This window comes from Apodemus sylvaticus, chromosome 10, assembly GCF_947179515.1.
Source record: "Apodemus sylvaticus chromosome 10, mApoSyl1.1, whole genome shotgun sequence".
Lineage (NCBI taxonomy): Eukaryota > Metazoa > Chordata > Mammalia > Rodentia > Muridae > Apodemus > Apodemus sylvaticus.
The window spans coordinates 37,688,996-37,760,307 of NC_067481.1; the positions used below are offsets into that span (position 1 = coordinate 37,688,996).

General features: G+C 48.7%; 1 protein-coding gene across 1 annotated transcript; it reads right to left on the minus strand.

Moving 5' to 3' along the window:
• Positions 1-17,418: 17,418 nt before the first annotated feature.
• Tbx4 (T-box transcription factor 4) lies at positions 17,419-36,622 on the minus strand. The gene is made up of 7 exons (XM_052195458.1): positions 36,524-36,622; positions 34,572-34,691; positions 33,342-33,489; positions 21,979-22,131; positions 21,256-21,344; positions 20,940-21,175; positions 17,419-19,247 (listed from the first exon to the last, which is right to left on the minus strand). Exons 2-7 carry the CDS (start codon positions 34,685-34,687, stop codon positions 18,631-18,633), a joined length of 1,359 nt encoding a protein of 452 aa, XP_052051418.1. The 5' UTR covers positions 34,688-34,691; positions 36,524-36,622; the 3' UTR covers positions 17,419-18,630.
• Positions 36,623-71,312: the final 34,690 nt, after the last annotated feature.

The following is a 71,312-nucleotide window of genomic DNA, read 5'->3' on the forward strand; positions in this document are numbered from 1 at the left end:
AAGGCACTAAAAGGATTTCAATGAAAAGTCAGGACAAAGGACCTGAGAGCTTTACTCAGACTGGAGGGCTTTACTCAGTGGTTAAGAACACTTGCTGGTCTTCCAGAGGACCCAGGTTCAATTCCTACCCACACGACAGCTCACTGACTATCTGTAATTGCAGTCCCCAGAGTTGTAATTCTCTCTTTTGGTCTCCACGGATAGCAGGCACACATGTGGTATACATGCATGCAGTAAAAGTTTAATGGATGACGTCAGAATGTACAGTTTATTATTATACTTGGTTATCCTTGTTGTCAAAGTCATTTTTTTCCTAACAACAAAAATTAGGGAAAAGATGAAGGGAGATGAGAGAAGAAGAGAAAGGAGAGGGTTGGGATGTTACCAGTCTTATTGTTTAATTGGAAAGGTCAAGAAAACCAAATAAGCCAGGTATGGTGACCTAGGTCTTTCAACCTAAGACAAGAAAGGTTGAGGCAGGTGGGTCTGTGAGTTCAAGGCCAGGCAGGGCTACACAGTGGATTCCATCTCAAGAAGAAAGAAGGAACAGGAGAAAGAAAGTAGGAAATGGCAACCATCAAATAAAAACTGATGCACCTAAAGATGAATGGATAGCCATGTTGAACTGGAAAGTGTGGTCCTACTCTGTCTCAGAAACACCCAGTTAAAAAACCGTAAAGGGGGCATATTCAAATAAAAGTTTCACACAACGTAAGCACAAATATGAAAGCATTACGTTTTCAGGCCCGTGGCAAGGAGCTCACGGAAACTTCTCCCTTGTGGCCCACACCGTGGGAGATAATCATCCTCAAGGTTTTTGCTTCGGCGGCACATGTAACAAAGCTCTTAGGCTGCAGATCCGTGCCCACCCTGCTTCTTAGAGCACAGAGGAAGAAGCTGAAGCGCTGGGTTTATCCAGGGTTTGTGCATTTGTCTCTCAATGTCACCAAAGCTTAGAGACCAAACAGTAGGGAAGCAGTCATTCTGTGGAATAATGAGAAGATAATATCTAAAGTGCTAACGGAGTTCTCCGCCCCAGCCTGAGACCTAACTGTTGCACAAGATGAGATGTGGGTCTGCTTTCCTGTTAAACTTCTTTCCTTCAACTAAGTGCATGTTGTTTTTAAAAAGAAAGAAAAATCTCCTCAGAAGGGAATGCGGAGTTGAAGAGTTTGCAGGGTCCTTGAGGCCTGAGTTCTGCTTCCGGTGCCTGCATGTAGAAACCCCTCCCCTTCCTGTCTGTGTTCCACTGCGGCCTCCACTGAGGTTTTGATGTGGACTGCAGAGCAAATTGGTCAAATCAAATTTCAATTGTTTGCCCGTGTTGTTATCAAAATGCTGAAATATTTGGTGTCCTGTGAGTACAAGGTGGTTAGTTCTGTCAACTTGATGGGACCTAGCTTCACCACAGGAGCAAGCCTCTGAGGATGTGTGCCAGGGCATTTCTAAATCAGGGTTAAGTGAGGTGTGAAAAGCCACTCTAAGTGTGAGCCGACATCCTAAGGACTGGAAACCTTGGACTCTCTATCAATGGGAAACCAAGACTTCCTTACCACCACTCAGCGTCTCTCAGCTCCCCGAGGCTCCTCCTCCTGTGTCTCTCCTCCTCCTGTGTCTCTCCTCCTCCTGTGTCTCTCCTCCTCCTGGGTCTCTCCTCCTCCTGTGACTGTCCTCCTCCTGTGTCTCTTCGCCACAGTGAACCCAAATAAACTCTCCCTTCCTTAAGCTGCAAAATTCTAGTATTTTGCCATAGCAATGCAAAAGGTAACCAATCCAGAATTCTACCCACACCTGGGAAACTTTATCCTTTTCAACCATGTTCTTTCCATGTTAATATTTAGAAATGTCTACCAAAGTAGGACCTTCTCAAGCCAGAGTAGGGAAGATGGAGGAAATATTTATCATGAGAAAGTCTGAAGATGAAAATATCTAAGAACAACAAAACCATCACTAACATCCAGGACATTAGTGAATGAGGGAATTTCCAAGTCAGTATAGTTAATGTCCACATTCTTAAAGGATCCCAGTGGTACCGGAACCTTCTTACCTTCCTTATCCTTAGAGATGCCTGTGGGATGTTGGACTGGTCATGGTCTAATGAGTAGACATCATGGTTGGTTGAGTTTGTTGAGCAGACTACTGTAGGCCAATGTAACAAGTGCTCAGTGCTTTATCAAGACAGTATGGACTCCTCATTTGAATGGGTATGTGTGGTATCTGGCCACCTAGTTACAGGGAGAGGTGTGGCAAGGACGCCGAAGAGACAAGTAACAGGAGAAAGACCCACCCACTGGGGCACTGCAGAATGTAGAGAACTGAAGGAAGCAGGTAAACAGGAGTGTTCCCAAGAGGCAACCAGGTGACATTTGTCCAGATTTCCCTAAGGATGCAGTTACAGATTAAAAAAGTTTGTGTGTATTATTTTTCTTAATGAAAGATATAAAAAAAAATTGGAAATACATTCTTGTTCAGTCCCAGAATTGAGAGATGTCTGTTCAAAACACATTTAAAAGTTTAAAGATACATAGGCAGAGTCCTAAAGCTACTTTGAGAAAGCAGATGTAGACTGCAAGCTACAGCCGCGAGTACTATGCTGAACATCGGTGCTTTGACATTTAATATGTAGTTTGAATTGGCAGGGAGCAGCCCACAGTTCCCTGGAGGCTCTGGAAATGGATCAACCAAAGCACTGTAAACAAAATTCAAGGATGGCAAGGAGTAAATGAATCAGATTTGGGGTGTAGAGATGGCTCAGGGGTTGAGAGCGCTGGTTGCTCTTCCAGAGGCCCCAGGTTGAACTCCCAGCACCCACATAGCAGCTCATAACTGTAACTCCAGTTACAAGAAATCCATGGTATGTGAGGCGCACATATGTGTACATGCAGGCAAAATACCCACACATAAATCTTTTTTTTAAAAAAGTTTAAGTGAATCTGACCAAGAGGACTGGGGAGAGAAGGTTCAGTGGGTAAAACATCTACTGTGTGAGCCTGAGGGCCTGAGTTTGAATCCCAAACGCTGGCTTCCAGGCTCAGAGAAGAACAGACCTGTCTCAAAACAAATATGGTGGATGGAGGTCAGAGAGATGGTTTGGCTGGGAAAAGCGCTAGCTATGTAAGTCCTGATTCCTGGAACCAATGTTAAACCGAGCCCGACGGCACGTGTTTGTAATCCTGGAAGTCCTACTGCAATATGCAAAGTGGGAGGGAGAGAATTCTCCTGATGCTCAAGGGCTAGCCTGCAATACACAGTGGCAAACAATAAGGTAGACTCTGCCTCAAACATAGCAGAGGGAAGGACAGACATTCAAATTTTCCTCCAGCCTCCACAAACACACCATGGTATGCCTGTATCCTCACATACAGGTACACACATGTAAATAGGTAATAAAAAAGGGAATCAATTGAAGACATCCCAAGATCTAACCTCCATTACCAATGGCCTGTATGAGTCTTTTACCATTCTTCTGTATTCATTCTAGACTTGACTGTAAAGATGTGTGTATATGAACGAATGTATATATGTATGTGTATATGAATAAACGTGTGTTCGAATAAACATATATATGTGTATATATGACTAAACATACATGTGTGTTTTATGAATAAACATATGTGTACATGTGTGCACATATAACATCTTAATTGTCTTTTGTTCTGCTCTGAGCTCCTTGTTGTGTTAATGGCATATTTCAAAACACATAGGATTTTAGTTGACTCTGTGTCGGCCTTTTATGGTGGTTAGCAGATTTTGTGTGTCTAAGCTCAGGTCATGGAGATGTCTTCCAAGTCTTTAAACGTGCTGTTGTTTCATATTTGGACCACATCAATCTGAGATGAATGTACACGGTGTGAGGTGTGAGTCAGGCCTCACACTTGATTTTGTTTCTTACGAGTATCCACGGGCAGAGCACCGTCCTTTCCCACAGTGACACTGTCCCACTATGGTCCAGGCATCACGCGTGTGGGTCTGTGAATGGCATCTGCTCTGCGCGGCTCATGGCACCAGTACTATACCATCTGTCGCTGCAGACACATGACAGGGTCTCTTCCCTTGTGTGTAAGTTGCCACTTCTGTCTTCCTGGTGGCTGGGAGCTTGAACTTCTAACTGAAGGCAGGTGTAGCCGACGCCAAGGCTCACCAGAAATGTCTAAACCAAAACCAAAACCAAAAACTCCTGCCCACAAAAAGGAAAATAATTTTTTACAAGTTTATCAGATTCGTAGGCTTGTGTATATGTCAGGGGCCCGGTGACTGCCGAGGACAACATGCAGAGCTCAGTTCTCGCCTACCACCGTGTGGCTCTGGGGACTGAGCTCAGATCCTCAGGCTTGGACACTAATGCCTTTACCCTCTTAGCCACAATTGCCATCTCAGAACAAAGAAATTGCATCCTTCATCATGTTTATGCTTTATACCACCTGAATAGTCTAGTAAACTCCAATAATCAATAATAATCAATAAAAATATTGTTGTTTTTTGTTTTATATCATCATCGAGATTGTGGACAGCAGAAAAAGTGATATTTTTTAAAAGGCTGAGCTGACTTTAAAAGAAATCAAACTGAGTTTCTGGGGTTGAAACAATATTTCTTGAAGTGAAAGTAACCATTGATTCCATGAAAATGGAAAGTCTTAGTTAGATAAATGGCTGGCTCTAACCATAGACGCATGAGCATAGCCTTCCTTATGATCCTTTCCTACTGCAGCTTCCATCTTTGGTTGTGACCTGCCCAGTGCTAGCAGATATGGAAGAAGCAGGGAGTGTTCTCATAAGCTACACATCTTTACCAATCTTTCCCCAGGATATGGTCCTAAATGTTAAAAGTGGTATTTTTAATGAAGTGCCACGGAGACAGGTAATGCTCAAAAATGATCCAGTAAAGTCAAAACTGAAAGAGAACTTTCTGGTGGCTAAGTGGGCTAGCCCAAGGAGAGTTGTGATGCCTCCCAGACAGCTTGGGTGGGGTTGAGAGCATCTGAATCTGCACGGCAGAGGCTGGGCTCATCTCAGCATGTGTGTCCCTGACAGGAGAGCAGAGCCTGCCTAGGTTTAGAACCCCATGACTGTTCTGAAGCTTACAGCTGCACAAGGCTCTCATCCTGACCCAGTGCAGGGGCCTCCCATGCCCCAAGCCCCAGACCCTCTCTAGAAGCAGCATCAGGTGATAGCTGTCCTCCTCCCATTAGAGTCCTGAAGGAAGGAGGTCCTTGTGATGTATCAACACTAGTGCCAGTCACTGAGTCCTCCCGCTCCCGCTCATGTTTGTTTGTTTGTTTGTTTGTTTTGTTTTTCAGTCAAGAGATCAAACCCAGGGCCCTGCCCATGCTGGGCAAGTCCTCCAGCGCTAGGCTTCTAGACCATGTGTTTATATACATCAAACAAGTCCCTAAGATTTCAATAACAACAGTGCAATATATTCACATGTAATTTTTTTCTTCGTATTTTATCTTATTTAATTTTTTAATATTTTTTGTTAACTATACAAAACAAAGGATTTCATCCCAACATCTTCATCTAAATATAATCACTTTACTCATCTTTGCCCCACCGAAATCTTCTCCATTAATATTTGTTTATTGAGACAAGGTTTCACATACCCCAGGCTAGCCCTGAATTCACTATGTAGTAGAGAATATCTTAAGCTTCTGACATCCCCGAATGGCACCTGAGTCTGGCATTATTGGAATGTGCTATCACACCTAAACTTATGTGATGCTGCAGATCAAACCCAAAGCTTTGTGCGCTGGAGGCCAGCACTGGACCAGCTGAGCTACACTCCCAACCCTGAAATTCTTTGAATGAAGAAACTGGGATTAGGTTGTGCTGCCTTCATCTGTCTTGAGGTTTGTGTGTATGTGCATGTGCACACGTGTGTGCATGCATGCTCACATGTGCATACCTGTATACTTGCACATGTTTTCTTTTACCAAGTAACTTAACCTGTGACTTCCTGTATAATCTAAATTAAGCTTCCATGTACAAAACAACAATATATTTTCATCAACTCTTAAACACTGTCACATGAACATAGAGTTCAACTGATTTCCTTCTTGCGGTTTCCATGGTCTTCAGACATCCATCTTCCTTTAGCAGGTCCAGTTGCTGTCTCCCCACAGCTCTTATGTAAACCCCACCACCAATGTGTACTTTATGGATGCCAAGGTGACCATCTGAGAGGCTAGAAGTAAAAGACGGGGTTCTGGGGAGCCATCCCAGGGAGGCTGTGTTTTTATGTACCAGCACGTTTGTGGGGCAAACTCGTCAGCCTGGAGAAGGGCAGTTAATGAATACAGAGTTCAGTTCAGTTCTTAGTGTAAACAAGAGAGAGGGCCCGTGTCTGTAATTCCGACAGCATCAGGGTCATTTCAGAGCTGGTGGAGCCCTATTTGTCTTAGGAAATCTCGAAAACTTTTATAGGGAATTCGGAAAATATTTTTGGCCAGCAGGAAAGATAAAATCCCTGCACACAAAGTACAGGCATGGGCCCAGAGACTGCACAGACAGACTGCTGTAAAACCCCTGTTTAATAAGGCATTAAAATGCCATCGACCTGGACACATTAAAAAAAAGAGAGAGAGGGAGAGAGAGAGAGAGAGCTATGAAAACAAATACCATTCAAATAATTAGGATCTTATGCCTGAGGCCAGCCTCGATGCCAAGCAGGGACTCCCCTGCAGGAATCGGCCCAGCCTGATCCCAAAAGTCGGAATGGGCCAAGACAAAGGCAGCTCAGGCAGGGCCCTTTCCGGGAGGAAGTCGCGAGAGCACAGAACCCGAGGGCGGCCACTGCTCTTTTCCACTCGGCAAGGACAAGGAGGCATTTGAAAGGCTGCTCTAGTTGGGCGAATAGGTGCCAAATTGGGTCGAGAGTTGAAAAGTGCCCGTTTGTTTTGTTTATGAACATAGCTGCAAGGCGAGGGGGAAAGGTGTCTTTTCACAAGCTCCTACAGGTACGGAAGCTGCTGTGGAGAGATTTCCTGCTGGGCTGCTGAGCCTTTGGAGGCCAGGTGCACGGCAGCCCAGTTTCGTCCCCTCCCCCATCCCGCCCCCCAGGTTAGTTTCCAAGGACTCAACTCTCTGAAAAACTAAGAATTTGTTCTCATTATTTCTGTTTAGGATCATCAGTGTTGTGTAGGTTTGGACGGTCCGACAGACCTGATTGAAAAGTACATTCATAAATTGGAATTTTATATCAGACCGAGTCTCAGGTGCCACTCGAGAGAGCTTTGCAGTTCTGTTGTGGTTTTTGCTTTCTCGGTCGCTCTTAAAATTTGTAACAGGGCTCAGTAACATTCCTGAAGGGGTCCCACAGAGAAATTTGTGCCGATCAGAACACGCGACATCAGCTTCATCTGGTTGGTCTCCTTTTCTTCTAAGAGAGATTGTAACCCAGAGAAATTTGAAAACGAGAATGTGAAAAGGGGGAGAAAGAGAAGAAGAATAAAAACGAAACATAATTAAAAATCTATGGATTTTTTTTTCCTGGGGTTAATTTGAATTGGGCCAGTTGGTTTCGTTTTGTAATACAAAAGAAAAATTCAGGCCTTAGGGCCCAAGATTTTCATTAAATTCAGCTTTAGTGAGCTCTAATAATACGGCGGTTTATTAAAAGCGTGAAAAATGTCATCGCAGGGGCCTTCCCTCAGCAGCAGCCGCGCCTCCGCCTCTGACTCACGCTTCCTCCGTGGCGGGCTGGGCTGTAAATTTGTGGTCAGGATATTTAAGGTCCACTGAACAGGCTCCTTGAAATCTTTCTTGCCATTTGGCTGAGCTCACGTCCCAATTAGCCATCTTGCCGTATGGAGCAGTAGCTGGACAGCAAACCTTAGAGAGCAGAGCGGCTGGGCGCTCCGGGCTGTGGTGAATGATTGGTCTAAGAGTAGCAGAGAACTCAGAACCCAGTGCCCCGGCAGGAGCCCGCTGGAGGAAATGAAAGGATCAACAGCAGGCAGGGAGCGCACTGTGGCCGATTGTTCCCTGCCACAGCCATGGGCTTTCCTGTGTGTGCCGGAAATTGACCTCCTCAGAAGCCAAGGATGCAGGCGACTCAAGGATAACGATAAGGCAGGTGATGATGCTAAATCATCTGCCCCTTAGAGCCAGGGAGAATGGCCGGCACTTCAGTAATTGTTTCCCTGCCTTAAGCTTATAAAACACACACACACACCCCACACACACATTTTGGGTTTGGGTTTGGGTTTTCTTCCATGGAAATGCAGAAATGAGTTGGTGCTAACGGGCCAGGAAGAGCCATGGTTACCGCTCTTTTGCTTATTGTTGTTGTTTTATTTAGAAGCATCCCATTTGGTCCTTAAAGGAAGTCTAGAAGGTTGACTGTTTAAAACAAAAGAAACTGAGTACAAAAAAGACTTGCCTAAGGTTTCTGATCACACCTTGGCAAAGCCAGGAGGCGCTTTAGCAAGGGGGGAGTGCTGGGGGGGAGATGGGGGAGTTATATTTTGATACAATATCCCATATAGCCCATGCTGATCTCCAGCTTAGTATACAGTCAAGACTAGCCTTGTACTTCCTGATTCTCTTCCCTTTAACCCCCCACTCCGCCCTCCCCGAGTGCTAGGGTTACAGTTGTGTGCCTCCACACCCAGCCTTCTTTTTGATTTGATTTGATTTGATTTGATTTGATTTGATTTGATTTCAAGACAGGATTTCTCTGTATAGCCCTGGCTGTCCTGGAACTCATTCTGTAGACCAGGCTGGCCTCGAACTCCTAAATCCACCTGCCTCTGCCTCCCAAGTGCTGGGATTAAAGGCGTGTGCCACCACCACCCGGCACAACCAGCCTTCTTTAACAACCGATTTATGCCCACTGTCACCCAGTTTGCAGTGGGCTTTGAATGAGAAGCAAACTTTCAAGCTGTCTCTTCCTCTCAGAAGTGTTGAAGATGATTGGTCAGAAGCAGACCCTCCCTCCAACATCCTGTGCCACAAAGGCCCAGGTAGGGAGAGGTACTCAGGGTACTGAAAAGACCGGGTGTGGATCTTCTCTTCCCAGGCACCCCCTGCCTGCTGCCTGCAGTTGGCATTGTACACCTAACCACCTATGGTTCCAGGTCTTGGCATCTGGTAGAGGAGGCTTAACTGTGGCAGGAGAAGCAATAAAGCCCCCCAAAAAGCAATAAATAGAATTTCCCTGAAGAAAAAAAAAATAGTCCCACATCTTTTAAGCATCCAAAATGAAACCTCTGAAGACTGGCATCCCTGGCTGGGGGAAGGGCAGCAACTTGGATTGTGCATGTGTTTTATCTGCATTATTTCAGTGTAAGCCTAAGAGATGGGCTGTATTTATTACCCCTAATTAACATGCCTAGCAACTGGCTCACAGAGATTAGGCGCGTGCCTAATAAGCGGTAGATTTCAGCCCATCCTCTGTGCCCTGCCTGGCCAGGCCTCTCTGCCCAAAGCTCTGGTAAACCGTCCCTGGGAGGATGGCACAGAGCCCAGAGCATCACAGGAGTGGCAAAGAGCCCAGGCTTTGCACAGAGCCCTGACTTTGCTCGCCTGTCCCTCTGGAGTCTCCACTTTGGATCTCGGCTCCCCCGAGGGCGAAAAGGCACCTCCCGTCAATACAGTATTTATAAATTTACATTTACAATCCAGATGTGGCGGTGAACACCTGTAAGTGCCAGCACTCCAGAGGCAAAAGGGACAATAGTGTCAGGGCAGCCTGGGCAACATATGGAGACAGTCAAATAAACAACATAAAATAAGCAAGCTTATAAGCTATGCAACCATCCTAGCAAGCATTAGCTATTTGAAAAGAATGAAGTAAAATTCAGAAAGCAAGTTCGGTGTTCCATTCACTTTACTTTGGAAAGTCCTGCTGTAGGTACAGAAAGAGCCTGGTCTTGGTGAAGAAATGCATCCCTGCAGATAGGAGTCTTCATAGGACTGAACTCCCGAACTGCTACAAGGAATGGAAGAAGGAATATAGCTGGGGAAAGGCCAATCCCACAGCCAGCACATGACAGCCCTGGGCCCACGGAGACTCACACCCAGTCCCAAACTCTTTTTACTGCCTTATCCTGGTGATATAAAAAGGATGTGAAACGTTCATTTTCTTGAGCCAGAAAAATTACATTCAAGTCTCCAGTATCCCAGGCTGGAGCTTCCTGCCTGAGATGGCCAAGCTGAAGGTGGAGTAGATCAGGCTCCACCAGCTGCCCTGAGCAAGCACCAAACCTCTTAGTCCAGGCAGCCGAGCGCGCAGAGCCTACAGAGAGGGAAGACTGTGCCAAGCTGCATTTAATGCTATTAAAAACGACTCACATAGTTTCCACTATCCCTAATGGAGCCATGTCTTTTTACAGACCCAGCCCTTGCTCCAGGCATCCGGCTAGGAATTATGGGTATTTAAGAGAAGCAATTGCCAAACAAGTCTCTTTCAGGTCATTCCAAGGAAGCATGCTCTGTCCAGGCATGGGAAAGGCAAAAGAAGGCCACCCTAGCTCTGCTACCTAAGCCACGTGGCTTTGAAGCCTTCCCCAAAAAACACCCAGTTGTTTTGGAGGCATCTCAATAATTTGTCAAGTCTGCCAGTGACATCTCTGTGGAGAGAGTAACACAGCATCAGATACCTGTATGTGACAGCTGGGAGCTGCGGGAACAGGCAACCCCACAGCCTGGGTGGTAGCTGGGGTTTGTGGAGGTGGCTATAGGTTATCAGCCCCTAAAAGAGTGAGTTTCTGCCACTTTGGACAGTTTGTGACATAGAACTAGATAAGTGTGTTTATTTCCCTGTTAGTTAATGTAAAAGCCATGGGCCTGTGCACCTTTTGGACTCAGCACTCAAAGACAGCAGAGTTGGATAGTGACAGTCCTACAGCTAAAAGTGGCAGGAGTGACAGAAGTCTCAAGCTTCCCAAGGCTGGGACCCTTTAACACCATTCCTCACGCTATGGCGACCCCCACCCAGAAGTTATTTTTGTTGTTACTCATTGTTTCTGTGATTTTGCTATGGTTGTGAATCAATGATATTTGTTATGTGACCTCAGTGGGATTGCAACCCGCCCGTTGGAACACCAAAGCCCAAAGCCCAAGGGCTGATGATTAACAAACTAAGTAGAGATTTCAGTTTTCTTTTCTCATGATATAGAAGAGAATGATAAATCACTCTTCATTATCCAACCCCACAAAGCAAAAGATTGTCCCTCCCTTAAAGGAAGCAGCAGAGTGGGACACTAGTGTTGACATCTTCCCTCCACGAACGTCAGGGGTCAGGGTCTGTGAAAGGTGCTTTTACACAGTCAGGCCTGAGGTGGTGGAATACCTGTGATTGCAGTTTTGGAAGACCAGCGGGGTGATTGTAAGTTCAAGGCTAATCTGAGCTACATGGTGGAACACTTTCACAAAGAAGAAGGAAGGAAGAGGGAAAGGGAGAGGAAGGGAAGAAACCCTCCCCAATCCACAAGAAGCAGGTGTACTGAGACATTGTCTCCAAGTCCCTAACATAAACAAAGAAATGACCTTGTTGCTTAAAAACATAAGCTAGAAGGTGACAGGGCCAGTCTTAAACCTGAGATATTTGACTCACGGGTGACTCTGTTTGGAAGGATGTACTATCTTTAGAAGTGAACACAGTGAGCAGAGTCCTCTAGGGAAAAAAGGCTCAAAGACCACCTGGCTCAGTGGTCCACAAACTGAAGGACCTTCTATAGACTGACCAGCTGTGCCAACAAAGACCCTCTAGAGCTTTGGTGGCTCAGGCCTGTAATCATCACACTTGGGAGGCTGAAGCAAAAGGATTGCTGTGAATTTGAGACCAGCCTTGACTACCTACTAAGTCCCAGACCAACGCTCCACACCCCCACCAGACCCTGTCACATCAAAGAAAACAAAACAAAACAAAAGTCTTAGGCCGTTGGCCTCTGAATTCCTGTTCATCCCCGTTCTGAGGTGCTCCACCTAGATGCAGTCCTACTTGGAGTAACCTGCTGGGATCCCCAGACCCAGGAGACCTCTGGCAGCCCCAGGACTAAGCCTCCCTGCCCTCACCTCCTTCTGCAGCAAGTATTTTGTCCAATCAAAGCTCAGAACCACACTTTGCACTTTCCAAATGGTGGCGACGCTTGAGGTCTCCAAGCGTTCATGAGATTTTGTTGGAAAAGTCTTCCAATTCCTTCAACCCAAAAAGTCTAGAGAAGAGCCTCCTGGGATGGGGGTCCATCTAGCCGCCAGCCTGTCTGAGTGAGGATGCTGAGTGTGATGCTTGGGCTGTCACCTCCTCTTCCCACACAGGAACAAGAAAGAGATCAGGCTGTGAAGGGATGAAGGAGGGAAAAGTGATGTCATTTTCTGAGCATGCTCCATCAGGACCGTGTGGTAGGTTCCCTTACATGAGGAGCCATGTTTGGATGTCTTGTCTTTGGTTAGCATGAATTGAGTGTGGTTCCTATGGAATTGCCTCCTCTAGGAGAACAGACTATTTGTCATGTCTGAGGGATGGTAAGTGTCCAGGCAGAGAGGATAGAGACAGGAAACATCCCTGATTGATTCTTCCTGGGCCTACTTGCCTCTAGGAAACAAGAACTGACTGTTCATTATGCTGTCATTATGAGCACCATACTCTAGTTAGAGGCCTGTTGGGCAGGAAGGTGCTCAAATATCCCATAATAATCCTATGGGTAGCCTGTGACCAGGAAGCTGGGCTCCCCTGCTTCCTATGGGGTGCTAGCCATGGCTGAAGGCAGGGACATCCACGAAAGTAGCACTCCCAACTCTGCCAGCACGGTTCCCTGGCTCCACAGGTCTCAGTGGCCATTACACATGGGTGACACAGACGGGCCACTCACAATAATCCCAAAACTCTAACTGATGGGAGACAACAGCCCAGATGGAGGGATTTGCCAGCATAATGGAGACACTGTCAGACCTGATGGGTGGAGAGAAAGGCTCACACAGAAGAGAGCTTTGGAAGGCAGATTCTAAATCACTTAGCATGGACTTGAAGTGAGCTGGTAGGGAGCACATGGAGTACCATGACCAAAACACTGAGGAAGGTGTATCATGCTGGCTTGGGTCAGAACAGGGCAGGGTAAAATGCCCTTTGAGTGTTTAGTAGAAATAACCCAGGAGGTGGCATCAGGAGAGGAGAATGAGGTGGGACTATTAAGGTTTGTGAGCATGTTTAGTGGGAGGAGCTATGCCCATAGATAGTGTTGGACCAAGTACTCAATGAGCTAGAAGATTGTAGCCCTAGGCATCACCCAACAGCAGCACTGAAGGCCTGGGAGAGTTAGAAGAAAGAACAAGATGGGGCAGCCTCCAAGGCAGTCTGTCTCTAGCAGGGGCGTGAGCCTTTTCCTGCAACTTCTGCTACCAGCATTTGGGCAGAATTTGTTTTAGTTCTGCAAGGAGTTCTATAATTACATCTTATTTTTCTTTTGTTTTTTTATTATATCTTTTCATTGCAGAAGTGCCCGTGTGCTTTTTGTAACAGAGATGTGGGTGAGGACTCTGAATGGGTCCTTCTTCATTATCCGCCTCTGACGTGTGCACGGTCACGTGGATGCCATGCACACAAAAGTCCATGTGCACACACGTAGGTTTGATTTGGGTTCTGTATTGTATAAAAATGAGAAACCACATTATCACTCACTTTTTTCATGTAAGAAGCCCAATATTTGGTGTGTGTTTTATTCACTTATTAATTACTACTTAATGACACATAGTTTGGCTACCCCAATTTTTTTTAATATAAATGTTCTTGAGACCATGTTCCATTATGCCTCTCCGGTTTACTTCATTGTCAGTCAGTTCCCTGTCATTAAAGGCTCTTTGTGATCATAATTCCATTGACTGCATCATATCCCAGAATACGAAGCAATCATCATTTACCAATTTGCTTTCTGCCTGTGGGGACTTTAAAAAATTGATAGTACAATGAACATTATCCGACATCCTCTCCAGCTATTCTCTCAAGCTGTAAATACTTTTAGAGTCATTGTCCAGGCTACCAAATTGCTTTTTCCAGAAAAACTAGCAGTCTGTTCCCACCAGCAATAACCATTAAAGGCTCCCCTCTCTTTTCTTTCTTTTACTAATTGTTAGACAGGAGGGGCAATTTGCCACTCAGCGTACATTTTACATTACTATGAGGTCGGTTTAATCATCTTTATAATTCTTGTAAAAGCCATTGGATCGCATACACCCTTCATTCTGGTTTTCTACAGCAGCCCTTTCTCCCTCATCCCCAGCTCAGTCATGAGTCCTCCCCCCCCGCCCCCCCCCCCCGCAAAGTTGCCTCCAGAATGGCCCCTCCCTTCCTATTTCTGCATCCTGTGTCTTTGCTCACTAGCCTCTCCGTCTCTCTCTAGCCCTACACTGGCTGATCTCTCCTGGCCTCTGTGCCTACAGGCATCCCTTGTTCTGTGTCCAGAGGTCCCCATAGCAGAGACTAGAGCAACCAAATCTGAACCTAGAATGCTGCTGCTGGCTGCCATCAGGCTAGGAATAGTGTTGACAGGCAGCCGATGGGATAGGAGCCTGGCTGCTCTGACCTTGGTCCAGGAAGAGGGGGAGCGGGCGCCTCCTGTGTCCTACCTGCGGAGCTCCACGCAGCCCTCCCATCATTTTCTCCTCCATCTTCCTCTCCTCCTCATTATTCTAGCTGGGGCTTTAATTTTCACAAATGATACAGTCTGGAGTTTCTGCAAGAGAATGTCTGTGATCCTCGGAGCCCTGGGGCCTGTTTGCCATTCTTGGAGAAAAGGGACCGTGGATCCTCTGCAGGCCCCATCAGCCTGCGGTAATCGGCAGGGGCTGCTGGGCTGCTGGGCTGCTGTGTAAAACCTGTCCTTCGCAGTGAGACGTTGCAGAAATCCTTCCGGGGCTTTTTCTGCTCTTGCCCTGTCTACTTTCCTTCATAATGATGAATGGCTGAAAAGAAAACTATCTAATCTCCAAACTGCTGGCTTTTTTCCCCCTTCTCTTTCTTCAAGGAGAGGAGGAAGAACACGGTCACATAAAACAGAGTCCTTCATCGCTGGCTCCTCGGGAGACGTCCCGTTCCCTTTTCATCCCTGGGCCTGTTTCTGATCTGTGATGGGCTCGCATTGAAAGTTCCAGGCCGGCCCTCTCTAATAGGCAGCGACAGACTGCCTTTGCGTTGCGTGGGCTGCCCATTGAAATTGAATTGATTACCCGGCCCCTCTGCCATTTTGTTCTGCGTGCGATTGCTTAATAGCTGTCACCTTGGCTTTCAGTCCCAGCCGGCTCAGGGCTGACTGGTTCCCATTACTCAGGATAGCCAGTGCAAGTTCACCACCCTTTACAGGATGTCCTTGATTGATTCCTTATGCCTTGGAGACCTGTGAGAGATTTGCATAGGGGTTGCTGGGGGAGGTGGAATAGAAACCTCTGGGCCACAGAGGCTGCCAGGTTTTTGGCTGTGGGGCTCGCCATATTTGAATCATTACCTGAATGAGTCTGGCCTCTGCTGACATAACTGTTAATGAATTTGTAAATTTTGCAAAACTAGAAAACTTAGCCTGTTCTAACCTTGGCTGTCACCACCTGGCCCCCTCCCTCCTTCTGCCCCACCTCCATCACTGGGGGCCACAAGCAGTGCTTTTCTGGCCTGAGCTCTTTGATATGACAATCTCTCCCTCCCTGCCACCCCTGCCCTAGCAGGCAGGAAAGCCTGGCTTGGAGGGAGACATCTTTCAAGTAAAATCCTTTGCACTGGGAACTCCTTCAATTAGACAGCAGGCGGAATGTTAACATGCCCTCCGGCCTTTTAAGTGGGTTTTAATTTTATGTTGTAAGATAAGACACTGCAAGGCTAGCCTGCTACTCCTCCAGCAGGCTCCATTAGAGGGGCCAGCAGAGGCCTCTTGACCCCCTGAGGCCCTGCTGAGGCTAGAAATCGCTTTGGTTTTTTAACAATTTGTCAGTCTGACCCAACTTCTCCTTTGTGATTCCAGGACCTTCTGTTGCCAATAGTTGTGGGTGTCTAAGCAAGGCTGAGGCCTCTAGCCCTTGGCTATAGTGGAAACGGGGGGGGGGGGGGGGGGGGGGACACCGGCTCATGGCCACATAGCAGAGCAGTAATCGGCTATTTTCCCTTCCCAAGCCGGGCATAGCAGAAGCAGGCAGTGTCATGTGGCAGGCTTCTGGGTCGATGATGTATGACCTGCTGGCGCTACTGAATGGTGCCCTTTGTTCCCCAGGATCCCATGTGCCCCCTTTTTATTGAGTTGTTGATTCAGAGGGGCAGGAAAAGTTCCACAAATCCCACGGAAGGCCCTGCTCTTGCCATGCCCAGGTGGAGCAGCAAGGGAAACTTAGGCTTCCCAGAGTCTGGAGGACTCTGCTTCTCAAAGCTAAACACCTCTTTGGGAACGATTCTCATACTGAGCTGCGTAGGTACTTGGAGAGAATCTAGGACTGTATGCCCAGCCCTCCTGGGCAGGGTACCATCTTTGGAAAGGAATGGGCAGGGACCTGTGAGTGAAAAGCCACCTTCCCTGTCCCTGAGCCAAACCCAGGTTTTCTCTGTGAGGGAGTAATAGAACACTGCCCAACCAGAGGCCCCACAGAGCCACGAGGAAGGGCCTGGGCAAGAGGCTTTAAAAGCACACCTCCTCTTACCTCTTTTCTCCTGGGTTTCATGATCATCTTAAGTGGAGATCATGGTGGTGGAGAAAGCATTTTAGTGGATGGGCGAGCCGGGTGGGTGAGAGTCATGCAGACACTTGTCCACACTCTGCATGCTACACCTGCCTGCAGGCTGCTGTTCTTCACCTAATGTGGCAAACCCAAGTTGGAGTTCATCTCCCCCAGTCCCTCCATCCTGAGGCCAGGGTCTCTCTTCATACCCACTAGAATGAAGTTGGCTGACAGCTTCGCACAGCCAGCAGCTCCAGAAAGTGCCAAACTCAGGCTCAAACCTACTCTATTCTCCTGAAGCAACTGCACAAATACCACCAAAGGTTCTCTACGTAGGAGATGATTTCCCCCAAACTTGAGGGTTGTGTTGACTGTTAACAGAGATGAGATCCGTACTGCATGCCTGTTCTACCTTCCAGGGGTCTTTGTAAGCCCCATAACCCAGGGAGTAACATGAGATTGAAGAGACTTCACTCTGAGGCCCCACCAGGCACTTGAAAAGAAAGGCAGGCACCATTGTTAAGCAATGGCAAGACATTAACAAAGGACAAACACACACTTCACAGTTGTAAGATGGCTTTATGTTCCAATATGCAAAATAAAATGTCCATGCTATATATCAAAAACACTTGAAGTTTCATACCGCCTGTCAGCTAATGTGTTTTCTAATAAAGCTTTATCTGCAGTGTGCATTTATAATATATAATATATATGTTTTATCTTTAACATCAAATGTAATAAAAATTTAAATAGATGTCTTTCCAAATACTCCCTTCAGCATTTGTTTTCAGTAAGTTTATTTGTAAAAAGCAAAGCTGAATTTGACATGTGGCCCGCATTTGTGAGATATATATTTATTTATATATTTATTTATATAATATATAAATAGCTATTCAGCATGCAAAGAGTTTAGTGATTTCCAAATTCTGATTTAGAGTTTGTACCGGCCACCCTGACGTTCTGGTGACATGTGATGCTAATGGACCGAGGAGTGTGCATTCTCCTCCCAATTCTGAAGGAATGGTAAGCTCCTCCGAGCTTGAACACTGAAGTAATTTCTCTCCGTCGTCCATATTCTTCTGCCATGTCCTTGCTCCAGGGATGTATGTAAATTTTCTGGGAGCAGAACAGTCCAGCAGATGTGTAACATCAGTCCAGTGAGATCTCCAAGGGACGTTGGCAGGTAAGGGGTGTTTGACGGCCCATCACAGGATGCAGATGGTGTCTCCCAGGCTGAGAGGCCATGTGCTGGGACTGGGAGGGGAGGGACTCTGTCCTTTATGGGGAAGCTTGAATAAGTACAGCGATACTGCTGGTGACACTTTCCCTTCCTCAAGGGAAAAATAAGCATCAGGAGGTGACATTCAGCACGTGACTCTTCTTGAAAGTCCCGCTGCAGACCCTCGAGCTTCAAGAAGCCAAGTCCAGGCCAACTCCACTCTCAAAGCACTCGAAGGCTCAGGTAGTCTCACACAATCTCCAGAAGCTAAGGGAAGGGGGTGCTCCTGTCCCCAAAAGTAACAGCTCCCCTTGCAGGTAGAAGGCCAGGGACTCGATGGTAAGCATGTCCCCACCCCCACCCAAGCAAAAGAAAGGCCCTCCCTGCACCAGAGATCTCACTTGCCCCCTGAGTAAAATCAGAGTATATTTCAGAAAGCTCTAGGTGACTCCTGAGCCCTCCTCTTCTATCCCACCCAGGGCACGTCAAGAGATAGATGGCAGCTAACAGTGGACTCAGCTCCTGCAGCCAAAATTACTTCTTAGATAATTGCATTTTTTTCTTGTTTTGACCTTAGCTGCATGTCAGAAGACAGATGCTCTCCGACTACATGTGTGTAGAAGTTCAAGCACTCATGCACACACGCGCGCACACACACACACACACACACACACTTTCTAAAATACCTTTCCATGTTTCTTAGCAGTGCTGGCCACCCACGGAGGTTAATACTAGAGTGACATGGTCCTGGGGCTGGGGCTCTCAAGGATACAGGTAGCATGTCATCCATCAGTCCAGTTCTCCACAGTTCCCATTCCTGAATGATACTGTAAGGATGACTCCCGGGCCAAGGAGAAGCTCTGCGAGTAGAGGAACTCGTTGGCAGTGTTCAGGTGAGGTGAGGGTGGTTTCCTCTCACACATGGCAGGGAGGCCACGCTCTCTCGGGAAGGAAGCAGAGGGCCCCCGCTCTCGGACCTGAGACTGGGATAGCTGATTGTACACACTAAAATGGGCATTTCCTGGTGGCTGGGCGCTCTGGGTGGAGATGCCGGGCAGCCGAGGCATCATTGTGGTGGCGGTGAAGTGTGCGGGGAAGGGCTGGTACGGCACAGTCTCCACGGTCTGAACACTGTAGCTGGTGTACGGCGACACCGACGTCCACATGTTACAGCTCAGTGGGGGTGGGGGCAGGTCGTCCACCGCAGGCACCCCTGCGATCTCAGGCCCTGAACTCGAGTACATACAGGCTTCTCTGGAGGTCACCTCACTGCAATAAGAAGGGCTCAGCATCTGCTGGTCGTAGGGAGGAGGAGAACGGAAATAGTGATCGTCCCCCACTGAAGAGGGGGTTTCCAGGTAGGATCGCTTGCAGGGCAAGTCCAGGTGACGGGCACTGTCTGCTGAAAGATAGAGAAGTACTCAGAAAAGAGGCGTTCCCACCAGCCCAGGGCCTGGTGTCCTCCCTACCCCCACAGCCAGGACATCCTGCCCTTTTCACTCAGCACCCGCCCTGGTCCCCCATGTTGCCTGGCCATCCCAGAATAAGCTGCGGCTTTTATAAGGTGGCAATGACCAAGAAGTGGTCAGTTTATGGACCCTCGCCAAAGGCCAAGGGGGACAGCGCATCCCTGGACACTGAGGGGTGTGCTGTATCGGGCAGCGTACGGCTCTGATCCCTTGCCAGCCTGACTCTCGGGATGCTAGGCGGCCCTTGTTCACGCTGGCGTTCCTCAGACTAGTGCAGCCTTGGCCCAGGAAAGCAGAAGCAACTGCCAGGTCGAAGCAGGCCCAGAGACCACATCTGTCAGAACTAGCCAGCAAATTAAGGCCGAGATGTTACTGCCTCAACCCTCAGTGCCTGTGGAGAGCCTCAGGAAGCGGGCAGCAGGCCAAAGAGCTTGGAGGCAAGCTTTTGCTGTTTTGAGAAGAGCAGTTTAACCCTACTATGTTCAAAGAAGACACATCAGCTGCTGTCAGGCCAATCCCCACACAGCAGGTGAAAAGGCTTATACACGTGCAGGCTACTTTGATGCTCTCTGGAAAGATGCCACCGGCCACCACAAACCACCTCTCTGTCTTCCAGCATCCTCCCCCCCCACCCCCCGACTGTGTGGGCTCAACCCTCTACCATGACATGTCTTCTCCTGGGACCCAGGATAACTGAGGCTTGAGGGCTGGGGTAACGGCCCTCTCAACAAATTTAAGAACACTTTCCTGTTGGCTTATCTTGGCCTCCCTCCTGTGTTCTCTCTAGGGGTCCATTCTGGGGGCCATGCAGACAGAGATGGACAGCCTGAGCGCCTTGCCCCTCTGCAGATTGGCTCATGGCTGCCTGGGGACACTTACTTCTCTTTCTCCAACATTTTCCCCTGAGCTACATTCCTATGATTGGCAGGTGACCTATCACTCTGCGTCAGGGAAGGCCAGACAGGTAGTATAGGCTTTAAGGCCACCCGGTTTATACCACAATTACTCACTTTTGTTGCTGGATTATGAAAATGACTATAGAACAAATATAGGTATAGCTAAGCTCCAACAAAGTCTTATTTATAGATGCTAAAATTTGATTTTTATATAATGAGCAGCCCACATTTTTAATATAGAGCGGCATCAGACCTAACTAGACTCAAGGGCCAGTCTTATGTCTAAGAGTGGGCTGAGAGAACATTCTGGATTATAAGCAACAGTCCTCAGACTCACTCTGCAGAGAATCTTGGGGACCTACGAAGGTCTTGGGCAAGGTCACACTAGTCAAGCCCAAATCTGTCTGTGGAAAGACAGGGCTGGCAGCAGAGCCCGGGCATGCCGGCTCCCAGGTCGGTGTCGTAAAGAAGCCAAGTGCCCAGGGTGTGGTCCACCCGAAATCTGTTTCCAATCACTCATCTCAGCACCCAAGAAACCTTCATGCATCCTAAGGGACAGGTAGAGAGCCACCTCCCACAGCACTGTGGGTCCCCCCGCCTCCCAGGTAGTGCTGAGCAGGAGGAATGCCACCCATGGAGGCCCCCCAAATCAATACCTGGAGCTGTCTGAAGCTTTCCAAAGCCATAGGAAGCTAAGAACCAGCAGGTACCATCCCAGAACCCTACCTCTACGCTTCAAGCAGTGGTAGAAGAGGCTGGAGTCCCTCTGCGTTGGGAAAGTGTTGAGGGGCAGGTCCTGGGGCTCTGCAGCAGCAAACTGCATGTGGGCCCCATTCTCATACTGGTAGTGCTGCAGGGCCTGGTGGGCGCTGTGCAGGGGGCTGACATCCGGCTTAGCTGAGAGTTGGCTGGAAACGAGCCTCTGCCTCATGATGCTCTTGGAGATCACCGGATACTCCTTGCTGGAGGAGCAGGGAGAAAGTGAAGATGCTTTGAGGGTTCCTGGGTCTTCCCGTCCCACCCCTGGCCAGAGCAGCCCCACCTCTGCAACCGGGCCACACGCAGGTCACTGTCGTCGCTACCCCGGAATCCCTTGGCAAAAGGGTTGTTTTCAATTTTCAGCTGTGTAATCTGTCAGAAAAGGACACACAAAGTCACCCAGGAGGAGAGAGGACACGCTGACTGGTAGCCCTCTTCCCCCAACTCAAGCCTAACGGTAACTTAGGACCAGCCTGGGAAAGCTACATCCCTCTCTTCAGTCAGCTCAGGCCCCATCTCCTCCTCCATCTGACTGCTCACTGGGAGCTTGTCCCTGGCTCTCTGTTCTGCTTACTTCAGACCTTCTAGTGCTTTCTCCAGAATCCTGTGACAGCTTTCCTATGCATGTCAACCCCCTTACAGATTGTGAAAGACTACAAATCTGACTTGGGGGCCCTGCCTATAATCAGGGATAAAAAGCAAACAGGCAGAAAAGTGGCATGGGAGGAGGGGATTGGCAAATAGCTCCTAGTTGACAGGACCCAGGTAGCTCTCCCAGATAGGCCAGACTTGTACCTACAGGAAGATTCTAGAAGAAAAGGGCCCCACCCCAAGGCAGACTCCCTGCCTCCGCTTTTCCATTGCTGGCCATGGGCTCTGCCCATGTTAAACTGCTGCACGGTTAAACTCACTGGCAGTCTCACTGTCTACCTGGGCTCCTCACTCGCTGTACCCTGGGGTCAGCAGGCAGGTAGGGTGGTGTTAACGGCGCTGGTTGTGGTTATACCTTGTGGTTCTGGTAGGAGGTCACCGAGATGAAGGAGGTCTCTGGGAACACGTGGGTGCAAAAGGCTGTGTTTTTGGAGCCAAAAGCATTGTTCTCGTCGGCCTTGACGATGTGCAGACGCGGCTGGTACTTGTGCATCGAGTTGAGGATGATCTGGGAGAGAAGGTCTCAGTATGAGCTCCAAGCCCTGACCATCAACGTCCTGAAAGCCTAGGGCCCAGACCTGAACCCAGAAATGTCTCAAAGCTTCCAAGGAAAGGGAATGGGATCCCTATTCCATCTCCCACATGCCCACCTGGCCTCTTGTTCTAGAGGCACCTTACTCCAGCTTCTGTGGTGTGAAGTTGTTTCCCTGTGACATTATGCCAGCCCAACACCTTCTGGGGACCTCCTCTGAGAGAGCATGCAGCCTTCCCTTAAGCCTCCAGGTACCCTGCCTTTCCTAGGACTGCCACTGTGAGTACTCAGCCACTGCCTCTCATGTCTTCCAGCAACTCTGGTAAGGGTTTGCAGGGCAGGAGAAAGGGAGGAGGCTGTGGGGGAAATGTCCGGCTCGCTCACTCGAGCTTGGGGCCTGAGGGGAGACCGGCTGCTGGCTTCCCTTGAGCACTCAGGGTCAGCCCAGCTCACGGAAGCTTAGGAAGAGTGGAAGACTTGGTCATCAGAGCCCAGGCAGAAAATGCACAGTAGTTACTGCCCCAAACCTGCTTCACGTGGCTGTGCCCCCACAGTAGTGGCTACATCACATGCCATTAAAATGTATTTTTTATCGTTGACATTTGCCAGACGCCCTCCCATTGGAGGCTGGACCAGGAATTTGGGGCATTTTATCAGCTCTGCTCCATCTGTTAACCCTTTGCTTTCTATCCCGGCAGCTGGTCCTCAGCTCCTCTTCTCCAAATGCTCCCCTCTGCCCCCGGGTGCCCCTTCCAGGCTAGGCTCGCTACTGCCTCTGCAGAATGAAATATTTAACCCTTAGGTGGCTACAGTGCCAAGAGACTAAGGCCCAGAGAGAAAGCTCTTTCCTGGAAAGCCTTGCGGAATTCTGAGTCCCAGAAGGTTCCATACTTAGCCTGTGTCTGGAGGGCTGGTACTGGCAAGAGGCCAGCTGTGGGCTTTGGCCTGCTCTGCCTGGCCTTCTGAAGCTCACCTAGGTGGCTCTGGTCTCGGCCTTTCTGTCTTGTGCACCAGGCCTTAGCCCCTTGGGGGAAGGTGTGGAGCTCTCTCCCGGCCTTGGACTAGAGCACAACGATGCTGAAGAACCCAGTCCCTTCCTAGGAGCCCGGAGGGTCCTGAGGCAGCAGAGTGGGGCCTTGAGAAGCACCTCAGGATTCTGTCATCGTGTGCAAGTCACCAAGACACAGGTATTCACTGAAGGCCTCTGTTCCCTGAACCCAGAAAGTGGCTCCCTACCATGCAGCGCTGGGCTCCCTCATGTGCAGTTCCTGCTGCTCTCCCTTCTGCAGGACCCAGCTCCTCTGGGAACTAACTCATTCCCATTCTGAAGCTTCTTACTCTGTCACACCATGTGGCTTCCTATTTCTTTTTGATTCTTCAAACTACAAACTCACCCAGGGCTGGAAATAGGGGCTCAGTTCCCAATACCACTAAAATAAATAAACTTTCACCAAGAAAGGGCCCTAATCTTCTGTTCTGCACCTCGGGCTTCTTGGCCAAGTGAGTAGAGTTGGGGCTAGGCCTACGCCCTCTTTTCTGTAGACGTTGCTATGCTCACTAGAGACAAGTTAATCTGGGCCTTTATTTCCAGGCAGAATTTGAAAATGAACATGTATATACTCTCTCTACGGGCACTCGCATGCTGAAGCCCCCCAAATGCTGGCTGGACCCCAGGCTTTCTGGTTCTCCTAAGCTGGCATTACAAAGGCAGACCAGACAGAACCCTAAACCACAGCCATTGTACCCACACCCCTGGGAGGCAGTGTGCAACCCTTAGGGACAGGCTGCAGCGGCCACAAACTGCTCATGAGGACAGGCTCTCTTTTCCCTCCTTCTACCAGCTACTCTGCTCCGTGGAAGTCTTATGTTCAGAATGCCACCATTATAAGACTGTGTTCTGGATGACTTCGGTTGAAACTGCCAAAGACGCCTTCCAAAGAACAGAAAGTGCTGGGCCTGCAGAGGCAGGTAGCAGCCGCCACTAGAGTAGTGGTTCTCAACTTGTGGGTTGTGAGGCCTTTAGGGGTCTCACAACCCTTTCACGGGGGTCTTCTAAGGCCATCGGAAAAATGCTAATCTTTTTTTCATTTACATTATGATTCATAGCAGTAGCAAAATTACAGTTCTGAAATAACAACAAGAATTTTATGTTGGGGGTGTCACGGCAACATGAGGAACTGTGTTAAAGGGTCACAGCATTGGGAAGCTTGAGAACCACTCCTCTAGAGGGTACAACCAAGGTCATAGAGACATCCAGAAGAGTGAAGAAGCCTCCACGGTCTCCCTCTGCCAGCTCCAGGCCCTGAGTAAGCTCTTCTCTAGACTCTGGAGTCTGCATCTGTTGAAGTATAGCCTGCAACCAGGTGGTCCCAAACACCCTTCAAGCTCTGTGACAGTCTGGTGCCTGTCTAGAAGGAAACCCACCCATCAAACCAATGCCCATGTAAACTTGAACCCTGGTCCTACCAGCCTGAGAGAATATGAAAGCAACTGAGTGACTCACACACCTGGCTTTGGTCACAAGTTCCTCGGGCACCATGTTCAACTAATTTGCCAGAGCCTCACGTTTCCATCTGTTACAGAGTGACACTGGGCCAAATGGGCCAGCCATGTCAGCCACCCTCCTACATGACGAGTCCCATCATCATCATCGTCCCGCAGAAATGGGATTCATTATGTCCTGGCCACCATTCAGAAGCCTGTTCTGTTTTAACAACTGTAATAGCGCCAAGCATCCATCTCCCCACGAGTTCGCCATGGCATGCTTTGATACCCAGGCCCAGATTTATCCCCGTTAGAATCCAAGAACTTGAGAGCCTGGAAAGGCAGAGTGCGGAGAGTACTCTGACCCAACCCCCTGGATCCAGATAGACAATGAAGAACAGAAGGTCTGGAGTGGGAACGGGAACAGGACTTGCCCAAGGACACACAGCTGGGTGAAGAGAGGCGGCCCAGCAGATTCCAGATGGCCTTGGAAGAAGCAACCCCGCTCTCAATGAACTCCAGGGCTAATAATAAGGTGCCTGCTGGACACTGCAAAGGACATGGACTCCGATGCATGTCTGGATGCTAGCCACACAACAGTAGACTGACATACATTTATTCATATAGTAAAACCAGATTTTAGCCAGCATCAGGCTCTCAGTAAGGACATGACCTCCACCCTGTGGACATCAGATGAGAACAGAGATAGAATCTGCAGAGTAGATGTGGCGCCTCACACCTGTGACCCCAGGACTTGGGAGACTGGAGCAAGAGAGACCCCAAGATAATCATGGCCAGCCTAGGTTGTAGAATGAAATGCCATCAAAAAGAAAGGGAAGAGAAATGGCAAAGCAGAGAACCGGATAGAGTCGGGCAGATCCCCAGTCCATTCACGAAGCCTTGGCCAGATAAGCCTTGGGCCTCACTCCCTGGACAGCAACCTGAGGCTCTCACACATAGCCAGGAATCTTTTTTTTCCTTTTTCCACAACAATGGAAACAGTACATGGCCTTTATGCCAGGCCTGGGCTAGGTATTTTACATACATCATAATCAATCTTAACAAATGTCTTTACAAAGTCAACATTAAGGCCACCCTCATTTTAACAGACCATGGGTTGAACGTTGGAAGACATCTGGACATTAGACAGCAATCTGAGGTAGAGGCAAAATCAGTACAAACTTCTAAGCTGACGTCCCTCTACTTGACTGTGGAGGGGCGGCCTGATCGGGGAGTGCCGAGGCTCACTGTTAGTCAGGAAACGGAGGCAGCAAAGAGGGAAAGGAGACACAGAGCTATGGGGAGGAGGGGGGAGACAGCAGCCGCTGGCACAGGAAAGGCTGCTTGTCTAACCACCAGCCCTTGGGTGGGTTCGTTACTCACGTGCTGTCTACCGGCACCCACTGTCTTTCCAGACGACGTCCAGACACAATGTGAGTCATCACCAAGAAGCAAGTGAAATTAAACAGGGAGAAAAAATGGCGGAAGAAGGCTGCAGTTCTGGTGGTGGCACCTAAGAGGAGCTGCACAAGAAGGTCTGGTGCCTTAGGGAGGGCACATGGGTGCACTCTGGAGGGCAGAGAAGTGACTCCAGCAAAGAGGAGGCATCCCTTGCAATCTTCCCAGAGCCAGCGTATAATTTAAAGGAATTACAGTAGAAACCCAAGTTTCTTTTTCAGCTCTACAAGCTGATCCTACAGTTCAAATGAAACACACACACACACACGTGCCAAGAAAACTGAATGAAGCAGAGCCCAGGGGACAAGCCCTGCCAAACACTAAATGCATTGAGACATCTCAGCAGTTAGAGCAACTGGCATGTGTATAGACAAATTCACATGGGGACTAAGAATGCAGATGGCATCCGATCCTGGGACTCTCCTCTACTGATGTTGGAATAGCCGGCTAGCTCTCTCAAAAACAGAAAAAAAAATTAAGATTGACCACTCCCATCAAAGGCCAGCATAATTTTAAATATATTATAAATATATTTAATAATATATATAAATATATATTATATTTAAATATAAATCCAGGGCTGGCAAGATGGATCAATGGTTAAAGGCATCTGCTGCCAAGTCTGACCACCTGAATTTGATCACTAGAATCCACAGATGCGTAAAACAGACTCCTCAAACCACTAGGGAAGCTGAGGGAGAAGGGTCATGAGTTTGAGGTTAGCCTGGGCTACTCAGAAAGATTTGAAAAGCACCATTCCTTCATAAAGAAGAAATGACTGAGGTCCTTCCAGAACCTATAAAGGAAGAAAGGATAAATTCAATCAAAAACTTCTGCCAGGGAAAACCACTACTACCGTGGGCCAGATCAAGTGACAAACTGGCAAACACATTAGACAAGGCCTAAATCTTCCAAATCTATAAAGGCTCCTAAAAGTGATGAACTCAAAAATCTGAGTGGAAAATGAAGTTCACAGAAAAGGAGATTTGTGTGAAAAGATGCCCATACTCACGGGGAAGGAGACTCGAATTAAAACTATAACCGGTATCTGCCGTTCACCTGTCAAACTATGGGGAATCTGACAAGCTGGAGTAGGGGATGGTTCCATCAGTGCAACCCTGAGGACCCAAATTTACTCCCCAGGACACATGTTAAAAGCCGGCCATGGCTGATGCTTGTAATCTCCACACTGAGGCCGAGACAGGGGACCCCTGAGGCTGGCAGCCTGGCTTAGCCAGACCTATGAGCTCAGTCCAGTGAGAGACGGTCTCAACCAAAGAGGCAGATGGATTCCCAGGAACAACACCCCAGGCCAACGATCTCTGACCTCCACATGCATGTGCTCACTGGTGCAAATATACCACAAAAAGGTTAGAGAACAAAATTCAAAGTCTGCCATCCCATCCTGCTGGCTAGGCCAGGGCGGGCACACACATCTGTAGGACACCCCTGGGAAGAGGAGTGACTGTTTTTAAAACTCTTAATTCAGACTGTGAACAGGTCATTTACTGCACACACACACACACACACACACTTCGCACAGTGCAAAACGACACCCATCTAAGCTGAATCAAAAGAATGAAAAGAGTCTAAGGTCGCCCTGGTCTATAAAACAAGGACCAGGCTAGCCAGAGCTACACAGTGAGACCCTGTCTCAGAAAATGAAGAGTGAAAGACAGCCTGGGATGGGAGCCAACACATACAATCATGGTACTCAGGAGACTATGGCAGGAGGATTCCAAGTTCAAGACCAGCCTGGGCTACCATATCTCAGAAAACAAAAACAAACAACCCTGAAACATACTTAAAAAAAAAAAAAAACCTAATTCTTTCAGTAAAGACCAGCAAAGTGATTCATGGAACAACAAAAAAGTGGAGCTCAGCTAGGAAAGGAAGCTCTCTCAGAATGAAAGGCTTCCCAAGTCACCTTGTTGTTATACACAGGGCAAGGTATAAAATGTATCACTGTAGCAGCCTGTTCTGCCTGCCTGAGCCAACAGTGGTGGCTCACCACATCCCAGCAAAGACTCTTTAATTCAGTGACTAATCCTTTTTTTTCCTTCAAAGATTTATCCATTTTTTTTTTTTTTATGTATAATGAATACACCATTGCTTTCTTCAGGGTATCAGATCCTATTACAGATGGTTGTGAGCCGCCATGTGGTTGCCGGTAATTGAACTCAGGACCTCTGCAAGAGCAGTCAGTGCTCTTAACCGCTGAGCTATCTCTCCAGCCCCCAGTGACTAATTCTTTGTGTGCTGTGCTGTATGAGTGTGTTTGTGTGCACACGTGCATATGGAGGGCAGAGGGCAGCATCCAGTACCTTCCTCGGGTGTTCTCCACTTTACTCTGAGACAGGATCTCTCATGAGGATGAATGAACGAATTAGTTAATTAATTAATCTGGAGCTTATTCATCTGGGAATTAGCCAGTGAGTTCCAGGGGTCCTCCTGTCTCTACTCCATAGCACGGGGTTGACTGATACATGCCACTGTGTCGGGATTTTTGAGGTAAATGCTGTGGACTTATAGCTGGTCCTCAGGCTTAGGGGTGGGGGCAGTTGAGCCATCTCCCCAGTCTCCTTGGTGGCTTATTTTTAAACCACATGAGTGTATTTCTGATTCAAATATTAACTGTAGAGGTAGAAATAAATACTCAGTTATAACTTTGTAAGCAGAAGGACGGAAAGATGCACATGCCGAAAGCACAAAGTCATCCAGGCCCAGCAGAGAGGGTGTGGTAGTTTGAATAGGTTTGAGCCCCATAGATTCATGTATTTGCATGTTTGGCACTATTAGGAGGTGTGTCCTTATTGGAGTAAGTACGGCCTTGTTGGGAGGAAGTGTGTCACTGTGGAGGTCTTAGATATCTCAAGCCCTATGTGACATAGTCTTCTGCTGCCTGAGGATCAAGATCTCGACTCTTCTAGCACCACATCCGCCTGCAGTCTGCTGTGCTTCCTGCCATGAAGATAATGAACTGAGCCTCTGAAACTATAAGCCAGATCCTTTATAAGAAATTCTGCCTTAACCTTGCCGGGTGGTGGTGGCGCACGCCTTTAGTCCCAGCACTTGGGAGGCAGAGGCAGGCGGATTTCTGAGTTGAGGCCAGCCTGGTCTACAGAGTAAGTTCCAGGACAGCCAGGGCTACACAGAGAAACCCTGTCTCAAAAAAAGAAAAAAGAAAAACAAAACAAAACAAAAACCAAAAAACAAAGAATTTCCCTGGTCATGGCATCTCTTTACAGCAATAGAAACCCTATTGTATGCAATTGCATACAACTGGTTCAGGTAAACCAATTGTATGCAATTCTGCCCTAACTGCATGTGGTCTCTGAGAGGGGTCAAGGGAGGAGATTCCATCAATGAAGCTATGGAAAAGCCACCATCCTGACTGAGTAAAGATTTTCCCAGGTGTTTTGGGGGTGCAGCATCCACATTCCTGTCAGTAAGTCACATCTATGCTAAGTAAACCAATAATCTCACTTGCTCCTCAGGACGAACTCTGAGGGACTCGTACCTTGTTGAGTCACTGGGAGGATGAGAAGAGGGGAAGACTTTAATGATACCTCCATCCCTCAGCCCCAGTGTATACTGTCTTGTTAAGAAACTCAGATGAGGGCTAACTCAATCCCTCCAGTCAGATTTACCCTGTGAGATGGCCCTTTTCCTCAGCCAGCTGAAAGGCCTGGCACACAGATGATACTAACCATCTTCCTGCACACATATGGATACACAACCTACCGCAGACGTCTCCTTCCTGCCTCCAGATGAGCAGAAAAGGCAGACTCGAGAGCCAACCCCTGGGGACCCAGTTCATTCCTATTTGACTTCTTGAAGCCCAAGTATTGCTAGACTCTTAGGAGACTAGGAGAGGAAGAGGGGAAGTGGCCTCTTTCTACCACATGGTCACCTAACATGGGCCGGCTGAAGGGGGGGGAGGGGAGGAAGGGAGATAGGCAGTTCTGAAGTCATCTGATTGACTGGAGCGGCTGAAGGTGTGTACCATGCTGAGGCGGTGGCTGTCCTGCTTCTCTCCCATGATCCTTTCTGTTCCTGTTACGTGTCCTTCCTCTAACAGAATCCAGGTCATACCTGGCACCTGTCCTGCCCTCCTGAGCCTCCTCCTCCACTGTTCTTACTAGAAGTGTCCTTGTGGAATTTTACGCAGAGCCGCACAACTTGAGGCTGGAGAGATGGCTCAGCGATTAATATAGCACTTGCTGCTCTTCCAGAAGACATGGGCTCCATTCCCAGCACCGCATTGACAGCTTACAATAATTTGTAACTTCAGTTCTAGGAGATCTAACACCCTTTTTTTAAGCTCCTCTGGTACCAGGCATGCACCCAAAACACTCACATACATTTATACATTTTTTTAAACCCCACAGGTCTTCCAACCCTGAATTTTGGGAAGCATCTAGCCACGTGGTCTGAGAGAGATTCCTGTTCTCAATTCCATCTGCCACGGAAGACCACTGCCAAGCCCAAACCCTCATACCAAGTCCTAGACCCCTTTCTTGGTCTTCAAAGAATTAAGAATTGGGGGCATGGGCAGAATGATTGCCCACCATGTACAAGCCCCTTCATCTCATCTGAGAAGGAGAAAGAGGGGTAGGGAGAGGAGGAGGAAGATGAAGAATGGACAGTGAAGAAAGAGGAGGGAAGATAGGGGGAGAGAAGATACCAAAATGAGCATTCATGGAGGGAGGAAGCCCTGAAGATTAAAGAAAATATCTAAATAAAATAGATAATCCAAAATGGCTGCTGTAGACTCTACTTGCTTTCATGTGATATAATGGCAGACACATGACCAACCAGATGGCCACTTCTGAAGTGAAGGAATGGGGTGGGGTGGCCCAGAGGATCTCCAAGCTAGAGCCCCTAAACCCACATGGAGGCCCCAGGGTAATTCACACCACTGGAACTAACTGTGACCATCTCTAAGATGGGGAGTCCCATCTCGTTCTTCAACTGGTGGATAAGTCCCAGAAGTCCACTGGGCTGGGGAAAGTTCCTCAGGGCTGGGAGCTTTTAAATTTGGGCGGGTGAGTTATGCAGGACAAAGGGCATGTTTGAGGCAAATTCATAGTACAAGATGGCTTTCCCAGGCTCCCAGACTGAGAAGCCTAGAACAGTGACTTCCTCCTTTCCTGCAAGCTCACAACTCTCTCTGGCACAAGTCAAGAGTAGAAATCTATAGTTGCAAGGGCTGCTCTGCCCTAAGAAGGCTGGAAAGTGAGCCTGTGTAGTAGCCCAGTCCTTGTCAACATGCTCACAGGCTATACTCCCTTTACAGCAATACTACCAATACCAAAGAAGGCCAGAGCCCTGGGTCCGAGCACCTACCTTCTCTACCCTTAGTTCCTCAGACATTCTCATCTCCTTGGGAACAACAATGTAAGGGATGTGGTAGTCAATAAATGCCAAGTGCTGGGTACAAGACAGACATAAGGTAGACAGATGCACTTCATCTATCCCTAGAGGATGAAAGCTGAAGTAAACAGGTAAAATTTCTATTGCCAGAAAAATAAGCCTCAGTGGGCAGGACCCGTGGACCCAGTAGACCCCACAGTTTTACAACCCTGCAAAGTGGTCCTACCGACCTTAACTTTAAAAAGTATACAGAGTTACAGAGCTTGAAGAGCCAGCAGGAAGATGGGCGGAGAAAACACAGAACTCTCTCCTACTTATAAAGAAGGCGCACCTTGGGCACCCTTTCCTCTCACCTTCTGCAGGGCCAAGGGAGATAGAAGTGTCTCGGCAAGCATCCTTGCACCCGGAGACCAAGGCCACAATCAAGCACAACCAAAATCCCATGCAAACTCTTAATCTCAAGGTACTGTCAGATGCCCGAAGAGGCCACACCTGCCAAGCTCTGGGCTGCCCCCCCCCCTTTGCCAGTGCAGCATGATCCTGCAGGTGTGGTCAGAGGATGCCTGTCTCTGCATCCCCGCTGGCATCAGAGGCCTCAGAGCCAGATACTCCCAGCAGGAGTCAAGCATGGGCAGAGACCTGGCTAAGATTTGCTCTAGGAGCTGGGGCTCGCCTGACCCTCTCCACAGGGATCTTCATGTCCTATGTGAGAAACTTGTGAAACAGAGAAGAGTTAATTCAGCCAAGTCGGCATTCTAGGTGCAAATTTACATCACCAATAACCAAGAAGAAAACTGAGCAGATGCAGAAACTGAAACCAAGAGCTGGCTCGGGATTGATCAGGATGCAGTGCCCCTGGCATTTTTGCATAAGGAACTTCTGATTTGCACACAGCCTCCTGCCTCAGAGGCTGACCTGTGCGAGCGAGCCACGGCTGTCAGTCTGTCACTTGTCCCTGTCTCCACCCTCAGTGTAAGGTGTGCAGCATGGTAAGCACAAGGTGGCCTCTCCCCTGCTGGGTTCACCAGCACCCCTGCCCTAAACTACCAAAGACTCACAGGAGTCCACGGAGGCAGGGTCGAAGCCCTGGAAGAAGAAACCAGCTGCCAGGCTTCTGTTTGCAACACATTTGAGCTAAAGATTTCCACATAAAAAGCTCCCTTCTGTGGCCTGGCCAGGACCAGATGGGAAAAGAATGGGCCTGGGAAGCTGGAGTTAGGATGCTTACAGCGCTCCACCGCCCCTCCCACTGCTGCCCCACCCACCACCGCTCCTCCCACCACCGCCCCTCCTACTACCACTGTCCTGACCTGTGAACAAGACCTCGGGAAGCTAGACAGAGGTGAGTTAGGAGGCAGAAGGAATACTCCCCCTTCTAGAAGTCAGAAGGGCAGACCATGCAAAAAGGGATTTCAGAATTCACATCTGTAGGGTCCACCAGGCTTTGGAAAACCTGAGAGATTTAACCTGACATCCCCATGATCTTGTTTATCACCGGTGCGGCCCTCAGCATCCCCCATTTTCATCTCCACTGACATCACCATCACCATCAAAGTTGTCATCAGCGCAGGTTTCCATCAGCGTCCTTAGATGCCCCTAGGCCCCTTCAGCATCTCCACTGTCACACCTGCCCTCACTCCTCTCGTAAGGTACTTCCTGCATGGTCTCTCATGGAGGCTTCACTGACACAGAACTATGTCGGCTCCATTCTCTATATAGGGAAATGAGGACCCATAAAGACTGAGATTCGCTCAGACAGCACTAGCTAGCGAGGAGGAGAGGGGTGTATCCGGATGATCTGCTGGATCAGACGAAAAGTGGCTTCTCCCCAACCCACCCACTCCCACCGCTAATATCCCTGTGCTTACATGGCCAAAGGGGTCCAGGTGGTTGTTTGTCAGCTTCAGCTTCTGGAAAGAGACCAGCTGCCGCATCCAGTGAGCCCCAGTGGCAGGAGAATCCGGGTGCACATAAAGCCTCCCTGGCATGGCCGGCTCAGCCTTCCCTGCGACCATCCTGCCGAGGAAGCAGACAGCGGGAGCAGCTGAGCACACTGGGGTCTGGGGAAGCCTAATCTTAACTTCCCGTCCCTTCCCGAGCAAACCAAGGCCCAGGGGAATAAAAGCTGTTTTTCTATCCAGTACTGATGCAGCGGGAGGGGAGGGGAGGGAAGGGGAGGGAGGAGAGCAGAGAGGAGGAGTCGCACTCCCAGCTTCTTCCCTGGAAGGGAAGAGGGAGTTGCAGGAGCACAGGAGCATTTACTTCCCAGACTGAGGCTGTTTATGAAGATGCTTCAGGGCGAGCCAGGCACTTCTGTGTGTTTTACTTATGAGTTGTATTTATTTACTGGCAGGGCTCTAACTCCTGAGCTACTGCCCCAATCTCCACTCCATGTGTCTTTATATATATTGCATAATATGTATATGTATATATACATATATATAATTACTTCTTATATGCTATAAACGTGTCAGCTGGAACTCCTCAAAGGACCTAAACAACTTTTCAAACCCAGAGCTTGTTCTGAGATCTAATCTAGCCTCTGCTTCTATGACCTCCATCATGGAGCCCAGGGTCCCAGCCCAGGGTTCTAGGGACAAGTACAGTTCAAAGGTGTGACACTCACTTGTCCCTCCAACCTGCCCATCTCTTCCCCAGACCCTTTTGCAAGGGTCCTGCTAGCAAACCCTCACTCTGAGAGGGTCAGACTCGGAAGCCAGGCAGAGAAACAGAAGAGCCTCAAACCAAGCAAGATCACTAAACTATTAGTTTCTCATAAAAAAAAAAAAAAAAAAAAAAAAAAAGATGGTCGCCATTCTCCTCCCCAGTGAGGCACTGTCAGTGCCTGAATCTACCAGGTGTTAGTATTCCTGCCACCAGACAGTATCAGGCTGCCCATGACTGAGGGAGTATGGCCCTTCGAGGTCCAGCAAGCCTGCCCATCTGCTATAGACAGTGCTGGTACTAAAAGCATTTAGGCCAGTCTCAGCCCCGCCCAGGTGCAGGCAGGGGACCGGGAAAGTGAATCTGGGTAGAAGCAGGTGAGAGGGGACAGGAGTACAAGGGGTAGCTGAGGAGGAATAGGCCCGGCCTCTCACCATTTGTTGTCACAGAACTTGTAGCGATGGTCATCTGCGGGGACGATGTCAATGAGCAGTATATACTTGGTCTTGGGGTTCATGCCTGTGACTTTTACCTTGTAGCTGGGGAACATCCTCCTGAAGGAGTCGCAGGTTGAGGTGGCACACCAGGAGAAATGGCAGAGTAAGTGCAAGGGCAGACAGCAGGGCCCTTTGACCCACAGGCCCTGACCCATTTCTCTCTTGTCCTCACTGTACCACGGGACAGAGCCACACCCGACCCCACCAGCTCTCAATCTATATCCAGAAAGATAATTTACGGCCTTTTCCCCAATTTCCCGCCCTGGAAATGCCCCCCACCCCCAAGATTAGGAGTCCCTGGTCAGGATGGTAAGGAAGGATCTCAGTAGCCATCTGGTTGCTTTAAATTGCCCCCAGTTCTTTGCCAGCTTACAATGTGCCGCTAAAACTCTGAGGTGCCACCAAAGGGTGCTAGGGCAGCTGACCTGGAACTCCCTATCAACTGTTCCCATAATCAATAAGATGACTCTCTCATAAAAAAGAGAGCTTTGTGAAACTCTTGGGTTCTTCCTGTGTGAGCTGCAGGGGTAGTTATCTCTCATAGTGGATGCTTCACTGACTAAGAATCAAGAAGTCAGTGGAGAAGCCTCGTGGATGAGAACACAGCTGTTGAAATCAGCCTGCCATCCTTAGTTCACCGACCAGCTAAGGCCTCAGGACTCCTGCCTGGGTCTCCTGTGCCTCAGTGTCTCTACCTCTCAAGCGAGGAGAAATTAACCCCTATTGCCTCCAGCTCCTCCTCTGTTCCACCTTCCACGGGCCAGTGGTATGGCCTACTTCTATACGAGCAGACCCAACAAAACCATCTTCCAGTTCCTATAGCTGGTGATGAAGCTGTTCCTAAAGCTCAGAGAACATACTAGAGAACTTCCCAAGCACTCAGCACATACCCACAAGCCTGTAAGAGTATAGGGCCCTTGGCTCCTCCTTAACCAGAAGCAGGGCAGAGAGAACAGCCACACCGCCCCACACCCCATGCCCCACACGCCCCACATACCCCACATGCCACGCCCCACGCCCCACACCTCCAACCCCCCACACCCCACATGCCCCACACCCCACATGCCCCACACCCCAAGCCCCACACCCCACCCACACGCCCCACACCCCACATGCCCCACACCCCACACCCCAGTCCCGCACAGGTGCCTCTGGTCCCTCCCCAGCTGACTTCCAAGAAATACTGGCTGGTGATATAAGCTCAGGTGTAGACCACTTGCCTAGCATGTGCTGGGTTAGATCACCAATTATACAAGTCACATACTGTTTAAACTCAGCAAGGCCATACTGACCTATAATTCCAGTGCTCAGGGAGGCTGAGGCAGGATTGTTGGTTTGAGGCCAATCTAGACTACATATCAAAACCTTGTCTTTAAAAAAAAAAAGAAAAGAAAAGAAGAAAGAAAGAAAGAAAGAAAGAAAGAAAGAAAGAAAGAAAGAAAGAAAGAAAGAAAGAAAGAAAGAAAGGAAGAAAGAAAGAAAGAAAGAAACCAAAAATGGCAGAGTGACGATGAGGCACTCCTATAACTTGGGAGGCAGAAGCAGGCTGATCTCTGAGTTGAAGTCCATACTAGTCTACAGAGTGAATTCCAGGGCAGCCAGGACCACCACCACCCCCCAAAAAAACCCTGTCTCTTAAAATGGAAAAAGCAAGCAAGCAAACAAACAAACACCACTAAGGGGTTCTCCAGAAGAGAAGCAGGGTCCAAAGCTGACTGAAGCCTCAAGCCCCGCCCCCTCCACTGTAGGTACTCAGAATCTAGTCGGCAGCAGGAAGTTTCTCACTAAGCCAAAGTTCGACAGAGAACCTCACAAGAATCTGCTTTGAACATATTAAACACTTTGGATGCCCCACCACCACCACTGTTTTGCTATCAGTATTAGCTTACCTGGGTAGGGTAGGACTTCCTGAAAAAATAAAGGTCTCCACAAGCTGGCAAACCCCACAGCAAGCTGGGACCCTGAGCAGAAGGGTTCCGGAAGGCTTGGTTCCCCTCCAGGACCTGCCTAGCCCAACCAATGCCCTCTCCCGCTACAGGAGAGACTGGTACACACACTACAGAAAGAAAGGGCCGCTATGCTAGCCCAAGCACCAGGCGCATGTGCGTGAGCATGGGGGGGGAGGGGGGGGAGTGCGCATGTGTGCCTGTATGCGTGCCTGGAGGGCGGAGGGGGTGGATCGGCACAGTTCTAGCTGCAAGTCTGGGGACTTATAAACCGTGTGGAAGAATTTGTCTCAGATGTCAATTGAAAGCGTTTTTAAATATCCACCCCACCCCCTCTCCAAGGATGAGGGAAAAGCCAGAGGGCTCAGGAACCCAGCCCAGCCTCCTTCTTCGAACCAGCCCCCTGCCCCGGCATAGGGGCACAGCTGGAGTGGGTGCCACCCTGTTTCCTGGCCCTGCCTCACTTCTAGTGGGCCCAAGCTAAAGGAGGAGGGCAGCAGCGGCTTTGCCTCACCCTCTCTGGGGGGGGGGGGGAGGCCAAGAACCCTGTCCCCTCCAGGCCATTTTATAACTGCTACAGAAACAGCAACAAAATGGGCTAGCCTATTTTGCCTAGCTTCCGCTACAACAGTGTGTATAGCCTGGACAGAAAACGGACTGAAGGGCCCTGACCCTCCAGTTCTTCACTGGGCCTCCGCAGCTCAGAGGGCCTGGCAGACACCGAGTGCTCCTCAGAGCCTCCTCAGAGCCACCCCACCCCACCCCAGATGCCTCCACTCCTCCTCCCAAGGCTCAGGGCCTGGATCTGCCCCCTTCCAGAGGGTGACCATAGAGAAGCCACTTTGGGGAGGTTTTGAGGCCCTGGTGCAGGGAAAGAGGAATACTTCCTGGCCTCTGCCTCTTCTGTCCACTGATGCCCCTTTTCTGAGGGCAGCAGCCCTCACAAGCCAGAATATCTGTGGGTCCCTCAGCCAACCAAGCCTCTCCAGGGCTTGCTTCAAGGGCCTAAAGTTCTGTTGGGGCCCTAAACGCTGCCACTCACCCCACCCCCCAGCACCCAGTGGAAGTACCCCTTAGAGTAAGGTGTGCCACCCACCCCCAGTGCAAAGGGCTAGTCAAGGTCGAGCTTGCCTGCCTGCTCTTCAGGAAAGCAGGCCTCCAGGCACAGCCAGACTGAGTTTGGGAGCTGTGAGTTCCTCAGCGCTCTATTGGCAAAGTAAAGGTCCTCCCCGCAATGAAACCCAGGGGCGATCTTGTGAGCTCTAAGTTATTTCTGACTTACAACATTAAAACATTAAATGTACCTGAAAACCAAACACCCTATAGCGGGTGGGGGAAGCCTCAGGGCTGAGGAGGGCGGAGCAGGGAGGGAGATTGTCACTAAGCTGTCGCTGCACCCCACTCGGCCGGCTCCCTCCCACACCCTTCTAAGCTTGCCCCCAAGTCTTCTCTCTCCCCGCTGTCCCGGGTCCCCACACCCGCTCAGTCCCCAGACAGCTGCGGCGGCCAGCACGCTCGCTCGCTCGGAAGCGCCTCCGCCAGGGGAATAAACACGCGGGCCGCCTGGCCGCCCGCCGGGAGCAGATGAAAGCCCGGACCTCCCCTCTGGTCAGCAGCCGGCTCTGAGAGGGTGCAAGCTCCCAGCCTTTATCTGCTTCTTACTCGGAAATGGCTTTAGAATGAGCTGCTAGGATAAGCTTCCTCCTCGAGCAGGCCCGAGGCTTGGGGGCGGCGTGATTTTGGCCACAGATCTGTAACCGTGAACTCCCTGCCGGGAGGGGACGCACTGGGGGACGGCTGGGCTCTTAGATCTCACGGTTGTCAATCCAAGGCGCCTAATTAGTGCACAATCCCTACCCCGAGGACAGAGTGGAAATCAAGATCCTAGAATCCACCAGACTTTCCCTACCTAACTGGCTCCTATCGCAGCCCCAACTTTCCTGATGGAAGCCTGAAGCAGTTAGACGTGGCTTCACTTAAACGCCTGCAGGCTGTAGAACCGCAGGCGGGAAGTGCGGAAAGAGGGCTTCAGGATGGCAGGACTGGCGACCCGCAGGGTGTACGAGAGGAATGCTAGGGGACTGAGGAGGTTCTCCCTTGTCTGGATAGCTATTGCATCCTGGGCTCATGGTTTTTAAATTCTATAGGGCTGTAAACTTCAGATGCCCAGTATTCTCTTACAGAAATATTTCACTTCAAAGAAGAAATCTACATTTAAATGATGTAAGCTTTTACTTACATACACACACACACACACATACACACACACACACACAATTCCTATCTTAGAACCTTCAAGGGAAACGAAGTATAAAGTGAGTTGCAGGAGAAAGGCGGAGATCACTTGAGAGCCCACCAATCATTCTGTTCTTAAAATCTTAAAATTCTGGGGTCTTGCAGGGAAGGGGTGGGCACCAGCCAAAGCTGAGGCACTGCCTAGATTCCAGCTAGACCTTTTGGAGCCAAATGATTTCTGAAAACACAACTAAGAGACTCAGTCAAATTGATAGAGAGGGGAAGAGAGGGAGAGAGGGAGAGAGGGAGAGAGGGAGAGAGGGAGGGAGAGAGAGGGAGGGAGAAAAGAAGAGAGGGAGAGAGAGAGAGAGAGATGTTGAGCCTTTTTAATATACCCAAAGCATTTTTAGAGATGTGTTTTCCCTGAGGGGAGGGTGGCTGTTTGGGAAGGTCAGTTGCTTTTTTTTTTTTTTTTTTTTTTTTAAGGCACTTCCTTCTGATAGACTTTTGCTTTCAGAAAATACTTTAAGAAGAGATCAAAGCACTCTCTCCCCGGTCCACTTTCCCAGTGTCTTCAATCCTTACTTCTCTTATCATCCACGCCACTGGGCTCTGACGCTCTGTATACAGAGCAAAGGCAATTGGCTTTGAAGCCCGGGATTAAGCCCGGCCAAATCCTGGCCTCAGAATAACAAACAGTACAGGTTCAGCAGGAGTTCTCATCGGTAGTTCATTTTTCAAACGCAAATTCACTGTCACTAACACAAGCAACATTGAACTCAACAGGCCGTGAAGGCTGATAGTGGAGATTTATCTGGTGGCAAAACCGTGACCTAGGAGTAGGGCAGTCGGATGGGTAGGAAATGTTCATTTTAGAAAGGTTTATATTTAAATTTTTGTGGAGCTCACTTTTATCTGTGTTTGGGAGGAAAATGCAGTTTCTCAGATGTATCAAGCTTGGAAAAGATCCGAAGCCAAGACAGAAATCTGTTCTCTGCCATTACCAACAAGAGCACTCTGGGTACAAGGATCTGAGAGGAACTGAGACTGTTCAGGGAGGGTTTGGCTCTCCGGTGGCAGACACCTGGCATCACTGGTTCTTGGGCATTTTAGTCAAAGCCACTATCCAATGAGGCTGATCCTCTTTTTCCTTTGGCCTTCAGAATTTTTTTCAAGGACCCAATAGGTCAGAGGCTTGTGAAACCATGACCTCAAACGGACTTGAGAACATTCTGGTTCCCTTCACCAAGGCCCTTCACTCCCTGGCCAGACAGCAGTTGTCTTGCCCTAAGCAGCCAGAGTCTCTAGGACCAAACAGGCTCCCACCACACAGGGCCTCCGTTTAAGGGGGGGAGGGGAGAAACCACTGAAAATTTGCAAAGTTAGGGTCTTGTTCTGGGGGTTGGAGGATATGTGAGTTGCTTGGCTTGCATAATCCTGGCGGTTCCCTTCTCTGAGAGTTGGTTTGTTTTTTCTGTTTTCTTCCAACGTTTACATCTAGGAATCTATGATCCAGGGTGCAGGAAAAAAATACCAGGCCATCTGCTCAGAAATGTCCCCGTCCCAGGAAAGGTGATGGTAGACTCGCAGATCGCAGAGTCTGGGAAGCACTGACTAAGTGGGGTCTGGAAAGAGCCCTGAGCTTACACTACCTGGGCACAGTGAGCTAGCAACGAAGGTGGTCTCTGAGGACAGTGGGGGTCAGGTCGAGAGGGGTAGCTCAGTGCCTTGGCAGCATGTGCAAGATGGGGGCGGATCCTAGCCCCCTCCCCCAACAAGAGATCCAAAGCATAAGTGGGTGATGCTAGTGAGTTTTTCCAGTTACACTTGACATATGTTTTCACTGGAGAAATGAAAGGATGTGAGAGCCACCTCACTGGCCAGCATCCTCACAGCCATTTTAAAACTATCAGCACCATCCCCCAAGCTCCTGGCTAGAATGGGTTCTGACTGATTGGGTAGCCTCTGCAGTGTGGCCTTGAGGACTCATGTTGGGAGGAGGGAGGGCGGAGGACCCACACAGGTATAGAAAGCCCACTGAAAACTACAAACTCACACACACCCAGAGGTAAATACCACCTGTTTCCAAGATGCTAAAAATCTACAAATGTAAATTCCGGATCATTCTTTGGTTTTACTTCCCTCCATGTCCAGCAGGCACAAAAAGAACAATCCCCCTTTCTCCACACCTGTAAAGCACCTGACATTTTACCAGCGCCATTCCCAGGAGCCCCTGGTTTGAGTCCCATAGTTAAGGAGGACAGCAGGTACACATTCAGTTACCTGCATCAAACATCTGGTACCACAGAGCCGCAGGACAGTAGTGATTTAGCTGGTACAGCCAGCTGGAAAAGGGCAGGGCTTTCCACACCTGCCCCTCTCTCTGTTCTCCACGACTATTCCACAAGGTCACTCTGCCAAGAACACCAAAGAGTCCTCTCTGCAGCATCCCCCGAATACAGCAAACTTGGACCCTAAAAACAACCTGATAGAAGCCCTAGGTGACTATGCCACTTTTCTGACTGAGACAAGAGGGTGGCCAAGTGTCCATATTTCCATGCTCAACAGCAAACCAAGTTCACAACGCATGCCTGGGACCCCTGCACCTGTGCACCACGGGCTACTGATTTCTGTTTTGTTTTTTTTTAAAGAAACTTTGTCACATGTTTTATGAGCAGCTGAATGATGCCGGGCCTTTTCTCTCATGGTGAAGCCCGTGAAACGGAAGCAGATAGAGCCTGCTATGGAGGCAGGTAGAGACCTCAACAGATCTAGTCTGAGAGTCACTCAGATGGGAACAGTGGAATTGGTGAGAGAACACTCCCTACACACACACACACACACACACACACACTCTAGTCTGACTCTGCCCCTAGATGGTTTACCATCTTCTTTCTCCAAATAACAATTTTGGGGCCCATCACCAGGGAAATGGGCATTGCTCATCTAACTTGTCCCTAGAGACCAAATCCAAGTGTATGGATGCAGAAAGGGCAGAGGACCAGCGGCAGTTTCCTAAGCCTTAACTTTCCAGCATCTACAGCCTTCTCCTTCACCTGACAACTGCTCTATTGGGCCACTACTGTCCCCTGCCAGACATCGCAGCACAGCCAATGTCTGCTTGACACACACTCTCAGACATGTGACTACTGAAGCGTAACACACACACACACACACACACACAGCTCTGTCTTTCTCTTCTCACCCTCTCCTCCCTCTTCTCTCCCACAGACACAAGTGCATTTTAAAGATGTTTCCACTTTATAAATCACCCTTCCCTGGCAGCCACCGAGAGCTAGGGAGGCTCCCCAACAACACACAGGCGCCTTCCCCTAGGCTGAGGAGGGTGTTGCCCTGGGATAAGTAACTTGGGGTTCAGTTTCATGCAGCTACCAAAAAGCTAGGGCAATTGAGACACAACCTCATCCTTTCTATCACCGGAAGACCGGGAGGTTCCCAGGCAGATCAGGCCAGAGAAACTCACCGGAGGGTGAGCATCCCTGCAGGTGGCCTCCGGGCCGGTGTGGCTGCCCATGCTTGCACCAGCCTTTGTCGTTGATTCTGCCTTTCTTTTGGAACCTTCAGACACCCCAACACCCCCCCCCGCGTCCTCTGAAGGTGTAAAAACACTTGTGGGCCCTGACCACTGCTGTAAGAGGTGGTGCGGGGATTTCAGTGGCTGATAATTTCCCACTGGTCCCAGACGGGGAACCCGGAGGACCCCCAGCCCCTTCATGTCCTCCTAGCTCCCCACATGCCGCCCTCCCCACGGCACTCTCCCAGGCTGACCTGCCGGCCTTGGTGATGATCATCTCCGTGCCTGCCTCGTGAAACTTCTTCCACAGCTCCTTCTCATGCAGCCCCACCTTGATGTTCTCGATGGTCTGGGGATGGGAGGGAGGGGAACTGGTCTGTCTAGCTGACCCACAGCCGGGCTCCACGCGGAGCCTGCATAGAGCAGAGCGCAGACCAACCAACCAAGCAAGCGTGCAGAACTTGCCAGCCCCAGAGCCCACTCCTTGAAATTTTGTTTCACAAAATTATTTTGAGCCGTTGGTGAATTTGAAACTTTGAGTAAGATTCAAACTCCCTCCTTTGGGGCTTCACCTACTGATAGGCCTACGGACGACACACAGTGACCATGCTGGAGTAGACGCGACCCAGCAGGCCAGAGGAACACCGAGAAAGGCTCAGAGGATGTAGGTTGTGGTACTGGGTGGGATAGCGGCTCCAAAGCCGCCTCGGGACTGCTTCTGTGACCTTCCTGTCTGTCTAGCTCCCTGGCTTTTGCCCTCTCAGGGTCCTCAGAGCTGGACATTGGTTTGTGTTCTTCCCCTGAAGCAAAAATCTCCCTAACTGGGGTGCAGCAGAGTCAGCCCCGAGAGTTCGAGGTGGGAAAGGGCCCTCCCTTGAAAGCCGGGAGCACGACCCACGCCCTGCAGAGAACCAGAGGGCTGACAGACTCTGACGCCAGGAGTCCTGTCTGCGATCCGTGAAAAGACCAGTACAAGCAGACAACCCGATGCCCCTACCTGCTCCGCGGCGGCGGCGGCGGCGGCGGCGACGTCGGCGCCCTGGCCCGGGGGACTGCTGAGCGCTGCTCCACCAAGGCCCGCTGTAGCCAGCGCGGGTTCGGGGGCGTTGGTGGTGTTGGTGTTACTGGCTTCCCCGAGAGCTGGGCCCGGGGCCCTGAAGGCCTCCTCGCTCTCCGCCAGGCCCTTATCCTGCAGCATCTCCTGCGGGCACAGCACACGCCAAGTCACTCGGTCAGATCCACACTGGCTAAAGGCCCTGTGGCCCTGTGAAGAGTCCCCCAGGCTTCGAGTGGGCGCCCCGGCACACGTGGACCCCGCCCCCTTCTGAGTTGGGGGAGGGAGCATGCTGGAGGGCAGGACCCTAGCCTCCTCCCTCCAGGTTCTGGTCCTGGGAGGGTCTACGTGCTGTTTAAGGTCTGCCTGCCCCCAAGACTTGGGGCTGTATGATGAGTAGGTCTTGAAGAAAGACCGCCTTTTAGGCAGGGTCTCAGCTTGCCCGGTGTCCCTCCCTCCTGCTCAACTACAGCCTAAGGCCTGGGTCTTCTTGTCCATTCGGAAATGACCAGAGTCTTACTTTTGGCCCAGGGTATCCAGGACACTCCTGGGGCTTACAGAAGAGGAGACCTCGGCCTGAAATCAGGGACTGGGCTCCTGCAGCCCCGTATTGAGGAGGGCCCAGAACTGTGGTGCTTCAGGCCTGGGCTTAGCCAGCACCTCATTTCAGGCGATGAGGACGATGAGGACCGTACTGAACCAAAGGCTTCTAACCCTCACACCACATTCTCCTCACCCAAGAAGCACACTCTCTCTTGGGGTCCCTCTGATCCGGATCCTGAACTCTGCCAGGGGGCTCCTCAACCTGTCCTCACATTTGCACAGGCTGGCTCACACACTAGCTCTTCGGTTCCAAAAAGAAATCTTCCTTGGGCCAAAGGATTCAAAACCTTGTTAGCTAACCACTAGGCCAGTAGGGAGGGTCCATTTCACAGAGTCTGGCCTTGCCTCAGGGCACAGCTAAGATTTCCCCTAAGTATCCAGGCCTCTTCACCTGCCTGCCCATGGGCACGTTATGATTTGGGGAGCACCGAGGGAAAACTCTAGCTTACAAGGACCAGCCTATCCTGTACCCCTCACCCTCGGGGTACAGCCACGTACTGTTCTGCGGTTCCCTTCCCACCACCCTCTACTCTTCCTCCAGGATCTGGCCAAGTTTTAGTAGGCTTTCTGTATGACTTGGCTAACTAAATGTCTCTCCTTTCTCCTCTCACAGGCTTTCTGTTCTACCCCAGATTTCTTTGGCTATCCCCAGACTCGGGGGCCTCTTACCTACCGAGCTCACCAGCCTCCGCACCCGGGTTTAGACTCCCAGGGCCTCCAAAGTAAACAAGCCAAGTGCAACTGAGGAGATAAAAGGGGGCCCGGGACCAGCCGGGGGCCGGCCGGGGGCCAGCCGGGGCTGGGAAAAGCCCATAAAGATAAGGCTGACAGCCCAGCCGGTCTCGGCCACAGCCCGCCTTGAACAAGCCAGACTTGATGGACCTGGCCTGCCCCTGCAACCCGCCTCGAGCCACGTGCTGGTTCCCCAGCGAGGTTCGGAAATCCAGGATCCTTACAAACGGGGACGCTGCAGGGTCCCGGCTAGTACACTGGATTCCACCCTGTTTGGGCGCCAACCAAAGCCCGCCCCAGGTGCGGGAGGCTTTCGGACCCGGAGCAGGGGCTGCCTGCCGCGCCACGGAGGGCTCCCATCACCCAGAGGCCAGCGGCGGCCTTGCAACTCTTCACCCTGCCTGCGCCGAGCCTGCGCTCTCCTCCCTGACCATCGATCGGGTTGTGGATCGCTTTCTTCGGGCCTCTAAGCGACCATTGAGAGACGCCTTTAGTTTCCCCCCTTTTTTAAATCTTTGTCCCTTTGGGCGCTCCTCTCCATCCCAGCATACTCCAAACTGGGATCTTCGGTCCCAAGCTCGTCCCTTGGCGCCAGGGCCCTTAACATCTACCCTTTGCGGAGTGGTCCGCGGGCGAGCGCCGCTGCCTCTGCACCTAGGATGGTCGCTTTGAACTAACTCATTTTCCGGAGGGGGGAAAAAAGGGATAGCGTTTTTCTTTTCATATTTGTTACTAGTGATTTTTTCCCTTACACTAAGGGAATTTTAAATTATTTTTAATTTCTTTTTAGTGTTTTAACTGTTATTATTTAAATAAAACTCTGGTCAGTTTAGCAATTTTATCCCTAGTTCTGGGATTATTCGTGATTTTAACACTGTAAGGGTAAAGCGGGAGTTTGATTATCATTATAGAATATGTTGTTGCTTTCCTGTTACAGTTTCGCCCTTCAGGGCTCCCTTGGCACATTAGTAACACTGTTACCAATATCTAGGCAATTGGATACAGTGTTCCGTCGATCCTGCTACTCTATCATTGGTTTACTTGTGCTGGACATCCCATTCATGGTCCCACTTCTAGCTCTTTAGTCTATCTAAATTGTCATACGTTGTTATTTAGCTTAGTTGTAATATTATTGTCCCCGATATTTCAGGTTAATTTTCTTTATATCATTATAATAGTTCTTGTTATCTTAGCACGATTCATTTCGTTAGGATTGTTTATGATATTCTAGACATTATTATTCATCATATCTCCCTGTTGCTCCATCATTATTTGCCACGGTACGGATCTTAATTTGCCTGTTATTTTTTTCATCACATCATAGTTGCTTGTTACTTTGTCACCATCTGTAATACTGGCGTAGCCTTTACTACTCTGGTTATTTTTCAGCACGTTGATATAATGTAAATAATGGACATTATTTACAATGTTATGACTATTAATACTTGCTCATAAATTGTCATTACTCCAGCAATCCTCATCACTGTGTCTCTACAAGCATTAAGATTACTTGTTAATATTCTGATTAATATTAAATATTGATATGAGATCAACAATGCATCGTGTGATAGTCTCACAATGATACTGAAGGAACTTCCCTTAATATATATGTTGTTCATCTTTTCCCTAGCTCGTTTCCTACAGTACTTCAGTAATTTGCTATATCAGTATTATTTCTTATATACTACGGATAGTGACTTTACTGCTACTTTTTCTCCATATTTGAAGTTATTTTGACTTCAACCCTTTTCAAATTGTTATTATTTTCATTTGATCCTGACCAAAATCCTAAGGATTTCACCAGTTAACGGTTCCGTTGTTTCTTTGGTAATTATTCAAATTCTGGCAATTTTGAGCTACTGTTACTTATGTAACGGCCACTGGTTTAAATCTGACGAGTCTGTGGCATCAAACAGCCCACAATTCTGATTACCCACATTTCTGCGTGGATTTTCAGTTTTTTACCGCCAGTCCCAAGTCCCCCCCCCCTTTTTTTATTTTTGTCTTTCTTATTCTGCAAATTCAAATTTCAAGGCCACAGCTCTTGTCCCTAGGAAGCCATCTCTTAAGTGATAATACTCTTAGGTCCCTAGACCCATTTAGTCCCATTACTCTAGACTTGGGGCTTGGTGCCCTTGCTACTACTGGGTGTCAGCTGGGGCAACTACCTGGCTACCAAGGCAAGGTCGCGATCCCTCTGCGGCTTTGACCCGACCCCCCCCCCCCCAGACCTCGCAGGCCCTTACCCTAGTTGCCCGCTATTTAGCGCATCCCTCTGGATCCTGCTGTTTAAACCTGAGTTGGATGACCCCAGCCCCGTATCCTGCTCACCCGCGACGGGCTGAAGCCCACACTCACCCTAACTGCGCCGCAGCATGCGGAGGCTCCTGCGGCCCCAGGTCTGCAACCAGCTCAGGTCCTAGAGGAGCGGGACCGCAGGGAGTCTGCCTGGGTCTCTGGGTCACCGTCCGGCTGCCCGCTGCGCCCTCGGGGCCCGGCACATCCCGGGTGTGGAGCGGGCCCTTGATCTCCGAGGCTGCACTTTGGGGCCTCTGCTCCCTCCTCCTGGTCCTCCCTCCCTCCGGGGCCGCCCCCCTCCGTGCTGACGTCGCAGCTGTCAATCAGTTCTCGCCTGCCGCCCCCCCACCCCCCTGGAGAAGGGGAATTCTAGGGTCCTGGGACTCTTCGATCCTTCCAGACCCCAAGCCTCGATTGGGCTGCGGGCTCCTCAGCAGTACAAACGGGTGTTCTCGCCTTGGTCCTAGGGCTGGGCAGGGGCCTGGAGCCCCGCATGGTTTAGATTAGAGAGGAGGGAAGAGGGGACGGGCGGCCGGGTCGCTGTGCCCTGTTCCCACTGAGGCTGGACAGCCCGGCCCTCTCCTAGGCCTGGGCCTGGCTACTTGCCGGGTCACCTCCCTGCACCGGCTCTCCCACAGCCCTGCCTGTACGCAGTGGACTTGGGAGCCCTGTGGCCGAGGGCATATATGCCCTGTACGGCCCCTGATCACCGGTGCTTACCTACAGCTCTGCGCCCTAGCTCTGGTCAGAGGACCACAGGCTGCGGACAGCCCGGCGAGCCTATGGGTCTGCTGCAGGGTCTCTATGGGTCCGCGGCAAGGTCTCGGGGAGTGCAAGGAGGAGGCTGGGTGACAGACCCGGCCTGATACCGGAGAGATGCTTAGCTAGCCTCAGTGTGAGCTTGGACCCTAACCTAGCCACAGCTGGATTTGAGGGTGCTAGGAATAGCTGAACCCTTTGAGGAAACTGCAGCCAAGAGGCAGGCTTGGGCCATGAATCTCCAAGATTCAACTCAATGCATGCTCCGGCCTGCAGTGCTGAGATGGCAGATGGTGCCTCCTCGGAGCCAGAAAAAGGGAGGCCTGCTTGGTAGGCTAGACCTTGAGACTGCCTGCCTCTCTTGGTCCACTTACCTTTCTTTTTCTTTACCTCTCCCCACACCTCACACAACCTCTGAGGTACAGATTCTTGTGGCCTTGGCCCCACGCATGTCTGGTCTTCATAGACTGCCACATGCCCAGGAAACTTGGTCAAGACTATGCCTGCCCACTCATCTCCAAAGGACCCCCAAATCTGTTAGTGGGGATCCCCGGCATTAGTTTTCGGTTCTTTGCAGGTTCTGCATCCCTTGGACCACTGGTTCATCTCCTTCTCAGTCAGCTTAGGATTTGTCCTCGGAAGCAGACTGAAGACACACTACCCAGACGATTTCCTGAAGGGATCTGCCCCTTTTCAAAGCTGAGGGGCAAGCCAGCATCTGTGCCTCCTTGGCTCAAAAAAAAAAAAAGAAGAAGAAGAAGAAGAAGAAGAAGAAGAAGAAGAAGAAGAAGAAGAAGAAGAAGAAGAAGAAGAAGAAGAAGAAGAAGAAGAAGCAAAACAAGGGTCTTGAGAAAACCAAACTGTAGAGAGCATATCTTTGTCTGTAAGGACTGGACTGGGAGGAAGAACCAGACTTAACTCCTATAACCAACCAACCAACACTCCCTGTTGTTAGGAGCCAGTGGACCAGCTTAGGAGTGGTCTGTTAGCATCAGCAGTGTCTGTGGATCCATCCTTCCCCCCATAAACCAGGCCCTCTTAGCTTGCCTTTAATCCCAGCATTCCAGGAGGCAAAGACAGGCAGATCTACAGGAATTGAAGACTAGGAATTGTAGAACTGGTCTACAAAGAGGACAGCCAGGGCTACACAGGGAAACCTTGTCTCAAAAAACAAAAAAACAACAAAAAATTGCTCCTATAGACTCCCAAACTAAGGATGGGGGGCAAGTTCTAAGAGGGGGTAGAACTCTGTTTCCTGAAGCGAAGAAAGAAAAGGCCCTGGTGTTTCAGAGTCTGCCTGGGAGCCAGAGTTTCCTGTGCTAGAGAAAACTGGATGACAGTCTGCAGCTCCTGCCCCACATCCTACACTTGTCTTCTTCAACAGCCTGCCTGTAGGGAAATCTTTCTCTCATCATAGGCAGGCTGACCAAGCAACTGTGTGGAATAGGCAAACAGAGCCTGTGGTGAATTACCAGGTAATGTATGAAGAGCAGAGTTAGGCCAGACCCTGAAAAAAATTTTGTTGACAGTCACTGGAGAAAGTTCATAATGACACACCATGTAGTAAAGTTCTTAAATAATTAGGCTGTGGTCTTCCTATAAGTGCATGACTTTCTGGAGGCTCATGGGAGGCGGTCTAAATCAGTATCAACTGGCTCATGATGATGTGGAGACATGAGATATGGAAGAGACAGGCAAGGTTTTGGCACTAAAAATAAAGCAGCAAACTAGCCAACAAATGACTGAGTAAGAGAGAAAAAGAATGCACTCCCACTCCCTCCCTCCCTCTCTCTCTCTCTCTCTCTCTCTCTCTCTCTCTCTCTCACACACACACACACACACACACACACACACACACACACACACACGAACACCACATCATCAAAAGAATGGAATAATTCCAATACACACATTTTTTATATTACCGTGAAACTGGGATGTACCTTCTAGTCAATGTTGTACGATAGTTTAGTGAACCGTGTGGGGACGCAAATACACTAGCTTATAATAGATGAAATACAGTGCTCATCAATGAATGCACAGGCAGTGTCTTTACCTTCTCTTTTCTTCTAAATCAGCTTTCAGAAGTTCCAAATACAGACAAGTATACATGCTCACAAACACACACACACACACACACCTCAACTAACTAAACAATGTAACTGTATCCAACAAGCATTAGCACACTAGTTTGGGCTGGCCTAGGGGAAAGTCCTCAGGTTTGGTGTTAGGCTGGCCTTGGTTTTGAGCCAGGCTTGAATCTTGAACCACCAATTAGCAGCTGTGTGACCTTAGGCAAGTCTCTTAACACCCACATCAAATGGGATGATCATGGTCCACCACCTATGGCAGAGACTGGCAGAGTCAGTGCATGTAAACGCCTGATGAGTGATAGACGCTTAATAACGCTCTTGGTATTCTAAATTTTACCTCATTGCCCTCTTCCTCAAAAGCCCAAGGTGTTTTATAACAAACATAAGCTAGTGAAAATACAAATAGGAAGACAAATTAGGGCCAAAGCAAAGGAGAAAGTGTGTGTGTTCTCTTAAGGGCAGGAGAGCTGTAATTAACACCAATTCTGGTTTACCAGCAAGGAAGACCAGGGAAGAATGGGGTCACTCCTCTTCAGAAATGTTCGAGCAATTCTTCCTTTTTCATTTTTATTTTTGTATATATGCCTGTATGTGTGTTTATGTGAATGTGTGTGAGTGTGTGTGTGTGCATATGTGTGTATATGTGTATGTAGGTATATGTATGTGTGTGTGTGTGTATGAGTGTGTATGCATATATGTGTATATGTATGTAGGTGTATGTGAGTGCATATGTGAAAATGTGTATGTGTGCATATGTGTGTATGTATGTCGGTGTATGTGAGTGCATGTGTGAGTGTGTGTGTATGAGTGTGTGGTGTACATGTACGTATGTGCATATGTGAGTATGTATGTAGTGTTTGTTGTTTGTTTTTCTTTTTTTCTTTCTTTCTTTCTTTCTTTCTTTCTTTTTTTTTTTTTTTTGGTTTTTTGGATTTGGTTTTTTTGAGACAGGATTTCTCTGTGTAGCCCTGGCTGTCCTGGAACTCACTCTGTAGACCAGGCTGGCCTCAAACTCAGAAATCCACCTGCCTCTGCCTCCCAGAGTGCTGGGATTACAGGTGTGCGCCACCACTGCTTGTTGCTTGTTTTTCAACAGTATCTCTCACTGCCCTGGGCTCTTCACATAGGCCAGGCTGGTTGGCCACGGAGCTCCAGGGCCAACTTGTCTCTAGCACTGGGATTACAAATGTGTCAGTAATTCCAGCTTTTTTTTTTTTTTTTAAACATGGATTCTGGAGCTGAAGCTTAGTTCCTCAGGCTTTCCAGGCAAGTACTTCACTGGTAGAGTTCTCTCTCCCCAACCCAGAGACAGCAATTCTTTAGTGAAGGATGTAGGAACAAACTTTTTCCAGCCCTATCTAACTTTTGAAAGCAGTTGTTTCCCATGTAAATGTTTATCCTTCTATTTGCTCAGAATTTGGTTCAAAAGTCATTTAGAAGTCCATTTTTAGCCTTTATTCTATGCATTTATTCACCCTAAGAAATATTTACCCAGTGCTTACTGTGTCCCACATTCACAAATAAGAGGGAAAGACAAACAACAGTCCTATTAGCTAGCTAGCTAATTACCCGCAAATCATTAACAAATAAGCCATAAGCTCAGTAATTCCTACATTAAAACGTGTGGAGGGTGCGGGATTCCAGGAAGGGCAGGGGAGCTTCAGCTGGCACACTGTGGTGACCAGCCCATAGCCCAGGGTAGATGTGGTCAAGGCTGGCCACTGGGGGTAGATGTGGATCAGGCTGGCCACTGGGGCTGGCAGTGCAGTCATGTGCAATTACAATTTTCTGTTTTGTTTATTTTACATGTCTGGGTGTTTTGCCTGCATGTATGTTTGTGAGCCATGTGTGTGCCCAAGGAACCCCAAAGAAGGCATTGGATTCCCTAGAACTGGAATTTCAAACAATTGTAAACCACCATGCGTATGTTGGGAATCTAATTCCAATCCTCTGGGAAAGCATTCAATGTTCTTAACAACTGAGCCTGAGCCATCTCTCTAGCCCCTTACTATGCATTTTTTTTTAATGGGCTCCTATGTTGACATGGCTGGTCTTGAACTAATCCTCCTGCCTCTGACTCCCAAGTGCTGGGATTATATTATGTACACTACGCTCAGTTAGCCACTACAATTGAAAAAAAAAAAAATCTGGGCTGGGCTTGCAGCTCAGTTAGTAAAGTGCCTGGGTAGCCTGCAGCAAACCCTGAGTTCTGTAATCTCAGAAGTCTTTACGTAAAGACACGATGACCAGAGTTCAAAGTCATCCTCTTATGATCCCTTTTGAGGTGGGGCTTGCACAGCTCATGGCTGTGCAAGACCCCACCTCAAAAGGAAATATGGCAGTTGAAGGAACATTTAATAAAAGCCTCAGACCAACTGAGTCACATTCTGTGAGCAAAGCCCATGTGGGGGCCTGTCTCTCTAAGCCAGGAGGTCCTGATGTCCCCTCTCCTCGCCACCCTGCAGCTGGAAATGACACATACATGACCCTTCACTGGCCAAGGACACCTAAGCAGAAGACTGGAGGAATGACTATTATGGAAACCATTTTGTTTTCTTTACAGAAGGGAACACCGTGAAGCCAGTGGGTCACCCTCAACACTCAACCCCCTCTGCCCCATTCTTCGTGGGTAACCGTGGCATCCCTGACAGGGAATCCTGATCCACTTCCCACTTGTCACGGGAGAGAACTAAGCCCTGGGTCTTTCCATCATTGTTCATGATTTTGGCCAAAGAAACTTGTGCTGAGCTCTTAGGCCCATCTGAAGGTCTGAGTGGCCCTTACACATGCAACATGCCTTCTCGCCCAAAACTAGGAAAACAAAGCCCGCCCACCCCCTCTCAGTCACCCCAGGTTGTGTGTGCTTGCATCCATGGCCTGTAATCGTTATTTAGACTCCCAAGGGAAAGGATGGGTGAGGCCATGGGGCTCAAAACTGTCTCCTGGGCCTTTGCTATCCCCCTGTAGCCCAGACTCTTGGTTCCAGGTTCCCCAGCCTGCATCCCTTTGGGATTAGCAAACTCCCGCAGCTGTGTGGGGGCAGGGATTTGAGCCCACTCTAGAGGGTGGGGGTCGGTCGGGGACAGGAGAAGGTTGGCAGTGGCTGGGGCTGCAGGTGCTTCCCCTGGCTCCACAGATGAGGGCTGCTCACCTGACCTCTCACCCCAGTCTCCCCAGGGCCTTCTTCCACTAGACAGAATTAGGAAACTTCTGGTTAGAAGAAGTGGATGCTGTATTGCTGGATCCCTGGGCAGGGTATGTTGGGCTAGGCAGTCCTCTCGGGAGTGAGGTGATTCTGGTGTCTTCCACAGACACGCTGCAAAGGCAAAACCCAGTACGTGTTGTAGGTTCCCTGCGCTATGTGGACCTCAGCTTTCCCTGTCCACAGTACCCCGCGTGCCCAAAAGGCAACTTCCTTCTGTTTGCACCAAAAAGACTTCTCTGATACACAAGGGTCTTTCACTGTCTGAGAAAAGCGTGGGTACTAGGCTTGGTGAGTTTACAAATATTCTGAGTTAGAGAAATTAATTAATTAATTACTTTTTGTTTCGTTTTCAAGTCAGGGTCTCACTGTGTAGCTCTGGCTATCCTAGAACTCACTGTGCAGATCGGGATACTCACAGAAATCCACCTGCTTCTGACTCTAGAGTATTAGGGATTAAAGACCACTAAGGCCAGAGGCTACATTTTCTTTCCCCTTCCGTTCTTCTATAAGCACAAATAACTCAAAAAGCCCTCGGGCTCAGAAATGTAAACCGCTAAGAACGGGAGAGCTGTTGGGTAGAGTTCTATAGAAGAACGTTTGCCCAATAAGTTAAAAGCCCTGGCTGGGCAGTGGTGGCCTTTAATCACTTGGAAGGCAGAGGCAGGTGGATTTCTGAGTTTGAGGCCAGCCTGGTCTACAGAGTGAGTTCCAGGACAGGCAGGGCTACACAGAGAAACCCTGTCTTGAAAAAACAACAACAACAACAACAACAACAACAACAACAACAACAAAAGTTAAAAGCCCTGAGCTCAATTCCTAACAGTGCAATACATAAACAAATAGTAGATAAAACCCAGACTTTAGAGCTGGGCATGGTTGCATACCTTTATCCCTAGCCTAGGAAAGACTGAGGCAGGGAGATGACTTGGGCCAAGGAGTTCAAGCCCAGCCTGGGCCATGGAGTAAGACCCAATTTCAAAACAAAGAAATCCAGCCTGGTTTAATGCCCTCAACAAGCTGTTTACAGAGCCGGAGAGCCAGAACAGCCTGAGGCCATTCCTCAGCCACAGAATGAATTTGATAACAATGTCTGTCCGGAAAGCCAGAACAGCTGAAGGGACACAGTGGCATCCCGCAAAGGTGCTTTGAGATCTCATCGAATAGCTCACATGTCCTGGGCACCTACCCAGTGTGGCATCAGAACTCAGGATTCAGTGTCTCGTTCACCCCTATCATCCTATCAAGTGGACACTATCATTAACCCAATTTTACAGATAAAGAAACTGAGGTCAGATAACTTGCCCAAGGTCAGACAGCCAGGAAATGAATTCAGGATCGGAAGCCAATTAGTCTGAATCTTTAGCACCATGCTCTTAGATATATTGCTCCGTGTACACTTTTACGATTTGCACGGGAGAATGGCCCACACATTGGAGGCTTTCCCCCAGATGGGGAGGTTGTCATTACAAGGTGAGCGGCCCAGGATGGCTCTGACCTGATGAATGGATGGATCACTCACTGATGAATTCATAATTTAATGGAGGCCCTGGGAAGTGATGGAAACTTCCGGCCGTGAATCGGAGGATGGCTAGACAATCATCAGGGCGTGTCCTTGGGGGTCTACATCTTGTCCCAGGAACCTCTCTGTCTCCTTTCTTTTCTGCAACCTGGCTGCTATCTGGTGACCAGCTCTGCTCCATTAAACCCTCTCTGCCACATGCCCTTTCTCACCACAGGCCTAGGGACAATAGAGCCAGTGACCATGGCCTTAAGCCCCTGAGGCCATGAGTCAAAAACAAACAAAAACAAACAAAAAACAACAACAAAAAACCCTGTCTCCCTTAAGTTGTCATAATAGCAAAAAGCAAACCCTTAATGCAGTCACTTAACCCAGTAGTTTTACTTATTAGAAGACAACCGTGCCTTCTTCACACACCTGCTGACAGAGTCACAGCAGTACCTCGAGTCCCAGTTACTCAGGACACCAAAGCAGGAGAACCACTTGAACGCTGAATTCTCCAGCCTATCTGGACAGCATGGGGAGGCTTTGCCACTTGGGGCAGGGGATGGGGTGGAGGAGATAGCAACTGTGCCTGATATAGAGGCACACTCTGGGACTGGTATCTTCATTACCAGTAGGACTTGCCCAGTGTCTCATGTGAACGGCCACTAGAGTAATAGTACTCAAGAAACAAGAGCGGAACCTATCAAACTGCTTCATGCCTCATTGTGTTTGAAGTGCTGGGTATCAAGCCCAGGCCTTTGTAGATACTAAATTTTCTTTTCTCCCTTTCCCTTTTGAAGTTTGAGGCGATGTCTCATTTTATAACCCATGCTGGCTGGAACTCACTATGTAGCCCAGGTTATCCCCAAGCACTTAGTAATCCTCTACCTCGGCCTCCCATGTGCTATTATTACAGGCATGATCAGCCTCACACCTAGATATGCAAAATTCTCCAATAAAAAAAAGTCTACCCAGAGACCAAAAACTTAATTTCCTCTCCTGTGGGACTCCCAAAAGAGAACCTCCTCTTGGGACTGACAAGGTGGCTTGGCAGGTAAAGTTGTTTCCCTCACAAGCCTGAAGCCAGGAAGTTCGATCCACAGAACCCACATAAATGTGGAAGGAGAGAAGGTCACAAAGTTGCCCTCTGACATCCATGAGTGATAAAAAAAGAAAAAAAAAATAAGTGGGGAGATGGGGAGAGAGAGGAGGAGAGGGGGAGGGAAGGAGAAGGGAGGAGAGACAGACAGACAGACAGACAGAGGGAACCTCTATCATCCTTTATGGTCCCAGAAGTATCATGTTCTGTTACCATGCTGATGCCAGCCAGCCAGCTGTTCAAGAGGAGGGGCTGTTCCCTCTCCAGGCCCTGTTGTTGACAGAAGAGGTTAACGCATACATGCTTTATCGCAAACTTGCAGGTGAAGAGGTGGTGTGAAGGGTCCCTTTCTAATGGGACATTGGCCTTGACCCAGAAATTAAAATTGCATTGTACCAAACACAAGCAAGGGAAGGTGTGCTCCCATTGGGTTGAATCCTTCATCACAGGCCATTGAGGGCCACACCCTATGTCCCTGGGCCCAGACACAATACCCCAGAGGAAATCTATCTCTGGTTTGCACAGAGCTCTGATCTCTCCCTCTTCTAGTAGGATTGTCTATCACAAAGATACCATAGCTATTTACCTACAGAAAGTGTCTGAGCCTCATTCTAGAAAAGAGAACTGACACGGCTGGGTGGTGGGTGGCAGCGGCGGCGGCGGCAGCAGAGGCCTTTAATCCCAGCTCTTGGAAGGCAGAGGCAGGCGAATTTCTGAGTTCGAGGCCAGCCTGGTCTACAAAGTGAGTTCCAGGACAGCCAGGGCTACACAGAGAAACCCTGTGAAAGAAAGAAAGAAAGAAAGAAAGAAAGAAAGAAAGAAAGAAAGAAAGAAAGAAAGAAAGAAAGAAAGAAAGAAAGAAAGAAAGAAAGAAAGAAAGAAAGAAAGAAAGAAAGAAAGAAAGAAAGAAAGAAAGAAAAGAAAAGAAAGAAACGCCTGCCGGGGACATTGATGGAAGAGCTGGAAAAGGGCTCTTGCTCCGTGTTCAGGGAAGGAAGGCTTTCTCTAGCATATTTCATGATGAGAAGATGTTGGACTGGAAGACTAGGAGAAAATGGTCCTTGCCTCCAAGACCCAAAAGTGTATGCATCTAATGTTTGGGAAGTGCTTTCTAACATCCAGCTCCAGCCCCCTCGCTGTCGTTGGTCTTTCCCTAAGGACTCAAGAGGCAAGCTGGCATTCTGTTAACGGGTTAGACTTCCACAGTAAGAGTTTCCATTCCCTCATTCGATCCCAGAGCTGGGGGGTTGGGGGGTTGGAGCTGTCCGAGGAATGCCATGCCTCAAAGCTAAGCCAATGCTGGCACAACAGCAAAGGCTGCAGATTCTGGGTTGCAGGCTGGAACTGTGACTTCTCCAAGAGAGTCAACAGGCCCTAGGCTGGACTCTGCCTCTTTGCATTTTCTGAAGCTCTTTCTTTGAAGATGTCCCTTTATTTATTGGGCTTCATTTAACCTCAGCCATGTCCTTCTGGGATCATTTATCTGGTAACTGTCACTCAAGCTGCTCTGGCATTAACCTCATAATCCTATTGATTTCCTCCGAGATAGTTGGAGGTTTTCCCATCTTCTGGCTAGAGATCGAATCCCAGTTCTGATCACTACCGTGGAAGACACCCCAGGTTCAGGAAGGCATCTGCTTCTGTTAAAGAAGATATCTGGGGGCGTCTGCCTTCACTTTTGCCCTTCCCGGCCTCAGAAGGCCTCAGCTGCTTACGACCAAGAGTAGGTGGGTGAGCTTACAGACACCCGCTGTGGCCCACCACCACCAGGAGTGCGCTGAGTGGCTGCTGAGTCTGTCCTTCAGTTCAAAGGGACCGAGACTCACCAATCACAGCACCGATCTTTCAGGAAGGTTGAGAGATCCAATCACCGAGAAAAAAAGGCAGAGAGGGTGGAGCTGAAGCCCAGGCGTGTGTCACCACGTGGCCTCAGGCCCGCGTCTTCCCGCCACCTGCGGCTGGTAGTCTGGCCCCTGTCGAGCTGCAGCTGCAGCTCCCAGACACCACCCCAGCCCGTCGCCAGGGGATTAGTGCTCGTCTGTTGGTGGGGACAGCCTCAGTGGGGGTTGTCCCAGCCAGACAAGGGTCGCCATTTTGCCCTTCCATAGACTTCCTTCTCTCAGACCAGTGTGGAGCAGGGGGATTGCTTTGAGGGAGGAGGGTCTCACTGACTGGGGGTGGGAAGTGCAGATCACTTCTAGAGAGGGGGTGACTGGAACCCCCCCCCCCCCTCCCTGTCACGCCTGGGCCACATGTGCTGGGAAGTTCATTTCCCCTTGTCTTGCAGCACAGGCTCTGGGATTGACCCTGAGAGTGACCCCGGTGTCAGGAGGCATTAATGATCTCCATACGGGCAATAAACAGGCAGCCGGGCTGGCTTGGTGTGGAGGGACCCTGCAATGGGGCCGCCTTATTAGCCTCACATTCGCTTGTGGGTATCGGCTTAATTAGCTGGGTTCCCTCGCTTAGGCCTCCTCCTCCCCCAGCAGCCTGGTGCTCCACAGGAATATAGCGGGAGACCTGGAGTCTTCAGTCAGGTTCCTCTGTTTCTGGTGGACTCCCTCAAAAGGCAATGTCTCCCCAGGTTGGCTCAGCCATTTGCTTACCTCGAAGAGAACCTGGAAGTCTCCCCGATATACACCATCTCGGGTTTTAAAGCCTCCAGCGGACCAAGTCCTCAGGCATTTCAAGTCAACACCCTTTTGTCTACCGGACTCAGGAATGAGATGTTCTTCCTCATAAGCTAACTGAAGTCTAGTCTCTCCTCCCACCTGGGCTTTCAAATCAGCTGAACCTAATTTTCCCACTAAGAAGGTGACTGGTGACCACCCTTCCCTCCAGTGTCTACCAACTGCTCAGGTTATTACACAGCACAATCTGATTTATCACTACCTTCTCAGAATCCATTTCCAGGTCTGAAGTTGCTGGTCCCTAAGTGCATGGTCTGAGCTCTTAGGGCTCCAGTTTCCTTGTCTGGACAGCTCATTGGACCGACCTACTGCTACTCACAGGGCTAAACACTAGAAGTTGGGCGAGGTGGGCAAACAGGCTGCACAGTTAGGGGAGCCCCCTACCTCCAGGAGGAGCCTGACTCCCTGTAAACTTAAGCTACTCAGGGCTAAAATCAAATCCATATTGAAGAGAGGACAGGAGGAGGATTAGCCAGTTCGTCCTGGCTTGTTGAAGGTTTCTTAGAGAAGATGGTGTGAATGGAATCCCGTGAATCAGAGAACAGTGCCGGACATCGGGAGAAAGTCTGTGTGCAAACCAGGGAGAGAGAGCCGCGTACAAGAAGAGGTAAAACCGTGAGAAGCTTAACTCGTGTGTTAGAAGACCTAGGTAGGTCTTGAGTGTTCATGGGAACTGGAGTTGTGAGAGCAGAGACATTACCACACAGATGTTTAGAGTATTACGGCAGGAGTTAAGGATTTCTCTGGACAGTGTAGGATCGATTGCGTGCATTCAGGGTCTGTTCCCCTTCTTCGGGTTCCAAACCCCAGTGTGGTGATTTGGATGAGAACGGGCCTCGGTCTGGCTAGTTTTATGTAAACTTGACACAAGCTAGAGTCACCCGAGAGGAGGGAACCTCAGCAGAAAAAACACCTCTCATGAAGGCCGCAGGCAAGCCTATAGGGCATTTTCTTAAGTAGTGATCCCTAGGGTGGGTGGTGCCATCCTTGGGCTGGTGGTCCTGGGTTCTTTAAGACTGAGCCAAAGCCATGTAGAACAAGTAATCGACACCCCTCCATGGCTTCTTCATCAGCTCCTGCCTCCGGGTTCCTGCCCAGTTTCAGTTCTTTCAATGATGAATAATATTGCTGAAATGTAAGCCAAATAAACCCTTTCCTCCCCAGCTTGCTTTAGATCATGGTTTTTATCACAGCAATAGTAATCCCAAATAGGATACCCCCATAGGGTCATATGTTTGAATACTTGGTCTCCAGTGGGTAGAACTGTTTGGGATGGATTAGGAAGTGTGGCCTAGTTGGAGGAGGTGTGTTACTGCAAGGTGGGGGCTTTGAGATTTCAAGATGCCTCTCTGCCTCCTACTTGCAGATCAGGATGTGAGATCTTAGCTGTTCCTGCGGCCATGCCTTTACTGGATCATCACAGTCTATAAGCTTGTAAAAAATGTAAACCCAATTAAATGCTTCCTTTTATAAGTTGCCTTGGTCATGAGGCTTTGTCACAGCAATAGGAAAATAGCTAAGTCACCTAGTATAGTTTTAAGAGAGAAAATTGTTCCTAATGAGTACAATTTAGTAAGACCATCAATGCAGGAGGTCTGCCCAGTCCCAGCCAAGACATGTGACTCAAATACTCCTTTCTTAGACTTCTGATCATCTTCGTCATGAAAGAAAGAAGTTGAGCCATCCTTCTTTGGCTAAACCCATACGGATACTATGCAGTTAGTAACAGTCTTCTACTGTATTCTTTGTATCCTAAAGAAGCTGTGTACTAGCGCCCACAGCTCACTTCTCCCTTTCTAGGCCTGAATCTTCATCTTTCCAAGAATGAGGTAAAGTCAACCAAGGACATCTGCAAAGCTTTGACAACAGAACCCTGCCTAGTCATGGAGACTTTAAGTGAGACAGTGAGTGTGGGCAAGAAAGTTTCATGTTGGTCACGATGCCACTAAAGTTAGAACTGTTGGGGCTGTGGATCCTGATTTAAGGCACTTAAGTACATGGTAGGCGTTTATATGGAGGGATGACTACGAGAGAATTTGTAGAAAGAGGAAAAGAATACCAAGAACAGATCCTTTGGAATTGTGGAAAAGAAAACCAGAAGAAAAGTTAAAGATGAGCCAAGAGAGAATGCAGTTCTGCAGCGCGAGGGTGTCAACCCTGTAAACCATCCCATTGGGGGAGGGGCAGTGTATCTGATTAGGGGAGGGGGCCACTGGAAGCCTGTAGGAGCAAACTGCAGGCAGGGGGATCACCGATAAACTCCTTCGCACAGGGCTGGTCCAAGTGCAGTTGCTATCAAGCATTAGGATGAGTAACCATCAGAGAGGCTCGAATTCTTCATTTCCTTGGACTTCTGGAAAGTGCTCTGTCACGATGAATTTTCCCCTCCCATTGTGGGCAGGGGCTGAGACTAAACCATAGACTCCTGCAGATCTCTGGAGTCCTCACCTGCCCCAGAGGGGTTTTATCATGGACCTAGGAACCAATAGAGAAACTAAGATAAAGCTACTAAGAAAACTAGACATCCACACAAAAGAAAGAAACCAGACCATCATACTCCAGCCTATACATAACTAATTCAAGAGGCAGATGAGGTGGGAGGACAGGTAAAAGTGCTTGGCACCAGGACTGGGGACCTGAGGTCAATCCTAAAACCTACACAGTAGAGAGAGAGAACTAAGTCCCAAAAGTTACCCTCTGATCTCCAGACATACACCATAGTGTATTCCCCCATCCCCCGGCACAATGAATAAGTGTAATAAACTTTGAACTAACATTAAAAATGGATTAAGCCGGGCGGTGGTGGCACATGCCTATAATCCCAGCACTCTGGGAGGCAGAGGCAGGTGGATTTCTGAGTTCGAGGTCAGCCTAGTTACAGAGTGAGTTCCAGGACAGCCAGGGCTACACAGAGAAACCCTGTCTCAAAAAACAAAAACAAAAACAAAAAAATGGATTAAATTCATAAATGTGATATATGAAACCAAAGCTTGCCTAGGAGTTAACCCAGGGGAAATCTTTAATAATGGCAACAGCTTCTTTGGAAGGCCCCACCAAATGCAGAGGCGACCAACACTAAAAGAAACAAATAGAATTCTCTCAAGTTAAGTCTTCTACACAACAAAGGAGACAATAAAAATGAAAAGGGAAGCCTGGAGAATGGGAGAAAATATTTGCAAACCATGTAAGGAGGTTAATAAACAAATATCATAAACTCACCACTCAATAGCAAAGTTGGAAACATAGGGCCAATCAGACATTTGGTTTGCCTGTTTGGTTGGTTTTGCTGCTGTTGGTTTTTGTTTTGTTTTAGTTTTTCAAGACAGGGGGTTTCTCTGTGAAGACATTTTTATAAAGAAGATATACAGAGGGCAGCAAGATGGCCCAGCGGGTAAAAGCACTTGCCCCGTGCCTCACTTTGATCACGGGAACCCATATAAAAGTTCAAATGAAGTGGCTCCCATCTGTAATCCCAGCCAGATGAGACAGGAATCATCCAGACGCTCCAACTGGCAGAAAGGAGGAGAGAGAGACCCTTCCTCCAAAACAGGGAAACAGGCAAGCGCTCCCACAAAGTGTTCCCAGCCTTAAGCTCGGTAACCTTTTTGAAAAAGAAGATAAATGGATGACTACATTGTTTAACAAGAATAATAGGAGAAATGCAAATCAAAGTCACAGTCAGGAATCCCCTCAACCTTGAGAAAGACTTTCTTTCTTTGCTTAGGGTTTGTTTTTGAGACAGTGTCTCCAGAGCCCAGGCAACCTTGAGCTCCCTGTTATAGCTAAGAATGACCTTGAGCTCCTGTTTGTTTGTTTTTGTTTTTGTTGAGACTGGGTTTCTCTGTGTAGCCTTGGCTGTCCCAGAATTAGCTCCATAGACCAGGCTGGGTTCCAACTTGGAGAAATACCTGCCTCTGCCTCTGAGTGCTCAGATTAAAAGCATATACCACCACGCCCAATTTACAATATTTTTTAAAAATATCAAGCCAGGCAGGTTGTGTCTCAAACCTTAATATTATCACAGTAGTAATATTAAGCACTCAGGAAGCAGAGGCAAGCAGATCTCTGTGAGTTCAAGGCTAGCTAGCCTCTGGTGTGTGTGTGTGTGTGTGTGAATATATATATAGTGTTGCTGAGGATATAGAACAAGGAAATTTTATACCACTTGGGAATATGAATTGATTCAGCTTCTATGCAAAGTAGTATGGAGGTGTCTCAGTAAATAAAAATGAAACTACCATATGATCCAGCAATCCCACTTCTGAATCCAAAGAAGTTGAAATCATATTTTTGTTTTGTTTTGTTTTTTCAAGATAGGATTTCTCTGTGTAACCCTGGCTGTCCAGGAACTCAAGTATAGACCAGGTTGACCTTGAACTCAGAGATCTAGCTGCCTCTGTCTCCTGGGTTTAAACGGGTGCACTGCCACACCCAGCAGAAGTCAGATATTAAAGTGAATCCTGCTAGAATAGTCTCTATGAGAGACTAATGCTTTGAATGTGCTTGGCCCAGGAAGTGGCACTATTAAGAGGTGTGGCCTTACTGAGTCACCAACCAGATAGCATACACGAGCTGGTCCAAGGCCCCCACACATATGCAGCAGAGGTCTGCCTGGTCTGGCCTCAGTGAGAGAAGATACACCTGACCTACAGCTGCTCCCACAGAAGCCTTATGGGTGTCCAGAATCTCAGAAGGCTCCCATCCAATTAACCATTGAATAGATAATAAAACCCCCCCCAAAAAAGAGGTGTGGTCTTGTTAGAGTAGGTGTGTCATTGTCGGAGGAAGTGTGTCACTATGCGGGTGGGCTAAGAGACCCTTCTAGCTGCTTGGAAGATAGTCTTCTTCTCCTTCAGATCAAGAACATAGAACTCTCAGTTCCTTCTAAGATATGCCTGTCTGGACACTGGACACTCCCACCATGATGTTAAACGACCGAACCTCTGAACCTGTAAGACAGCCCCAGTTAAATGTCCTTTATAAGAAGAGTTACTGTGGTCATGGTATCTCTTCATAGCAATGGAAACTCTAAAACAACCACTGTGGCAATATTAAAAGTAGGTCTCCACCTGAAACCTCACCCCTCTGGTATAGCTGAGGCAGGAGAAAAAGAAGTGGGGACCTAGGGGAAGAAATTAAATCCTAAAGGTTCAGCTGCCACAGGTGGCTCCTATCAAAGGGCTGGTTCTCTGCTTTCTTTCTTTCTTTCTTTCTTTCTTTCTTTCTTTCTTTCTTTCTTTCTTTCTTTCTTTCTTTCTTTCTTTCTTTCTTTCGTATATGTAAGTACACTGTAACTGTCTTCAGACACTCCAGAAGAGGGAGTCAGATTTCATTACAGATGGTTGTGAGCCACCATGTAGTTGCTGGGATTTGAACTCAGGATCTTGGGAAGAGCAGTCAGTGCTCTTAACCACTGAGGGCTCTCTAGCCCCTCTGCTCTTTCACTACTTGAGGCTAGTGTTACAACAGCGTGCACAGACCTGGAGGACATTACACTAAGCAAAACAAGACAGGCGCAGAAAGGCATGAACTATACCATCTCAAGGAGTGGAATCTGAAATTGTCAAACTTGCAGAAGCAGAGAATGGACTCTAGAGAAGAGGAAATCGGAAGGGTTTGGTCAAGTAGTTAAAAAATGTAGCTATGCCAGATGAAGATATTCTGGAGCTCTAGTGTGTGTTATGATTTGAAGACAATACTGTATTGTGTACTTGACATTTATAAAGAAGGTAGATCTTCAGTATTCTCACACACACACACACACACATACACACACACAAGTAATGGCTATGTAAGATGATGAATATGTTAATTAGCTTTAGTGTAATGACTTCCATTATATATATGTCATATAATATATATGTCATGATATACATATACATATACATATACATACACGCCTTCCATACACACTATTCTATTCTAAAAGATAAAGTGGGAACAGCAGGGGTCTCTGTGAGTTTAAGGCCAGCCTGGTCTACAGAGGATTAAAGGATTCCAGGACAGCCAAGACTATTCATAGAAACCCTGTCTTAAAAAAGCAAAAAAGTATATAGGAGTCAAGGAGGAGGGAAAGAAGATGGAGGAGGAAGAGATGATGGCAGAGGCTTCCAGAAATGGCTCAGTAGTTAAAAGCACTTCTTGCTCCCTTGCAGGGCTGAAGTTCAGTCCCAGCACCCACCTGGCGGCCAGCAACTGTCTATAACACCAGTTCCATGGGATCTGACACCATCTTCTGAATCTCTGCAGACACAAAGCATGCGTGTGCATGCACACCACATGCACACACACATGGGTCAAATAGATAAATACATCTCTAAAAGAAGAAAAGATGGAATGATAAGCTGACCATTTTGGTGCACACCTACATAATCTCAGGACTCAATAGGTTTAGGAAGGAAAATCCCTGCAAGTTCAAGGCTACCCTGGGCCACACAATGAGATCAAGGCCAGCCTGGGCTACATACTGAGACCAAGATCTGCCTAGAATACAGAAGACAAAGACATCTTTAAACAAATAAAGACAAATAAACAAAATGGCAAAATATCTAGAAATATAAAATAAAATGACACCTTAAAATAAATAAATATGGCTGTGGGTGAGGCCACTGCCAGTGCACTTGCCTGGGACCCAGAAAAGAAAATAATTAAAAACAAATGCACAGGTAGGAAGAAAAGCCCACACCAACTCTCCTCTGAGCACTTTCACATCTTCCCTGCAGTCTTCACCATCAGCTAAATGGAGTGGTTATTTTCTGAAAAGGACTCTGCGGGTAAAGGCCTTGCCATCGAGCCTGAGGACCTGGTGTCTCCAGGACCCATGTGGTAAGAAGAGAACCAACTTCAGCAAGTTGTCCTCTGACTGCCTACACACATGTACATGTACACGTGTCCATGGGCACATACACACATGAGCAAAATAAGTATATTTTAAGCAATACTTACGATTCTATTTTTTTAAGATTTATTTTATTTACTTTATGTATAATTACAGATGGTTGTGAGCCACCATGTGGTTGCTGGGAATTGAACTCAGGACCTCTGGAAGAGCAGTCAGTGTTCTTAACCGCTAAGCCATCTCTCCAGCCCAGATTCTATATTTTATTCTTTACTCTTGTTTTGTTTTGTTTTATTTTGTTTTGTTTTGAGACAAGGTCTCTCTGTGCAGCCCTGATTATCCTGGAACTCAGTTTGTAAACTGGGCTGGCTTCAAACTCAGAGATCTGAGATCTGCCTGCCTCTGCTTCCGAAGTACTGGGACTAAAGGTGTATGCCAACAAAAGTATTTTCTTAATTATAAGACAGAATTGGTGCAGGGCATGGTGGTGGCACACGTCTTTAGCCCCAGCACTCAGGAGGCAGAGGCAGACAGATCTCCGAGTTCAAAGCTAGCTTGGTCTACAGAGTTCCAGGATAGCCAGGGCTACACACTGAAACCCCGTCTCAAAAAATGAAACTAAACTAAAAGTACCTTTACTCTTTCTGAACCTGGCTATGCAGAAAGCCTCATCAGGAGAGTTTCATCAGTGGGGACAAGGGTGGAAAGACTTTAGAGCTTACACAAAGAGCCACCCCAAGTTGTTGGCCAATCTGCTCAAGGTTCGGCCAGATGAACCAGCCTACCTCCAACCACGTTGTTTGGGAGATCCTGTCCATGTGTCACATCAGTCTACCACCTACAGTTCTGTTCCAGATAATGCCAAAGGAGAGTCTGTGTCTCCATTTGGCTGTGGGTCAGTGACAGTGTACAGCATTAGGAGGAACATAGCAGGAGTGGTCCTGTGTCCAACATCTTCAGGGCTGGACAACTCACCTTCACCAACTGCTCCTGTAGCTGCCCCAGGCCTGATGACCCAGCCCTATGGGCCTAGAAAGGGCTAAGAGGTGAATGACCCTGCATTCCAGCAAGGCCCTAGTGTTTGGCACAGCCATGACAAACCCTATAACCACTCCAGGGCTGAAAGTTCTAAAGACAGGCTACCCAGCTAGCAGCAGCTACAAAACCTAACTAGGGACTTTCCATTAAAAGATGTCTGGAAGGCTAGCAAGATGGTGTGACAGGTGAAGGTGAGTGCCACACAAGCCTGGCCACCTGAGTTGTGTGATTCCTGGAACTCAGAGGGGTCGAAGAGGAGAGCAGAGTTACAGAGTTGTCCTCTGACTTCTACAGGTGGCATGGCACACACACACACACACACACACACACACACACAGATAAATAGATTAGATAGATAGATGGATAGCCAGACAGACAGACAGATAGACAGACAGAACTGTACAATAGTAAAGGTTTGGGGATGCCAAAAATAAATCTAATTTTAAAATAAATTGTAGATCTTGCACGGAATTAACCATGATTCCTCTCCCTGGGATCTTAACCAAGAGAGCACATGCGTAGTCACCATGTCTCCTTAGGCTCCTCTAGTCTGTAACAGTTTCTCAGATCAACTTGTGTCAGGATCTCAGGTAACCCAGGCTGGCCTCCAACTCTCTGTATGGGTGAGGATGAGCTTGAGAATTTATTTTATTTATTTATTATTTTATATGCATTGATGTCTTGCCTGTATTTCCCTGTATGACAGTGTCTGGTTCCCTGGAACTGGAGTTACAGACAGATGTGAGCTGCCATGTGGGTGCTGGGAATTGAACCTGGGTCCTCTTGAAGGCAGCCACTGCTCTTCACCTCTGAGCCATCTCTCCAGCCCTGACCTGACCATTTTAAAGAGTGCTGGCCACATATTTTGTAGACTGTCTCTTGGTTGGGGTTTTTGTTTGATTTCGTTGATTTTAAGATTAGATGGGGGTTGTGCTTGTGGGAAGAAGACCCCGGAAGAGATGTATCATTTTCCCTCATAGCAGAAGTCTGATAGCCTGGCTGTGCTGTCCTCCACCGGTTTGTACCTGCCTCAGTGTTGCTGTCACTGATGTCACTGTTACACAGCGCACAGGTGAGGGGGATTGTCGCTCATGCCTCATGTGACGGAGGCCATGCAAACACGTGGGATTCTCCCCATCACAAATGTCTTTCTAGTCACTTACTTACATCAGGGCAGCCTTGGATGCTTCTCTATCTTTTACTTAACGTCCAGTACCGTGATTTTTGTTACCCAAGGATAACATTGTCCATTAAGTGCTCTTCTAGGTGGCTTCTGTTTCCCTTGTATAAATGTCACTATTATCCTCCTTTTATAGATGACAAACTGAAGTTGACAAAACTAAAGCAACCCAAGGATCACACTGCTGACTTTTATGCGGCAGCAGATGTGACCACTGTATAAACTGCTCCTTCTAACACACACGGGCTTGGAAAGGAAATCACAGTGAAAGATTAGGGATTAAAATAAATTATAAGAACAGGAAGTAGCTTGGTTGGTAGAATGCTTAGTTAGCATGCATAACACTATTGATACTTGATACAGAAAGAAAGAAAGAGAGAGAGAGAGAGAGAGAAAGAAAGAAAAAGAAAGAAAGAAGGAAGGAAGGAAGAAAGACAGACAGACAGAAAGACAGACAGACAGACAGAAAGAAAGAAAGAAAGAAAAAAAGAAAGAAAGAAAGAAAGAAAGAAAGAAAACAAGGCTGAGGGGTTTATAGCCCAAGGACAGAATACTGCCTAACATATACCTAGAATCTTTGAGTAAATAAAAAGTTTCAAACTCCTGAGGTATTAAAAATATGGTGTGTGTGTGTGTGCTGTGTTCCTGCAGATCTTCGCTGTTGGGTATTTCATTTTGTTCCAACAAAGTCTTAATCCCTGGTCAGGGCTGTATTTTATAACAGTGCAATGTGATGCATCACCTCAGCAGGCCTGGCCAAGGTGTTCCCTTGAGGAATCACCACCTTGTACAAAAGGAAGTTTATCAGGGGAAGGGAAGGGGATTTGGAGAAGGGATAGAAGCAGAGAAAGGAGAGAGACAGAGAAGGTCAGAAAGAAACAGGAGAGAGAAAGAGAGGAAGAGGCCCGCCAGGGACATGTGGGGAAGAGAGGAAGACAAAAGGAGAAGAGAGATGAGGGAGAGAGAGGGAGAGGGAGAGAGAGAGAGAGAGGGAGAGGGAGAGAGGGAGAGGGAGAAGGAGAGAGAGAGGGGGAGGGAGAGGGAGAGGGAGAGAGAGAGAGAGAGAAAGAGGAGGGAGAAAGGGGGAGAGAGGAGATGGAGGGAGTCTGAGAGAGGGGAGGTGGGGAGGAGAAGGGAGGGGAGTGTGCAAGTGTGCAAGTGTGCACTGTCCTTAAAGGCCAGGTTGGTTCACACTTGGCAGGTGGCCACCAAAGCTGTTGCTAGGTAACTGTTGAGCAGAGCCTAGAGGAATGCCAACAGTCTGTCCAACGTTTTGCTAATTTACACAAAAGAATCGTAAGATTAAAAAAATAGGGGGGGGGGCACATCTTTAATTCCAGCCTTTCTTAGACCGAGGCAGGTTGGAGCTCTGGGATTTCAAACCAGCAGGCTTTACACAGAGAGTTCCAGACCAGCCAAGACTGCAGAGGGAGACCCTGACTCAAAACCAACCACCACCAACAATAACAAACTGGGGTGGGCGGGGTAGGGGTGGGGCGTTGGGAAGGTGGCTCCTTGTTTAAGAGTATTTCTTGCCCTTCCAGTGGACCTAAGTTTGGTTCCTAGGACCCAGGTCAGGCTGCGTCCAGGGCCTCAGACGCCCTCTTCTGGCCACTGCTGGAACTTGCGCACATGTGGAGTACAGTCACACAGACAAGCATATACAAAAATAAAAATATTAGTTTTAAATGTTAAAATGTGTTTTAAACACCTCGAAAGGGTAAAAAGAATAATGGCACATAAAGAACGCTTTCACAGGAAGCTTAAAGTATCAATACTTTCAAAACTATAATCCTGATTAAAACCATAGCTGACATATCTCCATGCTTTCCCAGGTCCCACGCGATTTATCAGTCTGCACATGGCCGTGAATACAGGCTCTGACTGCTCCAGCCTCTCCCTGCAACTCTCACCTCCGCGGGGGAGCTATCTCGAGCCTGCACCTCAGCTCCCTGTGTCCCGGGCTAGCAAGCAGCCTCCTCAAGCACGAGGCTCCACCTGCTGCCCAGCCATGGTCAGCTGCTGCTCCTCTCTGTCCAGTTCAAGCCGGGCGGCTGGTTAAGTCTCTGGAGCTACAGAAGGAGCACAAAATGGATTATGTATGTTATCTGTTCTCCTGATCAAAACGACCTTCCAGCCTGCTAACCCACCAGGGAAACTTCTGCCATTGTGGCCGCTACACTCGGTAGCTGTCGCTTCCCAGTCCGTGCTTTCTGCCTCCCTCACTAGCACAGGGCTCCTCTCCCCTAAACTCCACAAGCCTCTGAGGCAGACCGGGAACAGATAGAAGCAGCCGGCCTTTCCCTCTGACCAGGCACTCTTCCTGTCTATCAGGCTGTGTCCAGTCTCTTCTGTGGAATATGCTCTCTCAGCGCCTCTTTCTAGGCCAGGGTTGAGACCTGGGAACCTCTTCTGGGGCAGTTCTCTTTGCAGCTGCCTATAAAGGAAGGAGCTGTGGGGTCTGGGGATGCAGCTAGTGGATAGTGAGGTTGTGTAGCAGGGGCAAAAACGTGGGGTTGATGAAGAAGAAGAGGAGAGAGGGGAGGAGAGGGGAAGTGGGGAGGAGGAAGAACTAAAGCAGCCGAGGAGGCCCAAGCGCCTTCCCACTAACTACGACATCAAGGCCAAGACCACTGCAGACGCAAGGAAAAGAAACGCCAACACTGACACCCAGACGCCCATGCAGCACCCACAAGCCAGGTTCTCTCAGGCTTGATGCTGTCAGTCTTGATCCCACTAGGAATGTGGGGTGCTGCCCGTATGTGGTAGGGGCACCCTGTGCGTTACAGTAAGTTCAGCATGATCCCTCTACCCCCTAGAAGGCAGAGGCAGCCTCCACCCCAGGTTGTGAGAAGCACATAGGTCTCCCAACACTGTCAGCCATCCTCGGCAACCAAGCCCCTCCCCCACCCCAGTTAGAACAACCCATCGTAGGTTGTCTGGTGTGGTATCTATCTTACTTGCATTCTTTTCCAGGAATGAAACTTCATTCATATATACTTCATTAACATATAGGCCAAGGGGGTTATAGACCAGGGATAGGCTATAGGCTATGTTCCCTAACATACACTTGGCCTCAGATTCTATCTATCCCTAGAATCACAAAGCAAATCTTTGAGTAAACAAGTAATGAAGAAATTTCAAACTCCTGAGGCATTATGTCAGGCTATATACAGCTATCCCCTTTATTCTGCCAGGGACTATTGAGGAAACCCCATGCCTGGGAAGGTGTAAACACTGTCTACCCATTCCTCATAAGGCTCCAGTGACAAACCAAAGTACAATTCCACCAAAGTTCATTTTAAGGAACTAATGAGTCTATGGTGATTCCTTATAGATCGTGGGTGAGGGGGGGAATAGGTGATGCTAAAGCTGCCACACTGGAAAGTCTTCACCCCACACAGATGATGGATTCCTCGTCGCTGCATAGACAGCGTCTCCTTCTAGTACCTTCCCCAGCTCTTGATCCTTAACCTCTCCTGAGACACCTACCTGTCCCCTAGCCCCACCCCCACCAGTGCAATTGCAGCAGAGTGGCATAGAAATGCCTGGATTGTATGAGTGGCTGGATTCTCAAGTGTGGATCCAAGAGTCACTTTGCTACTCTAGAGTGTGTCAACGGGACGATCAAGAAGCCTGGTCATAGTGGACACCTGTGAGCGGGCACAGCTGCCAATGAAGCCAACGGCTGTTTTACCTGGGAAGCTGCATTCTGCGATAGGAACTTACCTCAGGGTCTCAAGGACACCCAGATCTACAAGTGTCCAGTGCCTTCTATAAAATGGGGCCACGTTTGAACAGGCCCTGCACCTATCTCCTGTGCACCTCTAATTATGTCTACATTGCTTAGACTATGACAGAGTGCGGGA

What these genes read in the sequence shown, in the direction of transcription:
- Tbx4 (XM_052195458.1), bottom strand. Translation starts at nt 34,687, where the DNA reads ATGTTCCCCAGCTACAAGGTAAAAGTCACAGGCATGAACCCCAAGACC. An exon ending in CCTCCTACCAGAACCACAAG is followed by an intron (nt 21,345 to 21,978) that starts GTATAACCACAA and finishes CTTTTCTGACAG; the next exon opens with ATTACACAGCTGAAAATTGA. An exon ending in CCACTGCTTGAAGCGTAGAG is followed by an intron (nt 19,248 to 20,939) that starts GTAGGGTTCTGG and finishes ATCTTTCAGCAG; the next exon opens with ACAGTGCCCGTCACCTGGAC.